At 43.9% G+C, this 72,089-nt stretch overlaps 1 long non-coding RNA gene and 1 pseudogene across 1 annotated transcript; both read left to right on the top strand.

The window, feature by feature from the left end:
- The first annotated feature begins 18,481 nt into the window (after positions 1-18,481).
- On the top strand, positions 18,482-64,809 carry LOC139074732 (uncharacterized). Its single transcript, XR_011524423.1, has 3 exons — positions 18,482-18,608; positions 42,490-42,529; positions 64,727-64,809. It is a non-coding gene; the product is annotated as an uncharacterized lncRNA (long non-coding RNA).
- LOC139074989 (U6 spliceosomal RNA) lies at positions 42,203-42,303 on the top strand (annotated as a pseudogene).
- Positions 64,810-72,089: the final 7,280 nt, after the last annotated feature.

Genomic DNA, 72,089 nt, shown 5'->3' with positions numbered 1-72,089 from the left:
GAAGGCAGACTTCCGTCGATTCCTCAGAAGAGGGAATAGCTCTGGGACTAGGAGGACACCTAATCCAAGGCCACTTGCCCACTGGCCATTCCTCCTTCCTCCTTGGTAACAGGATCCACCTTTGTTCAGATCACGATAAGGCAGCCCTGGGCTTCCTATTCCCCTATGGCAGATTTGCACTTGCCTAGCAGCCCTCTTTGCAGATAGTGTGGCTGTCTGTCCCAGTTCCAGACAATGAGACCAAAAGGGCAGTCTGTTGAGGGACTTCTGGAAAAGATGTTCTTCTCTAATAAAAACGGAGAGATATGGAAAGAGATTCCATTTCTTCCCTTCCTTCTCTGGATGGTGCTGTGGGAAGAACTGTGTTTAGAATGGCTGCAGCCATATTGCGACCACGACGTTGATGAGGATTTTTAGGCTGCTTAATTTTAAAATGGCTTATGATGAGGATTTTTAGGCTGGTTAGTTTTAAAACTACAGATGAGATTCAGGCTCCAAGGAGTGGAATTTGTTTGCCCCTTTGTTGGGAAACATTTACATTTCTAAGGGAAACCTCTATCTGTGAAGATGCCTCCCTCTTTGTGCCAGGAAGAAGGGGGAATGGTTTTATCTCTAGAAGCTCTTAATGGGGAAGGCAAGAACTTAAGTTGGTTGCTCTCTGGCAATCTCATGTAACTGGTTTAGGGTGGTGGCGTCTAACCTTTCTAACCTTTACTTAATCCGATTTGATTCTTGTCTAAAAGTCATGGGATCACTCAATGACCAGACCCCACCTGCACTGATACCATTTTAACTTTTTTTTCATGTTCTTTCCTTTGTCTTGTAAAGAGATGAATCATATACCTATGCCTTAAATTTAGCTCTCACCCTCAACTGGCAGCAGCAGGAGCTCTGACTGCCCGTGGGTCCTGTCCCCACGAACCAGCTCTGCCTGCCCATGGGTCCTGTCCCCATGCCAGCAGGTGCAGCAGCAGCAGCAGCAGCAGCAGAAACTCTGACTGCCCATGGGTCCTGTCCCCATGCTATTCTACTCTCTAAATAAAAGAGCACTACTGCCAGATCTTGAGAGTCCAAGAAATCTTTCTTTCGACTCCTCGGCTCACCGACCCCGCATCAACGTCAAGGCAAGGAGAGTCACAGAGACGCTGAATCATCCTGGGAGAGCTTCATTCCAGATTTCTAGTTGGGCGGCATAATTACATGTCTCTATTGTCTAAGTCACTCTTGGTCCGATATTCTGTTACTTGCAGCTGAAGGCACCCTGTCTGACAGTCTTCGTCTGCAGGAATCACCCTCCACTCCTGAGTGTCCTGTCCTAGGAATTTTCATGTAGTAGTGATGGCTGTAAGAACTTTCAGGCTAGAATTTCCCAATAGGCCGGGCCCTGTCAGATACATGCACATTTTAGCAGAGAGGAGAGTTCCTGGAGCTATCCTGTCCCTTATCTGTAGGGACTGAAGGATGAAAGAGAGGGGCCAGCTTCTTAATTGCAAAGCCTAGTGCAAAATAAAATTCTGGCACTCCTTCAAAAATCTTAAAGAATTTCAAGACAGTGACAACAGAGCATTAAACTAAGCATGAGGCCCTTTGGGGGGACCCTGTATGACTGCTCAGCTCACCAGTTTATGAAGCAAAGACAGATGGTTGAGAGTTACTGCTGCCCAGCCTCCAGCTCCATGGCTTTCTGTTTGTGGGAAGGAGATTTCTAGTGTTCTCCAATTCCCACTGAGTTCTTTCCTACTCATTTTCTGGTGGGACTATCTCTTTGGAGCTTACGTTTTCTTGGCCTGGGTCCCTCAATTTTGGCGTATTTGTTTTGATATGTTTCTACTCCAAATTTCCACAGGAGGAAAGGGAAAAATGAACTAAGATTATTGTATTATCTTTAATCATCACAACCTTTGGAGGAAAGGTGTTTCACATCCCCATTTTACAGATGAGCAAACCAAGATTCAGAGGCATGAAGTGACCTGAGGTGTGGTTGAGATTTCAACCTGAACTGATCTGTTTCCAGAGTTTGGGCTCTTTCTTCTGCATCGCTCTACATGTTCCCTCCCTGGGTTACCTCTTCCTACCATTTAGAGCTCCAATAACACACAATTTCCATGAGCGAGTTCCTTCCCTCCCAAGAGAAGTGGGCACATTATGTCTTGTTCAGCCTTCTCTGTCCATGGCAGGGGATGTTTTAGCAATTACTTTACACTCTGTTTAATCCCATGGGAGTCATTTCTGTTGGACAGTAACAATAAAGCAGGCTCATTGGAATTTCCTGAAGGTAAGGCTCTCCTCTAAACAGTTTCGTTGTGCTAAACAGTAATGGCAGAGGCTGTTCCTCTCCCTGACGACTTTGATTGGCAGGGAAATCCAGACTGCAGGCTGGAGCCAACAGTCTCTTCTTTTGTCACAGGGATTGGGCCATGTTCCAGGCACCATTCCAGTGTGAGAGCCAAAGCTGATAAATGCCCTTAATAATTATCTTCCCTCAGCCTTCCAGTTCATCCCTTTGCATTCCATAAATATTTCCTGAGTGTCCATTCTAATCGCTGTGCTGCCTTGGGGCCAGAGAGTTGAGATAAAGTCTCTGCTCTCTGCCCTTAAGGAGTTCACTATCTAGTAAGAGAGAAAGACAAGTTAATAAACATGGTACAGTGTAACAGTAGAAGTATGTCAAAGAGGAGGGATGGATTATTTTTCTGCAAAGAATCCAAGAAAGATTTCTAGAAAAGGAGATCTCTGAGTTTGATTTTGAAAGATTAGTAACAGTCTTCCAAGAAAGATGGAGGTGAGGGTAGAGAAGCTTTCTAAGCAGAGGGAACAGCATGTACAAAGGCATGAAGCAGCATTGTGTGTGTAATAGTTAGCTATTACTCCATGACAAATTAGCCCCAAACTCAGTGACTTAAAACAATTAATCATTATTTCTCATGAATTTGCCTGTGGGCTGGGATTTAGCCTGGCTTAGTTGGAGACTGGCTCCAATCCACATCCTCCTCCTGGTGTCAGACCATGAGCATGAGTTTGTCACGGCACCCGTGGAGGTGTGAGAGAACAAGTGGAAACATGTACACTATCATTTCTGCCACAGTCTATTGGCTAAAGCAAGTCATATGTCTGGGTCCAGAGTCAAGGAGTGGGGATGAAGTGCTGCCCACGATGGGAGAACATGTCAAAATTAAAGGGCTTAGGATATCGATGCAGGGACCGGTGAAGATTTGGGGCCATTATTGCGATTTACCAAGGAAGAGTTTCTCAACAGAGGCACTATCGACATTTTGGGATGGATTATTCTTTTCTGTGGGAGACTGTTCTGTGAACTTTATGATGTTTAAGCAGCAGCCCTGAACTCTACCTGCTAGATGCTCGTAGCATCTTCACTTGCGACAATCAAACATGTCTTCAAAGTTTTAGAATGTACCTGGGGGCAAGGTGTGTGTGTGGTAAAATTGCCCCCATTTGAGAACCTCTGTACCAAGGTATGTTTAGAAGACTTAAAATATTCCAAAATTGTTGGCATATAAGCTGTGAAGTAGGGAAGTGGAAAGAGGAGTGAAAATGGCTAAAAGTGCAGCTGCAGAGGTAGGTAGGGGCTGTTTTTGGAGGCTCTCAAATGTCAGAATCTGGAGTTTAGATTTTATCGGAGGCTATCAGATTTGGAGTTTGGGAAATTGACTCTGGCGTGCAGCAATCCCTTCTTCTGCAGCAGCTGACCCATTGTTCTTAATGTCAGTCAATGGCCAGCCTTGGTGCAGGGGTTTTCTGGGGCACAGATGCACAGGAGTGGTAACTTTCTTAGCCACCCAGGGGTGGAAGGAGTGAAGCTACTCACACAAAGCCTCACAACTCTGTGTGCTTCATGTGGCATGGAGCACTGGTTTATCTCCGCAATTGCATAAAGATTAATGGTAGCCTTTTTCTGAAACATTTTGCTCCTGGGCCTCAAAGAATGCATTATTCCAATAATTCCTTTGATTTTTCTCATCAGGGGATGATGCAGCTGAGTAATAGCATTCATATAAATACTTCTTTGCCTTTCAGAGAGCATACACCCTTCTGAATTGTACACTGCAATTTAGAAATTACACTCACATGTGGAATAATATGGTTTGGTGTACTTATTAGAGAGGCTGGCATCAGTCCTTCAATTGTTAAAGATCCCTGGGTATTTCTATTATGGTGTAAATTAGCTAGTATTTTTCCAAGTTCATTATTGCTATTTTTATGTCCATTATTTATTCATAAAGCTTTAGAGGTACACACAGGTTCATGGCCTTACAAGCGAAATTTCTTCTGGTTAACATGGCATTGCAGGTCTTAGCACAGAGGCACTATTTCTTTGAAATCAGAATTCTTTCAAATTGATTTGATGGCTATGGTTTATAGGACAAATACATAGAGAGTGTGTCTTCTTTCTTTTTGAATTTTTGCTGAAGGGGGAAGAATCCTTTGAGAAGGGAGTGCTTCCTGAAACGTGGCTTTTGACAGTATAAACGACTGGATTCATTTTATGACGGAGGAACCAGAATGTCTTGTGGGGCTGTTCCTGTGAGGTGACTGGGGCTTGAGGGATGAGATTTGGATTGTGTGTGGTGTTTCCAAGCATGCTGGAGCATTGTTTACCAAATTTGTTGGATCCTGAGAAGTACCTGATGCGCTCGTTAAATTCTGATTCTAGGGCTCATCCTAGGAGGGAGGCCTGGGAATCTGTGTGTTTACCAAGTACTTCAGGTGCCTCTTATGACTGGGCAAGTTTGGGAAGGACGAGGCTAGGTTTTCAGATTTAGCTCTTCCTTCTAGTCACTGAGAAAGCTTCTCAAAATCCAGATTCCTCAGCTTCCCTTAAAATCTCTGGGGTCGGGGCCCTGGAATCTGTATTTTACAAAAAGCTCCCTGGGTGATTGATGCCTCTGGTTTAGGTAACACTGCAATAGATGGCAAGATCTACAAGGTCAGAAGTCAGATATCCATCCTGTCTACCATTGGACCCTAAATCTGCCTAGAACCATGCTTGGGCACAGTAGGTGCTCAACAAATATTAGTTTACTGAAAGAAGTCTTAATCCATCTCGCTCCCATGAGTTTCTTGTCTATCGCCTTTTACCTTCAGTTCTTTTCAGATGCTAGAAGCGTGAGATTAAACATACTTCCTCCCTCTTAGGAGAGATCCATGCACTTAACTGAGCTAATGTGTAGTAGCGCAGCTGGGGACTCAGGGGCGTCAGCATTTCTGTATCTGAGGGGAAAATATTTGGCTACCAATCCAGGGTTTATAAAAAGAAAGCAAACCCAAAATAAAAATTTTTCCTTTTTTCACACCCCTGATCTAGAAAGTTCTCACAGGACCTGCCCCGTTTCTGTTTGTAGTCTAATTACTCTGCACGGGAACTGCTCTGAGGGGAGGAAGAGGAGCAGACTCTCGGACGGCCAGTTACTTTAGGCAAAACACAGGACTTCGTCTCATCTGTAAGATGGAGACAATGCCTACTCCACAGGGTTAGTAATAGAACGAGGGTAAAGAGTTTGAAAGCCTTTAGTAAAGTGTAAAAAGTATAGAAAGTATATGTACATTTATAAAAAATTAACATCTTCGTTCTTGGGAGACAGTGTATTATAACAGAAAGAGCTCAGATTTTGGCTTCAGACTGAACTGGATTCAAACCTGGCTATGCCATCCACTGACAAGCTCTGAGATGCTCTGGGCCTCAGTTTCCTGCATGGCAGTTCACAAGATTAAAAGAATGAATGAGGTTAGGCACTTGCACGTGGAGAATCTGGTTATAGAAGGCGATATCCTCACGGTCTGTAAGTAGTTACTCTAGTTCTAAAATGCTTATGAGGTGGAGGACACCATAGCTCCAGCTTGTCTGGCCAGACGGCCCTCCTGTTGCCGCTGTTGGGTTCTGACTTCCTCTCTGCTAGATGGCGAGAGAAGGTGGAGGCAAGTCATTGTTAATTGTGTTTTTAAAAATTGTGGTAAAATACACACAACATAAAATTCATCATTTTAACCATTTTAAAGTGTACAATTCATTGGCATTTAGTATATTCACAATGTGGTGCAACCATCACCACTATCTAGTTCTAAAACATTTTCATCACCCAAAAGGAAACCCTATACCTGTTAAACAGTCATTCCCCATTCTCCCCTGCCCCTGGCAACTACTAATCTGCTTTCTGCCTCTATGGATTTGCCTACTCTGGACATTTCATATAAATAGAAGCACACATATGTCGCCTTTTGTGTCTGGCTTTTTTCACTTAGTATGATGTTTTCAAGGTTTAGCCATGTTGTACATTAATTGTACTCTACAGATGAGGAAACTGAGGCTCAAGGAAGGTAAGTAACTTGTCTAGGCTCACTTGGAGCCCAAGCAGTTTAGCTTGAGCCATTCTTCATCCTTATGCCCTTCTGACTACTCTTGGGTAGGCTATGCCCTGTGGAAAAAGGCAGGTGCCATCAACGTCCTAATTAGGTGACCATGTTGCTCTCTGTTCTAGATTCTTAGTTGAATTCATCTGTATGTACTATGGAAATAAGTGATCTGTCAGGCTCTGGGTTTGTCCTAACTTTTAAAAATAAACCATGTTTCTGGGTCAGCAGCTGTGGGGGCCACACTGAATAACAACAATGCCTTGGACATATCAGTCCCAAGGCTTCTATCTTATCCTCTACTGCATTCTTAGTTAAAACACTATTTCCCATAGACTCGATCCTGGGCCCACCCCAGACCTATGATGTAGGGGCCTGGGAATCGGGGTGTTTAACAAGCATCCCAGCTGATCCTTAAGAAGGAAGACTGGTCAGATGGTACTAATTCTTTACTACAGATGGGGAAACTGAGACCCAGTCATGGGGTGACCTCCCATGGTTTTGGATTTGGTTCCTTTGACTTCTTCTAATGAAGAATAGAGGCCTGAGGTATCAGAGTATTACTTTCACTAAATATTTATGTTTTATTACCTACTTAGCTCTTTGAGAAATGGTTACATCAAAGGTCTATTAATCTACGAGCTCCTGGAGGACGAGGACAGATTGTTGGAGTGCCCTCCTAGTATGTTAAAAATTAGTGAAGACGATAACGATGCTGATGACAATGATGATTAGACTCCGTGCTAGGGCCTGGATCCAGTCCCTTAACTTCTCTAGATGAAGTGTCTTCCTTAGTTAAATCAGGATAATGAGACTCTCCCGCTGTTGTTTGTGAAACTAATTAACTACTGTCTTGGAAGGACTCAGACTTGTAAACACTTTGTAATCTATTCAAATGTAAAAAGCTTGTTGACTAGGACTTTAGTTTGTGAACTTAAGTGTATGAAAGCCAGAAAATGCAAATATTCAGGTCTGCCAGTGAAGTCAGGCTGCCAGTCCCATCCCTATCTGCACGAAAGAGCTTTTCGAGTACTTCAAACCCTATAAAACAAGCAACTAATGGTTCTGTATTACAAACAAACAAACAAAGTCCTATATAGAATGAGTATGAATTGGTCTTCATCAAGAAATTTTTTCCAGGGGCTGGTCCCATAGCTGAGTGGTTAAGTTCACATGCTCTGCTTAGCTGGCCCAGCTTCGGTGGCCCAGGGTTTTGCCGGTTCGAATCCTGGGCGTGGACCTGGCACCACTTATCAAGCCATGCTGAGGCAGCATCCCACGTGCCACAACTAGAAGGACCCACAACTAAAGATACACAACTATGTACTGGGGGGCCTGTGGGGAGAAAAAGGAAAAATAAAATCTTTAAAAAAAAATTTTTTTTTCCCAGTTATAAATAATGGCTTGAGGTGTGTGTGTGTGATAGTTGTTTTCTGTAGTTTTTTTTTCATGGTGGTGTCAAAGCCAAGATAGTTATATGGCAGATCTGCTTTTGGAAATCATGTCAATTTAAAATAATTTGTGATAAAACTTCTGTCTTAGTCCATTTGGGCTGCTATAACAGAATACCATAGGCTAGGTGGCTTATAAACAACAGAAATTTATTTCACACCATTCTGGAGTCTGGGAAGTCCAAGGTCAAGGCACCAGCAGATTCAGTATCTGGTGAGGACCTGATTCCTGATTTATAGATGGTTGTCTTCTCACTTTGACCTCACGTGACAGAAGGCTGAGGGAGTTCTCTGGGGCCTCACTTATAAGGGCACTAATCTCATTCATGAGCGCTCCACCCTCAGGACCTAATTACTTCCCAAAGGCCTCACTTCCAATTACCATCACAGTGGGGACTAGGATTTAACATGAATTTTGGGAGGACGCAAGCACTCATTCTCTAGCAACTTGCAGCACAGAAATCCTGAGTTTTGTCTGTACTTAGCAATGGGGCTGTAGGCTGCTCTTCGGCCCATGCTTAGGCTGAACGAAGGGAGAAGGGAGGAGGCATGGGGAGGAGTCGTCTTGTCTGAATAACCTGACAATCACTTCCACCTGCAGCAGAAACACTGCTCTACTCCCTTGGCCTTCCCCTGTGAACTATTTTTTATAGCTTCCATAACTTATAAAACACCTTAACATTTCTTATCATGTGTAAGCTTGAGAACAACCCTGTGAGACAGTCAATGTCTTTATTTCCACTCCATTTTACAGATAAGGAAATTGAGCTCTAGAGATGTGAAGCTGGCCTTGCCCTGTCATCTGAGTTCATTGTGATTTAATGACAACCCACATAGCTTCCCTTGTGTGAAGGAAACCTCCCAAGTGATGTTGGTGCTGGGACCCAAATGACACAGATGTTAGATGATTTTATTCTGGATGATAGCAAAAGATGGATCAGGCAGAGTGCTCTGATATGGGAAATTGGCTTGAGTTTTGGAGCTCCCCAAAACTGCAGTCTAGGGGAAGCTCATGTTTCTTGAGAACTTACAGTGTGTCTGGCCTTGGGCTAAGCTACTGATCCACAGTATAGCCTAGTGGTTAAGTGTGAGGTTTCAAGTCCTAATTTTCCCATTTATCAAGTTGTTTGACTTCTCTGTGCCTCAGCTTTCTCTTCCGTTAAAAAAAAAGTAATAACACTAATAATCACAACAGTATGTTCCTCACAGAGCGATTGTGAGAATTAAATGGGTCAATACATACAGAATTCTTATAAGCAGCCACATAAAGGATGGTCCCAAGGCCATGCAGTGAGTGAGCAGCACGGAATATGCATCCAAGTTCCTCCAGAGCATGTGTTCTTAAACCATTGACCTCTTCTCCCGTGAGACCATGTGCTTGTAGGTGCCAACACTCCAAGGCTCTGATGTCATCCGTCTTTCATTCAAACACTTACTGAGTGCTTCCCGTGTGCCCGGCCAAGCTAAATGCCAGGAGTAAGTTCCACCATGAATGGGACGCTGCTCTGCCTGTGAGGCTTGGGGCTTGGCACCTGCAGCAAGAGGGGCTACTGCAGCGGGACTGTGTGGTGAGTACCATGATGGCGAGAAGCCCAATCTTGGGGAAGAAGATGACCCCTGACACACACACACATTTGCCAGGTTCTATGGTGTAAATAATCCCTCTAGGTCTGATCGTGAACTACTAATGTGACATCACTAAACCCAGAGTTGGGGAGAGATGTGCCGTGGCACACCATTCTACAGTATTTCCACAATATTGACACAATCACATAAACGCCCTCAAGAGCACAGACTGTAGTAGTAGTAAAACGTATTAAAATAATTAGGAAGTGATGTTTTAAATATTTATTGCCTTTGCTTTTAATATAGTTTATTTGATTGTCAGTTAATATCACTCAGTTTTAATAAAGGCTGTACAAAATTCCTGGTAAGAGCTGGCTCCAGGACCCCACTGACTTTAAGGCAAGTCTTGGCTGTGTTTACCCATTTTTGTTCCATCACCTTGTGGCTGTTCTTACATCTGGAACTGGGCTCCAAACTTAACCAGCAGACTATTTTCCCATTACCTTGAATTCTGAGAGCTTTTCTGTTCCTTTTCTCGAATGTCACATTCTCGCCTTTTGCATTCAGTTGTTTTCTGAAATCCTGAATTTGGGTCCCACCACTCTCTTTGCTCCTCAGGGGAGACATCTGACAGTTCTAACTAATTCCTGTAACTTCCGTACCCCATATCCACCCAGTCATCAAATCCTTGTCCTTCCCTACAATTTCTCCTCTGCGGGCTCTCAGCAGCATCTCTTCCTACTGTCACCCAACACAGGTTGGGATCTGTCCCTGCTCTGGTTGCTGCAGTGTCTGCCCTGACTGTCCTTTCTTCTGCCTCTCTCCTTCTCCAATCCACCAGCCCATGGAAGGGAGCACCGATCACCATTCTGATCAGGCCCCTACTCTGTTTAAGATTCTGTGGCAGGACCTGCTCCTTATCAGATCATTCTAGGCTTCCAGTTGCTTTATCAGTCACCACATTCATGCTGCTCTGCAGGGCACACCCAGCGTGGCTCAGGCCCTGGGTTCTCTGTTCTTATTACACGGAGGCCACCCTCAGGCATTTGCTGGTGGGTAGCAGGTTTTGTTGGTCAAACCTACTGACAAAACCCTCTCGAATTATTTCTGTACATTTCTGTAACATTTCTACTGATTTGACTCACCTCTCGGGGGAATTTTAAAATTTTGATCAGCAGCACAGAGGGAGCGAGTGAAAGGCATGGAAGTTATCGATTCAGTAAAGATGAATCTGGGCAGTTTGAATCCAAGGGCCTTTTTTGGGACATACAGGCTGAGTCCTTGTTATGAGAGGTTGGGGTGGGGAGGACAGCAAGACCACTGGTCGAGAGTGAAGCGTGGAGCCAAGCCGATGGTTTTGGCATTCCTTCGGCAAACAAGGGAGCAGGATTGGTATCGCTGACAAATGAAGTTAAACACTGTACCACACAGCACACAGGGGCGCCTCGGATGGCCTGGGAGAGGTGAGAAAAATTTCTTGTAAAAAACAACCAGACCGCTAACTGTAACTATTTATAAAACTGAAGCAAAATGGGTGAGTCCTAAATCAATTCTTAATTTTTCATATTTTTTTCCCTGTATTAGATAACAACCAAGCAAGCCAGAACAGAAAGCTTCAGAGAAATAGGTTAGCCTCACGTTGGAGCACAGCCCTCGAGTCAGGATGCCGAGCCGGCTGTGCCCACCCACCCGCGACCTCCCCACCACCTGGCAGAACCCCCACCAGTCAGCGCTCTCCTCGAGCTTCCAGCAAATCCTCCCTCTCAGTGCAGAGGAGGCAGATGTCTCAGACTGGGAACAAATTCCCTGAAGCCGAGCTGATCTAAATAGTTTGGAGAGAATGGTTTTCCCAAAAGTACCATCAAGGTCTTTCTAAGTGAATTAGAATGCGTGATCTCTATGTGTCCTGTAATAATTATAATTTAATGAGAGCAAAAATGTATTATTTACTAGGTTCAAGGCACTATGTTAAGCACTTTATACATATTATCTCAATTAATTATCACAACAGTTTTATGATAGAAGTGGGGTGGATATTAAAAATATTTAACAACCAGTCCAGCATTAACGTTTTGATTGAGAGATGATGGGGAGTTCTGGGGGTCTGGGGGCAGGATTATCAGGGGTCGAGGTGGCTTCTATTCACTGATTGGCATGGGAGTATTTTAATAACTGGTATGACCACACAGTTATATACCATCTGATTATCAACCTCTGGAGGTAGGTACTATGAATATACTCATTTGACAAATGAGGTATATTGATAAAGATTAGGTTTGACTTTGACTAACAGAAGATGTAGAATGTCGATAGCTTAAACAAGTGTTTATTTCTCACAGAGATAGTGATTACACTGAGAAAGGTTACTGAGGGCTAGAATGTTCTGGTCATTATGGGAGAAAACATTTTTGTTTGGGCATTAAAAAGTGGGTAGAACTTGATGTCCATGGACAGATAAACAAAATGTGGTATATACAGACAATGGAATATTATTCAGTCTTAAAAAGGAAAGAAATTCTGACACATGCTACAGCACGGATGAGCCCTGAGGACATTATGCTAAGTGTAATAAGCCAGTTGCAAAAACACAAATACTGTGTGGTTCCATTTATGTGAGGTGTCTAGAGTGGTCAAAATCATAGAGACAGAAGGCAGGATGGTGGTGCCAGGGGCTGGGGAGAGTGTGGGAGGGGAATTGTTTAATGGGCACTGAGTTTCAGTTTTACAAGATGAAAAGAGCTCTGGCGATTAACCGCACAGTGCTACTGAACTATACACTTAAAAATGGTTAAGATGGTGAATTTTATGTTATGTATATTTTATGACAATTAAAAATTTTAAAAAATTAAGAAAAAGAGTAAGTAGGACTTGAGTAACTGGAGGGCTAGAAGGATGGGAGGAAAAGGCACGCGAAGAGAGTGAAGAAAGACTTTCCGGGAGAGGCACCTCTCCCCCTCTTTACCCATCTCCATCACTGTACTTACTGTAAGATATTAGTATGATTTGTCTGCATCTCAAGACAGAGACTTTGTGCCTCACATAGAACCTAACACAAAGACGACACTTTAATAAAGGTTAGTCGATCGAATGGATAGTTATGAAAGAAGAAGTGTTGAAGAAAAAGAGACTTAGGAATGCTATAGCTGACTTTGCTGGTTGACCATCTAAAGCCCGTCATCCCAACTTCCTTCTCCCATGCTTGCCTTCACTATGGAGTCTAGAAATTCTAACTTTCTTGGATTCTCTGGCAGTTAGGAGTAGCTATGTAACAAGGTCTGGCCAAGAAGTGACTAGAAACCTATTGGAGTGGTTTGGGGGGAAAGCTTTTCTTTAAAAAGAGAAGCCAATATTGGTGTCATGCTTCCCTCTCCTTTTGTGCTTTGGAGGTAGATGTGATGTCTGGAGTTATGGAAACCGTCTTGTGACCACGAGGGATAAGATCAAGAGAATCACTGAGTTGTTATTTCTGATATTACTGAGATAGTGGACCAACACCAACTGCCACCTGTCTCTGGATTTCTTATTATATGGGAAAAATAAAGGCCTAGTTCTTTAAGCTACTTGATGTAGGCAAAATGATTCCTATCCGATGCAAATATGATCCTCCCTTTTGGCTAATTCTTACTTGGTTTTCAGGGAGTCACTGTAGAAGACACTTTAGTCCAAAGGCATTTATTGATTGCCTACACCACATCAGGCTCTGTGCCAGGTTCTGAGTTTTTGATGGCTCTCAGGAAGTCTTTCTGGACCTCCTGGGACTGAGTGAGATGTTCCCTCTCTGTGCTCATGTAGCAGATTGTACTAATGCCTTTCAGGCACTGATCACCTGTATTGTCATTTACATGTACAGATTCTCCATTTGATGGTAAGTTCCTTGGAGACAGACACCATGTGTTTGAATCATTTCTATGTCCCTAGTGCCCAGAGCAGTGTCCGACACACACAAACGCTAAATTAGTTAAATAAGTACTGAATGAAAAAGTACCATTTAGGTGTCCAGGATCTGAAAAGCATGAGAGCCTCATTTGCTGGCTTCTTGGTGTTTTGAGGAGTCTCCCACCCTCTGTCTCTCTCTCACATACACACACGTACATGCACACGCACACGCACACACACATTCACAGACCAGTGAGCACTTACTCCACTGGACAGAGCTTTGGCAATGATTGCTGTCATGATCTCACCTGAATCAGGCACATGGAAAGGGGTTGTGGAGCCAAGGCCCTTTATAAAATTAATTATGAACAGGCTCTGAGCAGCCGCTGCAGAGATGCTGGCAGCCGCGTTCTTAGCCTTTTGGCTGCAGGGATTGGACACTGCTGGGAGGAGCAGCGAAGGCAAAAATAAGCTAATTAGGCCTGGCGTGTGGCTGTACTTTAAGAGTGTCCCGCGCTCCCTTGGTACATTTACTGTCTCTGTGCAATGGAGAGAGGTCACACCCCTGGACTAGGGAGCCCTCGGCAGTTTGTTGGGGCTGCCACACGGGGGAGGGGAATTCACTGGGTAGAACAGGGATTTGGGTTGTTCTGTTGGAACATGTTGGTTGTCAGCACAGGCTGGCAGCTCGAATGAGGACAAATCCACCTCTCTCTGAACCGAAGCTTGCTTGAGCGGTTTTTCCATAGCACTCAGCATCTGGGAAGAGGAGGGCTCACTGGGTGGACATTTCCTGCTTGCCCTTAGCAGCTTTTTCTCCCTAGAATGGAGCTTGTGCAGGGTAGTGATGAGAACCTGGACTTGAGTGCCAGGCAGCCCAGAAGCTGATCTCTGGGATCTGCCACTAACTGCTGTGTGCTCAGAGGTACGTTACTTCTCTCTGAGTGTCAAGTGCCCTATGTCTGAAATGAGACCCTAGTCATTCCCTCAAAGGACATCTTGAAGATGAAAGGAGTGTAGACAAAGGGCCTAGCACAGTGCTCGGCTTGTGGGAAGTGCTCCGTTAGTGGTAGCCATGTTCCCATTGTGATGGTAATCATTGTTTATTCCAAGGACTACAAAAGGAATACAGGCTAACTGTGTGTGTTTGTGTGTGTGTGTGTGCGCGCGCATGTGGCGCACGCACAGACACACATGTGCAGAAAACATAATCTCTTTGCAAGAGAACAGGGTGGGTGAGGTCTTTGGAGTGATATTTCAAGGTATCCCTTTTTGAACTTCCAGATTTAAAATATCTGCAGATGGAGACTTTGGAGAATTTTCATGTCTCTCCTCCGCAGCATCTTTTGGGTACTAATCGGAGCTCACAGTGTCTGAGCCAAGTGCGTGCCTCCTCTCAGTTAATCTTCATGAACAACCCTATAGGTCAGTACAAATCTCTCCATTTTAGAGGACACCAAGACTCAGGGAGGTTTGTATTTCCCCGACTCTCAGCCCTGCCCTGGCCCCTCACCCTTGCGCCACCCTGTCTCCAATGAAGATGCACCGTCCCCCTGCTGTGCTGTGCTGTGTTTGTCTTGTGGAGTAGCAGCCTTCTTCTCCTGTAACATCATTTGGACTGTTGACTCGCTGGCTCGCTCTGTTGCTCCCTTTAGTTGAGATCAGCTTGTTCTTTTCTCAAAGCCAACCTATCTGCACAAAAGCGTTAAGGAACCCAAAGATTGCTGAATATTTAATGTTCACAGGCAGCATGCCACAGTAACCAAAAAAAACTTGAAACGTGACCAGACAAGGGGGTGGGGAAGGAGAGCACTGGAAGGGGAGGCCCTGCAGATTGCTGGCCAGTGGAGGTGTCACTGAGGCACTGCAACTAAGCAGGTGGAACTGGCAGCTTGGTTGGGTCAGAGAAACACTAGCCAGCACTGCTGTTGTTCCCATCTCCCGGTGGTAACTGCCTTTGACAGTAGTTTGCAAAACCCCAACCAAAGGAGCTATTGATGGAGATGAGCCTCTGGATGAGTGCATGGATGTCAGTACCACATTTAGACAGGTAGTGTCTTGGAGTTAGGGCCCATGATTGCAACTAAATCATACCAGTGGCTTACTTCTGGCTCTTGAATTTCCCCTTCCTATAGAAGGCTGGGAAGGTCCCCGATGTGAAGGGCAGGGAGAAGGAATGCTTGACAGGCAGAAACCAATTAGAAAAGGACAAACTCTACTCATGATCTGAATTTTGAATCTTAGCTGGCTGGGAGTTTTCATTGAAGCCAGCTATTGACATTTTTCTTCCTGCTGTAACAGGTAGGGGTACATGGACCATATTTCCTTCTTAATTGCGGACCGAGAGGTACAAATTTACTGAATGGAAATATAATGCTTGTGGAGTGAATTGAATTGGGTTGTCAAGTTACATTCAAGAAAGTGTTCTTTAGTGGGGAGCAGGTACATCAGGCCAGAGTTCTTGGCTGGAAAAGCAAAAGCACTGAGGAGTAGAAATACCAGGTACGTGATACTGCTGTGGCTGGCAATTGCGTAAGCCAGACAAGTGAAATAGTTCATGTGCTTGAGGAGAGAAATGCAGTTTAGAAATGCTGCGCCATTCTGGTGACATCCCAAACCTATGAGGAAATGAAAAGAATAAAGAGCTATCTTGGTATAATTTGTTTGATTTTGCATATTCTCTATGGGAGACAAGGGTACCTTTGATGAACTCTGAGAAGCACTTCCATGAGCTGTTTTCTCTAAGGAGGTCTTACGCCAGTTCTTTTCTGCTTTGGAGTGGGAAGGGAGCGGTACTTCCAAAATTAACTTAAAAGTAGACTTGAAGTCAATAACCAGACTTGATGCATTAAACTGTGGCGGGGAGGGAGTTGGGGTGGGAGAAAGGAGTCATATTCTCTGTAAGAATTCTCAGCTTTGTGTGTGGGCCACATCCTGAGACTGTCTTACGGATGGGGTAGAGTGCTGGGAGCCAGCTGGGAAGAGGAGGTCCTTCCATGGTGGGAGGAGGCCTTGAGCCAGGGGCCTCTTCTGAACACCGTGGCTGGGAATCCACACTATGCTTATCAGTGAGAAATTTCCATGGCGTCTGCATGGGCCAAGGAATTTCTCCACCACTGATCAGTTCAGGGATAACTCAAGGGTTTAGTCTTTGACTTCCTCTTAGGTTTGGGATTTTGGTAGGAGCGATTGTGGCTTGTGGTTTCTTCAGCCTCTCTCTCAAGTGCAACAGTGCTGGGGAGGTTTCGTAGTGAGGTTGTACCGCCCAGCTCCCTACTTGAAGAGAAACAAGTGTGCGAAATGGAGCAGCAGAAGGCAGGCACATTGTGTGTGTGGGACTGGAGAGTCCTTGTCGTGAGGATACTTCCCCCAAACCAGAGTTTCTGGCCTTTGCAAGGGAACAACCTGGCTGAGGTCTCTGGAGTGGTATTTCAAGGCATTCATCCTAAACAGCTGCTGGACATAAATGACAGGGGCAAGAGCTATTAGCCTATCTGGTTTCTCCCCTGGGTGTAACTGTTCAACCCCATCCACACACAGATTTTGGAGCTCCAAGTTGAGAAGGACATATTGAGTGTGCTCAAAAATAGCAAGTTGCCTGAGGGACTATACGTGGGTGGGAACCTGTTGCTATGTGACAATGTCCCCTTGGTGGAGGTGAGTGACTGAGCTTTCTGGTTTCTAAACAATCATCAGTGCAAAAGTTTTCAAATAGTATTGGACCAGCAGTTATTTGTATAAGCAAGCTGTAAGCCACTGGGGCCAATGGCTTGACCATAAGTAACAAGTGCGGGGACAGATTAATCTCTCTGGCTTCTCTTCCTCCAGGAGTTCAGTAAAGAAGGAAAGATTTCAAGGTCACAAAATATTGGAGTCAGAAGTTCAGGGCCCTTGAATCTGCATTTCTGACATACACCCCAGGAACCGCTCTAAACTTATGGCCAAATACCTATGACTAGAAAACAACAAGTTCATTGGAAAACGGGGGCAGCACCGCCTTCTACCTGATGGAAAGCATGGGCAACCAGAGCACAGGCCTCTCTGGTGAGCAGCCATTTTGCAGTGGCTCTTCAGGATCGAGGCTGATGCTTCTAGCTTCTGGAGGAATCTCACAGAGATAGACACTGCTAGCGTGGAGATTCTACACCCAGCTGGAGACTGGCTTCACATTAGGTAATACGTTACATGCACTTCTTTCAGGGAGGGTAAATTGAGTGGTGGGGAGACATGCCAGGTGGAGGTGTCTGGGGAAGAATCTCTTGGTCAGTGGCACAAGCCCGGGGTTCTTGTCTGACTCAGAACTCCTGGATGGCCCACCTTGGCTCCGTCATAGCTGGACTTCATATTCTGGTGGGGCAGATAGACACCGAGCAAGGAAACACGTGGGTAAGAATAATTCCAGACCATGGTAAAGGGAAAGGAGAAACTAAAAGTGCACTGTGATGAGGCGGGGTGGGGGTGGAGGGGGGAGGGCAGTGGATGGGGGACGGCAATACTAGATAGGGAGCCAAGGAAGGCCTGGCCAGCACAGGTGACATTTCGAACAGATGCCTGAGCAAGGGGCGGTTCCAGTGCCCCATTTGCTGTCCCCATCCGCTGTTAATCTTTAGCTCTGACCTTGAGAAAAGCACATGTATGCATGCTCATGTTGAGTAAATTCCCCTGAAGACGAGAAGCCACAGCGGGTGTGGACCTGCTCCATCAAGCAGAAAGTGGGGAGAGTGACTGGAAATGTCAAGCAAAGTTTGTCTTGCTGGAGATTTGCGAAAACCCAGAGGCAGGGAGAGAGGGGGCAGTGCCACAGAGAGCCTATGAGAATCATAGTCAGATACATTGGCTTACAATTTCGGCTCTGCCACTTACTAGCCCTCCACACTTGGGCAAATCAGAAGACTTCCCGAGCGAGCCTCATTCCCTCTGCTTTAAAATGGGAGGAATACCAAGCTCAGAAGGCCCTTTTCATGGTTCAGGGAGAGGACCCGTGCAAAGCACTTGGCAGAGTGCCTGGCCTGTAGTAGCTGCTGATTACACGTGTCCTACCCCCCCTCCCTCCGTCCTTCCCTCCGCACCTTCCTCCTTCCTCTTTCCCTCCTCTCCTCTTCTCCCACCCACCTTCCCTCCCTACATTCTTTCCCTCTTTCCTTCCACCTTCCCTCCCTTCTTTCCTTATTTCCTCCCTTTCCTTCCTTTCTTTTCTCCCTTCCTTCCTCTGTCCCTCCCCCACTAGCCTGCCCAGGAAGCACTGATGACAGAAGAGATTAGCTGCTCCTGGCCTCAGATTGGAGGTGGATGAGCCAACACCCACTGTCTCCCTGTGTTCCCAGCCCTTTTAGGAGAAATCTGCCACAGGTAGGAGAGCCTGCGTGATCTTGCTTGTGCTTGTCTTCGAAAGAGAAGACATTCTTTTGATGCTGTGTTCTCTCTCCTTTAAAACACACACAGCACACACAGCACCAGGCAGCTGGAACAAGAACCTTGTCTGAACCCCTGCTTTCTCTTTCTCTAGCAGGCTTTGGGCTGCCTTATTTGGGATCTTCACGGAGGGCAGGAGGAAATGCTTCTAGGGGCTGGGATGGGGGTGAAGTGCTCCTCCTTTATAAGGCAGAGCTGGAGTGAGTGGTTCTTGGCTCGCCTGCCGGGCAGACCAGTGTGCTTAGCTTTTTTTGGCAGCTAGTTTTTGGTTTCCTCGGCCTCAGCTGGATCTCTTGACTTGAGCTAAGAAGGGCCGTTATGTCTTCATTTGGGGGGAAGAGGTACATACATATTAGCCTTAGAAATAGTGTTTATTTTTTTTTTTTTAAAGATTTTATTTTTTCCTTTTTCTCCCCAAAGCCCTCCGGTACATAGTTGTGTATTCTTCGTTGTGGGTCCTTCTAGTTGTGGCATGTGGGATGCTGCCTCAGCGTGGTTTGATGAGCAGTGCCATGTCCGCGCCCAGGATTCGAACTAACGAAACACTGGGCCGCCTGCAGCGGAGCGCGCGAACTTAACCACTCGGCCACGGGGCCAGCCCCTAGAAATAGTGTTTATTGAGCACCTATTGTGGGCTGAGCTCTACATAGTAAGCCCAGGGGAGGCACTGGATGTGAGAAAGTCTAGGATTGTGAGAATGGGAGGAGTTGGAAAGCTTTAAGGAAATAGGATTTTTCTAATTTGCTCAAAAGGTCTGGTTCACCAAACACTTATTGAGCATCTATGATGGGGATGAGATGTGGCTCTAGCCCCCAAGGAGCTCTTGTTGAGTGGGAGAGAGATGTGTAAGAAGTCACAGTATAACAGGGCAAGCTGCATAATAGAAGCACAAAGAAGGTTCTATAGGAACACAGAGGAGGGAGTGACTGAGTGAGGCTGGAAGAGTCCCTTGCTTCTCCCAGGGGTGGGGGGAGGGTGGGTAGGGAATAGGGATGTCATGGGGGAGAAGCAGGAAACATCACGGGGTGGGGAGAAAGGCAGTGCAGGCAGAGCATGAGTGCAGAGGCTCCTGGCAGGGGCGAGAGCCAAGGTGTTTAACAACTTGGCTCTTTGCTGGGCTAGATGTTTGCCCTGTGACTGCTGGAGGTAGGGCATGTAAGGGTAAGGGTGGCAGGAGACACTTGGGGGCTTGGGCCAGTGGCTATTTACCAACTTGTGCAAAAGTCTTTCTGTATTTAACAACTGATTCTGTCTACTGGTATGTATGGGTGGAATGTTAGCCTGCTCTGAGGTGAGAGACAAATGCCCCCATGGAAAAAATGGTGATGGTTTGGGATGTCTGAACTGCTGGCTGAGGCTAGGGAAGTGGTAGGAGATGAGGTCGGAAAGGTAGGCAGAGGCCAGAGGATGAGTAGCCTTTTATACTCAGTTTACGAGCTTGGACCTCAACACAAAGCCAATGGGAGCAGTTGAAAGGTTTTAAGCAAGGGGGGCCGTGGGAGGGGACTATAATTTGGATGGATGGCCCTGAAGCTCAGGACAAGGTGGCTTGGCAAGGCAGAGAGACCCATCAGGAGGCTTTTCCAGGAATCCTTGAGAGAGGTAAGAGAGTCCAAAATAAGGCTGTGGCAATGAGGAGGGAGAGGGGCATGGTCTTAAGATATATTCAGGATATATATCAGTCCAAGCCCTGGTGATTGATTGGATGTGCAAGGTGAGGGAGGACTTCGGGTGACTCTCTGGATTTAGGATGAGTGAAAGATGGCGCCAGGCAACAGAATCCAGAGGAAGAGGCTGAGGGTGCGGTGGATAATAGGCCACTTGAAGAGGAGGAGGACTGCGTAAGGAGGGGGCTGTGGATAAACACCCCAGGCTCAGGAAGTCCCATGAGTGAAAGCAGCGTGGTGTGTACAGGAGCTCCCCTTGAAGCCAGAGTGATGGGAGCAGAGGCAAGAAGTGGGGCATAGGTTGGACGTGTGGCTAGTTTCATCCATGTCTTGGAGCCAGCAGGAAGGGTTTGGATTTGATGGCACCAAGAAGTGACAGATTGAAGGGGGTGTTAAGATTAGACCAGTGTTAATATTTAAGCTGGTGACTGAGTGAGGATTGGGCTGGAGGCAAGGGTACCGGAGAGGAAGGCACCAGTGGGAGGCTAGTGTGAGGTCCACGGAGCTCTAGGGATCTGGCGGCCTGGGGTGCAGTGGGGTGGGTTAGGGGCTGCTAAAAGGGGCATGTAAGCAGGGTACTCTCACTTCATTGCTTTATGCTGTTTTATCTCTGGAGTTTGGTGAAATATTTCATTTGACCCAACGGTTCTGCTGCTAAAATAAATTGGAAAACCACTGCCTAAGCAAAAAGAGTAAAGTGCTGTGAGGCGAGCATGGAGACTACCAGGAAGAATGGTGTGGAAACTTCAGTAGTGTGGGTGGTGGTGTGTTCTATAGCAGAGAGGAGGTGAAAGGCATTTCTCTGTCAGATTTGAAAAATTGTACTTTGGGTCTGAAGCTCTGAAGCACAGAAGAGTAACATGAAACTTAATTATAGCCTCTCGTTTTCTCATTTCACAAATATTTATTTTCTGCCCTACATTTGCACTGTGTGGAATACAAAGACCCAGCCCCTTCTCTGAAGGACCTTATTGCTTGTAAATACAGGAACAGCTACAACTCAAACACCAGTTAGGTCAAGTGTGGTAAGCACTAATCTAGGTGAAGTTAAAGAGACGAGGTGTGTCACCTCAAAAACCTGCCAACTCGAGAATGGCTTGAGTAGAGCAGGCTGAAACTTCCAGAAACAGAACTCCCTGTGAAGGCCCCCTGGAGCAGGCAGAGCACTGTAGACTCTGAATTTCCAACCTGTTATAGAAGGAGAAAGAAAGGCCTGGAAGAGAAGGACCAGGAAGGGGGAATTTCTGGCAGATGTCACACACGGTTCAGGTGTGTGAACTGATGAGAAAACAAAACCCAGGAAGAGAATGAGATTGGTCCACCTAGACAACATGGTGGGACAGGGGTAGACAAGACTGAGGGGTAGGAGAGCAAGGTTGGACTCTGATGAGCTGGGTATACTGGAGGAATCACTTGGTTGCCTTGGTTTCCCTAATTGTAACAAGGGAATTTGCCTGAGTCCTTGATGAGTGGCAGAGTCTGTGGCAGATGTATGGAATTCCATCACAGTATTTTTTCCCCTTTGAGCCCAGAGGCCACCTCGTTTCTCCTCAACACCCTAGGCAGCCATTCCTTCTCAAATGGTGTATATGTGTGCAATGAAACCAATCTGTGAGCTCTGGGCTAGGTAATCCAAAGGGCTCTTTCATAACTGACATTTTAGGGTTCTATAACTTACCAACAACTATGGATCTGGTACGGGTCCATATGTTCACATGCCCTGGGATAGCATTTTTTCCCCTTTCTCTCTGTGATTAGGGAGATGTCAAACATCTGTCCAAGTTTTAAACTCAAGTGCCAGCACAGCACAGACCAAAAGCTTTAGGAGCCTTTTGAGCCTTGAGGTCATGTTATATGAATTTACTACATCTACCTGCAAAGGCAGAGCCAATGAATGTTTTTCTATTTATAAAATCTCTAGCAGCTCTTTTTCCCCAACTTTATTGAGATGAAATTCACATATGATATTGTGTAAGTTTAACGTGTATAATGTGATGACCTGATATGCTTACATATTGTGAATTCATTACCACAGTAGGGTTAGTTAATGCCTCCATCATCTCACATAATTACCATTTCTTTCTTATGATGAGAACATTGGAGATCTACTCTCTTAGCAACTTTTAAGTATATAATATAGTATTGTTAACTATAGTCACCATGCTGTACATTGGATCCCTAGAACTTATTTATCTCATAACTGGAAGTTTGTACGCTTTGACCGACATCTCCCCATTTCCCCCACCCCCTAGACCCTGGCAGCTGCAATTCTATTCTCTGCTTTTATGAATTTGGTTTTTTTTAGACTCCACGTACAAGTGAGACTGTATAGTATTTGTCTTTCTCTGTCTGACTTATTTCACTTAGCATAATGCCCTCAAGGTCCATCCATGTTGTCATAAAAGGCAGGATTTCCTTCTTTCTCATGGCAGAATAATATTCCACTGCATATATATACCACATCTTCTTTATTCATTCACCCACAGATGGACACTTAGATTGTTTCCGTACCTTTGCTATTGTGAATAATGCTGCAGGGAACACACAGTGCCGACATCTCTTCAAGATCCTAATTTCAATTCCTTTAGCTATATACCCAGAAGCGGGATTGCTTGATCAAATGGTAGTTCTATTTTTCATTCTTTGAGGAACCTCCATACTGTTTTCCATAGTGGCTGTACCAATTTATATTTCCACCAACAGAGGACAAGGGTCTCCTTTTCTCCACATTCTTGCCACCACTTGCTATCGCTTGTCTTTTTGATAATAGCCATTCTAACAGGTATGAGGTGATATCTCATAGTGATTTTGATTTGCATTTCCTTGACAATTAGTGATGCTGAGCAGATTTTCACATACCTGTTGGCTACTTGTGTTCTTTTTTGGGAAAAATGTCTATACGTTTCCTCTGTCCATTTCTGAATTAGATTGTTTGTTTTTTGCTATTGAGTTGTCTGAGTTCCTTATATATTTTAGATATTAACCCCTTATCAAATATATGATTTGCACATATTTTCTCCCATTTGGTAGGTTGCCTTTTCATTTTATTGATTGTTTCCTTTGCTGTGCAGAAGCTTTTTAATTTGATGTAATCTCACTTATACGTTTTTGTTTTTGATACTTGTGCTTTTGGTGTCATATCCAAAAAATTGTTGTTAAGACCGACGTCAAGGATCTTTTTGCCCTGTGTTTTCTTCTAGGAGTTTTACAGTTTCAGGTCATGTGTTTAAATCTTTATTTCATTTTGAGTTAGTTTTTGTGAGTGATGTAAGATAGGGGTCTACTTTCATTGCTCTGTATGTGGTTATCCAGTTTTCTCAGCACCATTTATGAAGAGACTAGCCTGTCCCCATTAAATATTCTTGGCTCCTCTGTCAAGTATTAGTTAACCATATATGCGAGAGTTTATTTCTGGGCTCTTGATTGTGTTCCATTGGTCTATGTGTCTATTTTAATGCCAGTGCCATGCTATTTCATTACTGTAGCGTTGTAATGTAGTTTAAAATCAGGAAGTGTGATGCCTCTGGTTTTGTTCTTCTTTCTCAGGATTGATTTGGCTATTCATGGTCGTTTGTGGTTGCATACAAATTTTAGGATTGTTTTTTCTGTTTTTGTAAAAAATGCCATTGGAATCTTGTTAGGGGTTGCATTGAATCTATAAATGGCTTTGGGTAGTATGAACATTTTAACAGTATTAATTCTTCTGATCCATGAATACAGGTTATCTTTCCATTGTTTGTGTCTTCTTCAATTTCTTTCATCGAAGTCTTATAGTTTTCAGCGCACACATCTGTCACCTCCTTAGTTAAATTTATTCCCAAGTATCTTATTGTTTTTGATGCTATTGTGAATGGGACCATTCTCTTTATTCCTTTTTCAGATATTTTGTTGTTAGTGTGTAGAAACACAACTGATTTTTGTATGTCGATTTTGTATCCTGCAACTTAACTGAATTTGTTGATCAGTTCTAAAAGTTTTTTGGTGGAGTCTTTAGAATTTTGTATATATAAGATCATATCATTTGCAAAGACAACTTTACCTCTTCCTTTCCTATTTGGATGCCTTTTATTTCTCTTTCTTGCCTTATTGCTCTGGCTAGGACTTCCAGTACTATGCAAATAGGAGTGGTGAGAATGGGCACCCTTGTCTTGTTCCTGATCTAAGAGGAAAAGCTTTCAACCTTTCACCACTGAGTATGATATTAGTTGTGGGCTTGTCACATGTGGCCTCTATTATGTTGAGGTATGTTCCTTCTATATCCAATTTGTTGAGAGTTTCTATCATGAAAGGATTTTTTATTTTTATTTTTTGTGAGGAAGATTGGCCCTGAGCTAATATCTGTTGCCAATCTTCCTCCTTTTGCTTGAGGAATATTGTTGCTGAGCTAACATCTGTGCCAATCTTCCTCTATTTTATGTGGGATACCACCACAGTGTGACTTGACAAGCAGTGCTAGGTCTGTGCCTGGCATCCGAAACTGTGATCCCTGGGCTGCCAAAGAGGACCATGTGAACTTAAGCACTATGTCACCAGGTCGGCCCCTTAAAGGATGTATTTTGTCAAATACTTTTTCTGCATCTGTTGAGACAATCATATGATTTTTATCTTTCTATTAAAGTGATGCATCACATTTATTGATTTTCATATGTTAAATCATCCTTGTACTCCAAGGAGCAATCCCGCTTGATCATGGTGTGTGATCCTTTTGGAGTGCTGTTGAAGCAGTTTGCTAATCTTCTGTTGAAAACTTTTGCATCTACATTCATCAGAGATATTGGCCTGTAGTTTTCTTTTCTTGTAGTATCCTTGTCTGGCTTTGGTATCAGTGTAATGCTGGGCTTATAAAATGATTTTGGAAGTGTTCCCTCCTCCTCAATTTTTTGGAGAAATTTGAGAAGGATTAGCATTAATTCCTTTTTAAATGTTGGTAGAATTCACCAGGGGAAACCACCTCGTCCTGGGCTTTTCTTTGTTGGGAGATTTTTGATTACTGATTCAATCTCCTTGCTCATTATTGGTCTGTTCAGAGTTTCTATTTCTCATGATTCAGTCTGGGTAGGTTGTATGTTTCTAGGAATTTATCCATTTCTTCTAGGTTATCCAGTCTGTTGGCATAGTATTGTTCATAGTAGTCTCTAATGGTCCTTTGTATTTCTGTGGTATCAGTTGTCATGGTTCCTCTTTAATTTCTGATTTTGTTTTGAGTCTACTCTCTTTTATTCTTAGTTAGACTAGCTAAAAGTCTGTCAATTTTTTTTCTGGAAAATCAACCCTTAGTTTTATTGACCTTTTCTATTGTTTTTCTGGTTTCTATTTCATTTATTTCTGCTTTGCCTTTTCATTATTTTCTCCCTTCTGCTAATGTTAGGCTTAGTTTGTCCTTCTTTGAAGTCTTAACACTTGAGTAACAAAGGAGCAAAGATGGTCTTACACAAGGCAAAGGAACTGGGGTTTCTTCCTCTTTCTCATATTAGGCTGAAAGGTGTGAGCAGTGCATGTCACAGTAACCCTGGGAACCAGGCACAAGGTACTGTAAATAGAAGAGGGCTAAGTGGTTCTGGAAGGACTAGGAATGGTGCTTACCACCTGGTGCTGGAGAAAATTACCAAGAGAATACTCCTCCTCTTCCGCCACCATAAATGATATGAAGAATATGCACATAGAGGAATTGGGTGATTCCAAATATGTCCAGTCTGCCTTGGCCCTTTGTCCCACCTGGTCTGGTCCAGCAGGCCATGGTGCAGTGAGCAAAGTAACGGCTAATGTAGTGTGTTTCATGAAGCTATATGTAGTGAATTTAAAAGAAAGTTCTTTATTCTAAGAATTTGTTCTTTCGCAATTTGGGAGGCTTAAATATCTATTATTTCGTGAGATGGTGCTAGTGTGTGTGTGTATTTTTTTTTTAAAGATTGGCACCTGGGCTAACAACCGTTGCCAGTCTTTTTTTATTTCTTCTTTATCTCCGCCCCCCCCCCCCGCCCCCGTACACAGTTGTATATCTTAGTTGCAGGTCCTTCTAGTTATGGGATGTGGGATGCCGGCTCAATGTGGCCTGACGAGCAGTGCCATGTCCGCGCCCAGGATCCGAACCCTGGGCTGCCGCAGTGGAGCACGCCAACTTAACCACTTGGCCATGGAGCTGGCCCCTGTTTTTTTGTTGTTCTTCTTGCTTTGGCAAAGGAAAAAGTTGGTAATTCTACTTTAACCCCAAAAATCTTTTTAGGAAAATGTTTTGGGACGTGAGATCCAAGTTCTGGGGAGGCAAAATTTAAGCTCTAGGTATTTAGTGCAAATATCAGTGGCTGAGACTTAAGCCCCGGGGAGACTCTTGAGGCTGTCCCTCCTCCCCACCATCCCTCCTTTCTAGACTCTCTTGCTCTTTCCTAGTCTGCCTGTCTTGTTCTGGATTCCTCTGCTCTGTCTGAATCTCTTGGCTGATGTGAACTTCGGACCACCTTCTTGGTTCTTGATTCTGCCATCATCCCTGGTTGCTGAGCTTCAGAGCTCCCTTATTTCATGTGCTGCTGCTCAGCAGCCACTCCCAGCCTGCTCCCAGGCTCTAGAACCTCAGTTCAGGACTCAGGACCAAGGTCCTCATGGAGCCTCAGAAGTCAGTCTGCATGTGTATTTCCTGATACGATGCTTTTATATGTTATTGATTCAGTTTCGCTTCAGTTAACATTATGAATATCTGGCATGGCTTTCCTGGATACCAGGCATTCTCAAGAGTACTGAAGACAGGAAGCCTGTGCCAGTCTTGGACAATACTGTACAGAATGTGTTTGCTCAGGGTCTAAGGAAAAGGTAGACTGTCCTGATGGGACAATCGTTTACCAATAAAAAACAGTATGGGCACTGGAGTGTATGCTGAGCTGAGAGGAGAGCTGTAGTCAAGTTCCTGCTTTGCTGTTCATAGTTGTAAGGACTTAGGTCACTGTGAGCGGATGCCTCAGGTGGCTCCTTTCATGGATGAATAAAGGGGAGTTTGAGCTGGATTCTTTCCCTCAGGCTCTTTCTAAGTCTGCAGTTCTCTGACAGCACACTTACTTTTGAGGTTACCTGTCACCTCTGAGAACTATAGTTGGAGATCACTAGTCATGACACCACACAGGATATAATTACCATCAGATGGGACCTAACTGATTAACCCCAGCTTGAGTGAGAGTGGTGGAGTCTGAGGTGAGGAGGACCTGGAGTCACTCTCAAGGGTGCTGTATTTCTTTTCTACGTGCTCCCCCACTGCCCGTGCCTCATGACTCCTTCTTCAGTGCGTGCTAAACTCTGAACTGAATTGTCCTTGTATCATTTCATGTGTAGTGGTTTGGTCTCTTTAAGTAGATATAGCTCTCGTGGATCTTTTCAAGTGGTGTGCTGGTAAAATGTTTAATAAATGGCTCTCTGGGAAAGGAAAAAAGCCCTGGTTTGTGTTTGCAGATTTCTGAGGTGTAAAAAGCCTCCCACAATGGCCAATTTCAAGCTACTGATGGGATGTCACTGAAGCCAAAAAGAGATGTGTGCAGTCATCTCTCGTGAGCCAGTCTGAGCCAGTCTGAGGTGGCTTCAACACACTCTCTGGCCCTGAGAGTAGACAGCGCCGGCTGGGCTCAGTCAGTAGATTCTCAGGAATCACTGCCTCGGCAGCATCCCCACCAGGAGGATGAACAGGAAAAGGGAGGACAGACGGGCGGCGCGGCTCACATCTGCGCTTGGGGCATTTGTCATTAGCTCCTTTGGAAGAAGATCTTTCCCCAGATATCTTTTCCATCTTCCACCTGTGACCAAGTGATCTTTCTCAAACACATTTTGGATCATGTCATCTTTACAAATCTTCTACGGCTCCCCTCAAGATGAATTCTAAATGCTTTTGTGTGGCATTCAAGGCCCTTCAGGATCTCATGCCCAACTGCCTTATCAGTCTCATCTCCAGCATTCCCTGGTGTGGATTCTGTGTCCCCCCGCTCAACACTTCCAAACCTCTCAAAATGTCATGGTTTCACGCCTCCTGACCTTTGTATGGGCTGTGGCCTCTGCCTTGCCTGCCTTTTTCCGCTCATCAACTCGAGAATTCTTACTCTTAAGGGCTCACTCATGTGTTGCCTCCCTTATGGAGCCAGCCCTAATACTCCTTGGGCAGTTAGACTCCCCCTACAGTGCTCCTTGCAATCTTTAGATAGCTCTAGTAGAGCATCAATCACACTGTATAGTATTATTTTACTTAAATGCTTATTAATTGTGAACTCCTTGAGGGCAGGGAACATTTCTTATTTATCTCTTGCACCTAGTGCTACGCCTGGAACAAAGTAAGTGTGCAAGAACCATGCATTAAATGGCTAAGCAGGGAGACAATTGGACTTCGCTTCTCCTTCGTTTCCTTGTCTCTGATTCAACTGTGTAATTAGGAATTGGCAGCACTTTCCATTCTTCCCTCCACCTGGGCTTAAACCAACAATAAAAAGGTTTATTTGATTGACTGTTGTCCTTTCAGGCAGATGAAAGTGACAGTTCACCCGTCTCTTTCTTATCAACCCCTGCATGTGTCAGAGCATTTGAAGATGGTGTGTGTGGGAGCTCTGGCTCTGTGGTGACTTCTCTTGGTTTAATTAGTCTGACCTTCTGTGATAATCCCCCTCGGATGTCCCTGGCCACCCCTTCCTCTTCTGTATCACATTCAGGCTTCTGCCTTCATCAGCAAAAGACCAACTGCTCAGCTCAGCCTGTAGCATAATTCACAGCTTGGTTCTTGAAAAAGAACTTTTACTTATACAGAGCTGCTCTTTGCATTAAAATTGGCCTGAGAGAGCTAAGAAAGTTTATCTTGGAGCTAGCACGGGGTCTGTCCCTCCAAGTCAAATATTTCTCTTTAAAACTAGCATGAGCTTTCGTGTGGCTCTACCAATGGCTTCCTGAAATATTGGGATATCTTTAAACATTAGCATTTAGTTACAGTGCTGAAGGCTTTCTGGAGAGTTTTTATGTCTCCCCCGCCCCTCCTCTGAATAACCAGGGCTTTCATACATGCTTTCCTTTCATTTCAGGGCATGCAATCTCTCTGCTCAGGAGGGGGAATGCATTGAAATAGCTCAATGCTGGGCTAATCAAACAGCTATTTATTTTCAGTCCATCCTCACTGGATTTTCTGAATGAGGTAGAGAGGCCACTTTAGAACGATCCAGAAAGTCAAAGTGGTACCCTTGGAGCTTCTGGTCTTCAGGATGCTGGGAAAATTCTAGGGAGTTTAATGCTTTCCTTTTAAAACCCCCAGCCCAGGCTGTGAGCTGTATTATTACCATTTTCTCCATTTCCTGTTTCTCTCACTATTTTGGAATAAAAACATGCCAGCATATGAAGGAATGACTTCTTTCTCAGCAGTGCAAGAAGGAATAGGGCAATTTGTCACATGGATTTGTTCAACATTTATTGATGCATACCCTGGACCAGGAGTTATTTTACTCACTGGAGATACAGAGATGAGCAAGGCATGGCCACAGCCAATGAGAAATCTACCAAGTAGAAGAGATGGACATGCTGACAGAGAAGTACAATTGAAGCACATTAACAGGGCATCTGGAACCCAGAGCAGGGGACAGCTAGCTCTGTTAGAGAGAGTTGGGGAAGTTGTTACAGAGGATGGGACACTTGAACTGGGTATTGTAGGGTCAGTAGAGTTTCTACAGCTGCTGCAGATTGGAGGGAGCACTCTGGGCAGTGCCATGGCACCTTGAGGAGTGGGCATGAATTTGGGGTGCTTTAAGCACAAGGAACATAGGAATGGGGCATTGAGTAAGGGAGCTGGGAGGATTTTGGGGACTAGACTATGCACAGTTCTAAGGAAATTGGATCTATCCTTTTGGCACTATATCTATGGTAGGATTTGAAGCAGAATAAGGGTATACTCAGGTTAGAATTTTCTTAAGGTAATAGGCAGTGGTGTGGCAGAGAGAGGAATGGAAACCAGTTAAGAATGCTATCACGATAGATTCAGAAAGGAAGTGATGTCCTTGATGAAGTCAATGGCAGCGGAGAGAGATGGAGGGAGTTGTCTGCAGCTGCAAATTAAAATCACCATGCAGGGGCTCAGAAGATGACACTGGTGACAGCAGCCATCAAACATCGTGGCTGCTGAGGAGCCTATGAATCATCTGAAGGGCTGTGAGGAGCTTGATTTTGCAGTGATTCACCTAAATGTGGGGAGGTGTTTCAGGGTCAAAGGGCCACTGAGATTGCGTGGCAGAACATATACTGCTCCTTGAATATCCACATGCTCAGCCACATTTCCCAGCCCCCTTGCAGTTAGGTGGCTAGTTCTGGCCAATGGGCTATCAGCAGAAGTGTTGGTTCTAGGCCGAAGCAATTAAGAGCTGGCTCTTCCCTTGCCATCGTGTCCTGGAAGCCATGTCTTCCAGATGTGTAGCTGTAAGATGCAAGTCCCCTGGATCCATGAGTTATCACTTGAAAGGAAACTGCTCTGAGGAGTTGCCAGATCCACAGTGAACTTTGCATGAATAAGAAATGAATTTTTCTTTCTTTCTTTCTTTTTCTTTTGCTGAGAAAGATTTGCCCTGAGCTAACATCTGTTGCCAATCTTCCTCCTTTTTTTGCTTGAGGAAGATTAGCACTGAGCTAACATCTGTGCCAATCTTCCTCTATTTTGTATGTTGGTTCCTGCCGTAGCATGGCTGATGAGTGGTGTAGGTTTGCACCCAGGATCCCAACCCGTGAATCTGGGCCACTGAAGCAGATTGCACCGAACTTAACCACTATGCCCTGGGGCCAGTCCCTGAACTTTTTTTTTCTAAGCCATAGAAGACTTAGGGCTCTTCGTTACCACAGCATAACCTAGACTATCCTGATAAAAATACTTTCCTCTGCTCTTAAGACCAGTGAGGCCTGGGGGAGCTGGGGTGAGGCTGGTATCTATGACTGCAGGTGATTTTAGCTCCTTTACCACAAGCTGGTGCATCAGAGAAGTGTTTGGAAGGAACCACATGGCAGGGGTATGCTTATCTGCCTCAGAACGCTTTGGCTCCCCTTGGCTGGAGAATACGACAGTTTCCTCAAGCAGGCAGCCCCTTGGGAGGAAAAAAATGATTATATGGTGAAATGCCAGAGTCCTTCATGGTGCCAGAGAGATTGACAGCAATTCTCAGTACTCCTGGAGTATGTGTCATCCTGAGAAAGCATAAACGCATTACAAGCCTCCGGGGGCAGGATGAAAGCTTCTCTGGTCATCAATAGTATATGCCTCTTGTCAAGCCTGCGGCAGAGAAGGAGGCCCAGGTGGGAAGGGGACGTGTAATCATAGGCTAGAGGAGGAATAGGCTAAAGAACCTGGAGATGTTGGGCCTGGAGGAAAGAGGACTTGGTGGGGGTTACATGATTGGTATTTAAAAATTCAAGAGCTGTTACATGAAAGAGAGCAGATTTGTTCCTGGTAGCCCTGCAGAGCAGAGTTAGACCAATGGATGGATGAAGACACATTCCAGCTCAACAGAAGGATAGACTGTGGCAGGTGCATATTGTACAGCTGTCCCTTTTGGGAAATTGTCCTTAGCAGTTTCTCCCTCAATTGGTCCTACAAGGAGTTGAGGAGGCCTGGCTTCTCTTTGACTAAAATGTATTCTGAGGAAAATGAGGTTAGGGACTAAGGAGTATGCATTGCCTTTGGGTCTTTTAGTTCATGCTCTTGATGGAAAGAATTCTGTCCAGGGAACCTGGGCAAGGAGTTGGGGGAATCATGTCATCTGCTGTTGAATTTTGATGACTGGGTGTCCAGTGCCTGTCAGGCTATGTGCGGCAGAGAGAAAGAAGGAACTAAAAACACAATTGCAGGAGTAAGCTGCCATCTTAGGTCTTCAAGGCCCTGCCTTGCCCTTGTTTCTGACGTTGCACATACTCCTTCTTCTGGCACTGTACTGACCCGGCAGTGTGTGGGCTCTTATTGGCTTCCCCTTCTTGTCTCTCTAATCCCATGGAATCCACGCAGGTGAGTGCCTCATAAACACTGATCTGCAAAGCAGTGCCTTTCAGAATTTATGTCAGCGACTGGGGCACTGAGGAAGAATTGATTAACTCTGTGTCATGGACTGGAGTGGGACCAGGAATTTATAGAGGAAAACCAAGGCGGACGAAAGGGCAGGGGGAAGAAGTGAACACAGGCTGCCTGGAATGTCTCTGTGTCCCTGCGAAGAGCGACTGCGTCTTCAAGTACACACAGGTACACGTAAAGTGGGTGGACTTCTGTAAACCAAGGTGGATGCAGGCCTCTCTCTTACCCAGCAGTGAGACCCAAACAGGGAGAGGGAGAGAAAAATGAAGGCTGATAGAGACAAATGCTTTATAAGAATAATTACTTTAGATTTTTAGAACCCCAGTCTAGAGAAATTAGAATTTAAAAACACATATTTATCTATGTTTACAAATACGTATATATAACTTGAAAACACACACACGCGCACATGCATACACATGTAACAAACACAGGTTCATCTTGTGGGGAGGGTATTATTTGCCTTACTTTACATAAAAGCTTTTCACATGACTGTAGAGTACCTTGAGGCTGCCCAGCCCTGCTCCCTCCCTCTCTCCCTTTCCCCCCACCATCCTCTCTCCCTCCCTCCTTTTCTCTTTTATTTTTTAATCTTATTATGGAAATTTTCGAACATACACAAAAGTAGGGAGAAAAGTGTAGTGAACCTTGATAAAGAGTCCCTTTAAATACCTCTTCTTTGGAACATTTACAATGGGGTTCAATTTACAAAATAATTGCCTTGGAAGTTTAGAAAGACTCTTTGTGTAAAGTGAAGAATAAACACATTTTATAAAATTATTCTCTGGAGATATGTACACATGACAAAACAATGGAGATCTTTACTGACCTAATGCAAATCAGTGAATCCAGTAGAATAACAACGTCAGAAAGGCTCCTTCTCCACTTGTATATATATATTTTTTTATTTGGCCTCATGAGAATCTAAAACTAAGGAGAAACACTGAAAATATTTGTTAAGGCCAATGCTTTTGGTCAGTTTGTTATGAGGCATATGATGTAACTGATTCATTATTTCAGTGAAATAATCAAGTTGATAGATTTTATTTCCCACCAAATTGACCAATGGTTTCACAGAATCAGTCTTTTAAAGCATGACTTAGACAGCACTTGGACCCCAGTGCTATACGGCCAGTGAGAGGAAGGAAGACATATATGGAGCTGGGGGGGGCAGGTTATTACTGGGGTTAGTGGTCATCCAGGGGGCTGAGGTGGACGGAGGAAGAGAACTTGGCCTTTGGGCCTCCCCCTGTGAGGGATCCCGAAGGCAAAACTGAGTTCCTGGAGTTGACAGATGATGGCCAAGAGGTGGACTTGAGTCATAGTTGAGGAGTTGAATGTTAAAAGAAGTGTCAGTCCTGAGGGGCACCCGGGAGGCAGAGAAGGGCAGGAGCTGAGGAGATAAGGAATATATCAAGAAGGAGAAGGACAAATGGTTCAGGATGAAAGCTGAACCAGGTGAGTGTGTCAGAAATCTGTTCTTAGTGGGACTGTCCCCATGGTAGGCTAGGACCACTGTAAATGCTGAGCCACAGTAAAACAGTGGAGGATGTCCCCTGCGTGGAACCATCTGAGGGTATTCCACAGAGCCTGGTTCTCACACTGTTGCACGTTAGAGTCTCTGGGGAGCTTTTACAAATCCCCATGCCCAGGTCACACTCTGAACAAATCAGAATCCCTGCAGGTGGGACCCAGGCATCAGCATTTTTAAAAGTTCCCCAGGTGACTCGAATGTGCAGCCAAGTGAGAAGCAGTGGCATATGGTAACAGTGCATGAAGGCCCTGGGTTCTATCCTGCCACTAACAATGATAAGTTATGTGATCTGGGACAAATCAGTTAACGTTTCTGAGGTTCAGTTATTCAGCTCGAACTTGAAGGGGTTGGAATAAATGATCTCATTGAGTGGTTTAAAAAATGACTCCAAGATTCTTTGAGAGATGAGGCCTCTGTCCCCTCCCATTGAATCAGGACTTGGTGACTTCCTGACCAAAAGAATATGGCGGAAGTGATATTGTCCCAGTTTCTGGGTCTGAGTCTTAAGATACTGACAGATCTACTTTCTGCCTGTTGAGACACTTGCTTTTGGAAGTCAGCCACCATGCTGAGAGGAAGCCCAGACTACATTGGAGAGACCACATGCGACTATTGCAGCAAACAGACCCATCCGAGTCCCAGTGGATCTCGAGCATCAGCTGGCAGACATGATGTGGAGATGCCTTCAGATGGTATCAATCCTCAGCTGTTGAGTCATTCTTAGCTTCAAATCTTTTTAGCTGATGCCCCAGACACCTTGTGGACAGAGACAAGCTGTCCTCCCTGTGTCCTGTCCAAATTCCTGACCCGCACTATCCATGAGCATAGTAAAATGGGGGGTTTACTTTATGAAGTTTTTGGGTACTTTGTTACATAGCAATGATAACTAGAATGATCCCCCAGCTTTCCCATTTAAGGAATGTTAAAGAATGATAGTATAGCAGTGAGTTTAAGGGGGTGGACTCCAGAGGCAGACTATCTAGGTTCAAATCCTGGCTCTACCTTTCTCTAGCTGGGTGAATTAGGGCAAATTACTTACCTTTTTGATGTCTGTATTTCCTCACCTGAAATGGGATACTAATAATACCTACCTCACAGAGTTGTCATGAGGATTAAATGATATATTTCAAGAGTGAGTCCCATGTAAGTGTTTGAATGATTATAATAATGATGGTGATAAAGAACACGGCCTGGCCTGTGCTCTCTGTGGTTTGCAAGACGCTGGGGTAGGGTGGGGGGCTGTTGCATAAACCCGGCACAACCTGCGTTTGCCCCGCAGCGTCCCATGTTGCTAAGTACAACTGGGGGCCACATTGTTCTTTGCTATTCAGCAGGTGTTCAAAGGCACCTTGGAGTCGTGTATCATGTCACTGGACCTGTCGCTGTCACGTTGCTCAGAAATTGGATTCTGCAGAGTGGAAACATGTGGCTTGTTGGCAAGGCAACTGGTTCAGAGCAGGGACATTTCCAGGCTGAGAGAGCTCGCCTTTGTCAATTGGGTTACAGCTCTCATAAAAACCTGTTTATTTGTGTTCTTTTCTGGCTGCTCAGAGACATCGGGCCACCTTGAGCGGTGAGGGGCGAGTGTTCTCCACGCGAGGGTGGCTCCAGCTGCGCTCCTGTCTTTGTATCCCCTGGCTGCTAACCAAGTCTTGGACCTCTTAAGTGTGGGGAGTGCCTGGGCCTGGTGACGCTGAGATAACATCTCTCCGTTCCATGCCGGAGTGGGGAGGGCCTGAAGCCCTGAGTGCTTCTGGCTTTCTATTTTTGCCTCCAGGTAGAAGGAGAGATTCAGGAGAGGGTTTGCAGCTCCTCTGCTCCTACACACAATGTCATCAATTTCCATTTAAAAACCAGAAGGGTAGCCTTCTAAAATATCGAGTTTTAGGTGTGACAAATAGAAATTTATGGCACAAGGGTTAACTATTGAACTGTTAAAATCTGTCAGCAATGCCATTATGAATGAAATGGGAGGATACGAAAGTTGAAAAAGTGTCGGTGCTCAGGGTGGCATCGTGGGACTTGGTGGCTGAATGGCAAATTCTTGGTTTATGTGCTGGCTCTGCATTTGGTGGCCCCTTGATCTTGAACCAGTTAACCTTTTTGAGCCTCCACTTATGTGTAAAAAGGGAATGACGATGGCATCATGTTAGAGCACTTTTGTGAAGGTTGGAAAAGATCGAGTCTGTGTAAAGAGCTTTTAAACCACAAAGCTTTATAGATATCCAGCTATGTAGACGGGGTTGGGGTGCCTTCGTAAAAGATCCTTACACTTGGTTGTCAAGGTCAGATAACGTTCCTTCCTTTGTTCATTTTTTCATTCATTCACTTATTCATTTATTCCACAAATATTTATTAAGCACCTACTGTGTACCAGGCACTGTACCCGTTGCTGGGGATGTAATCAATGAATGAAACAATGAAAGATCCCTGTCTTTCTGAGCTTATTCTCGTGGGTAGAAACACAGAGAAAATAAATAAGTAAAATGTGATCCATTAGACAGTGAGTAGTGCTATTTAGGAAAATAAAGCAGGGAAGGAAGATGGAGACTGAAGTGTGGGAAGACATCTCAGTTTTAAATATCGTGTCAGGTAAGGCCCCACTGAAAGGGTGACATTTGAGTAAAGACGTGAAAGAGGTGAGGAAGTGAGCCATGAAGTTATCTGTGGGAAAAGCTTTCCAGGCAAGGCAGACAGGACATGTAAATACCCTGGGAACGCACCTGGTATGTTTGAGAAACAGCAAGGAGGATGGTGTAGCTGGAGTGGGGTGAGCTGGGAGAAATGGGAATGAGGGCGTGCTGGTTTCAGAGCCAGATCGTGTAGCGCCTTAGGGGTCGTTCCAAGAACTTTGGCTTTTTCTCTGAATGAGATGGGAAGCCGATGGAAGGTTTGGAGCAGAGGATGGAGATGATCCTACTTAGTTTTGAAAAATGTAATTAAAAACAGCTTTATTGAAGTAAAAGTGACAAACAGTAAACTATACATATTTAAAATATGCAATTTGGTAATTTAAAAAATTTTAATGATGGTGAAATACACTTAACATAAAATTTACCATCTTAACCATTTTTAAATGTATAGATTATTAGTGTTAAGACCATTCATCTAGCAAAATGAAAACTCTGTAGTCGTTAAACTACAGCTCCCCATTCCCTCCTCTGCCCAGGCCCTCGTCACCATCACCCTACCTTCTGACTATGAATTTGACTATTCCAGGGATCTCATGTAAGTGGAACCACATGGTAATGTGTCTTTTTATCACTGACGTATTTCACTTGGCATAATGTCCTCAGGGTTCTTTCATGTTGCAGCACGTGTTAGAATTTCCTACCTTTTTAAGCCTGGATAATATTCCATCATTTAAATATGTTACATTTTGTTTATTCATTCATCTGTCAATGGACACTTGGGTTGCATCTACCTTTTGACTATTGTGAATAATGCTGCTATGAACATGGGGGTACAAATATCTCTTGGAGACCCTGTTTTCAATTCTTCTGGGTATAAACCCTGCGATTGCTGGGTCATATGGTAGTTGTATTTTTAATTTTCTGAGGAACCACTATACTGTTTTCCATAGTGGCTGCACCATTTTACATTCCTACCAACAGTGCACAAGGGTTCCAATTTCTTCACATCCTTGTCAACACTTGTTATTTTCTTTTTGTTGTTGTTTTGTTTTGATAGCAGTTATTCTAACAGGTGTGAGGTGGTATCTCATTGTGGTTTTGATTTATATTTTCCTACTGATTAGTGATGTTGAGCATCTTTTCTTGTGCTTGTTGGCCATCTGTATACATTCTTTGGAGAAATGTCTATTCAGGTCCTTTGCCCATTTTCTAATCAGGTTATTTATTTATTTTTATAGTTAAATTGTAGGAGTTCTTTATATAGTCTGAATATTAACCCCTTATTAGCCAGCCCAGGTGGTCTAGTGGTTAAGATTTAGTGCTCTCACTGCTGTGGCCTGGGGTTTGTTTCTTTTCTTTTTTTTTTTGTGAGGAAGATTAGCCCTGAGCTAACGTCTGCTGCCAATCCTCTTCTTTTTGCTGAGGAAGCCTGGCCCTGAGCTAACATCTGTACCCATCTTCCTCTGCTTTATATGTGGGACACCTACTACAGCATGGCTTGTCATGCGGTGCCATGTCTGCACCTGGGATCTGAACCAGTGAACCCCGGGGCCACCAAAGCGGAACATGAGCACTTAACTGCTGCGCCACCAGGCTGGCCAGTGGGGTTTGTTTCTTGGTCGGGGAACCACACCACCTGTCTGTTGATTGTCATATTATGGTGGCTGTGTGTTGCTATGATGCTAAAAGCTATGCCACGGATATTTCAAATGCCTGCAGGGTCACCCATAGTGGACAGGATTCAGCAGAACTTGTAGGCTCAGACAGACTAGGAAGAAGGACCTGGCAACTCACTTCTGAAAAAATTGGCCAGGAAAACTCTATGAATAGCAGTGGAGCATTGTCTAATGCAGCGCCAGAAGGTGAGAGATTGGCACAAAAATACCAGGCAGGGTTCTGCTCTGTTGTACACAGGGGTGCCAGGAGTTGGAACTGACTAGACAGCACTGACAACAACAAACTCCTTATTATGTGATTAGTAAATATTTTCTCTCATTCTGTGGGTTACCTTTTCACTCTGTTGATTGGGTCCTTTGATGCACAGATTTTTTTCATGGGTCCTTTGATGCACAGATTTTTTTTAGTTTTGATGTAGTCTAATTTATCTATTTTCACTTTTGTTGCCTGTGGCAATTTGTTTAAAAAAATCTATGAAACCATCATCATAATCAAGATAGTAAACACATCCAACCTTCCGCAATATTTCCTTGTGCCTCTTTGTGATCTTTCCCTTTTGCTCTTCTCCTCCTCCTTCCCTGTCACTTGTCCTCAGGTAGACACTGATCTGCTTTCTGTCATTATAGATGAGTTTTTCCCCCTAGAATTTCATATAAATGCAATCATACAGTATGAACTCTTCTTTTGTCTGGTCTCTTTCCAACAGCATAATTACTTTGAGGTTTATCTGTGTTGTATCAATAGTTCATTCCTTTCTATTACTGAGTAGTATTCTATTGTTTGGATATACCACAATTTGCTTATTCAGTTTCTCTGGATGTTTGAATTGTTTCTAGTTTTTGGCTGTTGAAAATGAGGCTGCTCTGAACATTCCAGTACAAGTCTTTGTATGGACATACGCTTTCTATTCTCTGGGGTAAATACATAGTAGTGGAATGGCTGGATCATATGGTGGGTCTAGGTTTAATTTTTTAAGAAATTGCCAAACTCTTCTCCAATGTGGTTGGACCATTTGACATTCCTACTACTGGTATGAAAGACCCAGTTCCTCCACATCCTTGGCAAAATATGGCATGATCAGTTATTTTAATTTTAGTATTTCTAAGAGCTGGGTAGTGGTATCTTATTGTGGTTTTAGTTTGCATTTTCCTAATGACTATTCCTGTTGAACATCCTTTCATATGCTCATTTGCCATTCACGTATCTTTTTTGGTGAAGAGTCTGTTCAATTTGTTTTCCCAGTTTTTAAATTGGGTTGTTTATTTTCTTATTTTTGAATTTTGAGAGTTCTTTATATATTCTGGATGCAAGATCTTTGTCAGATATATGCTTTGGAAATATTTTTTCCTTGTCTGTGGCTTGTTTTTACTATTATGATTGTTTTAACAATGTCTTCTGAAGAGTAGATTTTAATTTCAATGAAATTCAAATTATTAGTTCTTTTATGGACTTGTTCTTTTAAGTGTCATCCCACTTTGGTTTTAAGAGGATTCCTCCCACTGCTGTGTTGAGAAGAGAGTGAATGGCGGGCAAAGGTGGAAGTGAGAAGACCGATTAAGAGGCTATAACAAGAATACAGGCAAGGGATAATGATGGCTTGGACTGGGTGGTGGTAGTAGAGGCGATGAGAAGAGGAGGGATTTGGATATATCTTGAAGATAGAGCCCACAGGATTTGCTGATGAATTGGATGTGAGATGTGAGAGAAAGAGAGAAGCCAAAGAAATTCCAGCTGAGGGCCTAGAAGGATGGCGTTGCTGTTACCTGAGATGGGGAGACTGCCAGTGGAGTGGGTGAGGGCAGACACCTGGAGCCTGGTGTTTGACACATTACATTTGAGATGCCTATTTGACATCCCACGTGGATTAGGTATTTGGACATATGAGTCTGAGCTCAGTGTGATTCAGCCTCTGGTCATGCCAGGTTCTGTGTCATCGCATGACATTTCTCTTCTGAATTTATATCCCTTGATGAACTTGTCATTTCTTTTATTGGAGCTCATATACTAACCGCATGAGCTCTGACTCATGTAGGCAGTTGTTCACGATTCGAGCTCAAGACCACAGCCTGGATCGACACCATTTCTATCCCTCAGCTATACCTATTCCTATCTGTCCTTCACAACCTGTGACAGCGCAGTAACTGAGAGTGGAGTAACTTTTCATCTATGCCTCTGTAGTGGGTGGAGATTTTCAGGCCTCGCTGACTTTTGGGAGGAAAAGCCAAGGGGTGCCTCTAGCTCTCTCCCTCATCACTCTGAAGCCTGTCTCTGGTGGTTCAAGTTGTCCCCCATTTGTAGATTTAAAACCTACATGGGGCTAACGCTGGCTGTGTTTCCTGCTCTCTTGTGGTAGATTCTAGTCGCATGACCAAAGGGAGAAGTAACCACGGTCTCCTTGGTCTTGCAGACGATGGTCCTACAGCAAAGCAGCTCCCTTGGAATTTTGCTGATCATCAGGAGTGGCTTGGATCCATTCCCCAACTGCTTGGAGATTTGCTTGAGGTGCTTCGGAGTTTCAATTTTAAGAAAAAGAGAATTCATCTTTAAGGAAGACTGAATGACTAGCACCAGCATATTATTGAGGCCAATAAATGCCTCTTTGGACCCTGGGCAAGTGAAGCAGCGCCATCGGCAGGCTGGCTCCACACGCCAGACAGTGTCTCCAAGGGGCGCGTGGGATGAGTTTATGATTTCAAATGTCTTGGATACAGTGGTCCCAGATTTTATATTAAGCTCCCCAAAAGATGCCAGTTCATTTTAGGAGATTTTTGCATATTCTAATTTTGTTTCCCTCTAGATTTCTATTTGTTGTAATAAAACCAAAACAGCTCCAAAAAGAAATGTGATTTATACTCTTGTCTTGTTCGTGAGCAGCCATTTTCATCATTTCTTACTCTCTCTGGTCCTTGTCCACTTGCAGACATGTTCACATTGCTGTGATCATATTGAATCGGTACAACTTTGTATTATCATTATTCTTAATAATTTACTGAGTGCTGCTGTGTGCCACCCCCTGTGCTAAGAGCTTCACAGCCGTTTAAAGCTTCATTTAATCCCCATCATACTCTTTAGGTACTCTTATTAGCACTGTTTCATGGATGAGGAAACTGAGACTCAGAGCAGATATTCATCACTGCCCTCTTTAACATAGAGAGAACATGGGATTTGGTAGCAGGCGTTTGAGAGCCACTGATTGTGCGATTTTGTGCAAGTCATTTAATTTTTCTGAATCATAATTAGTAATTCCTACCTACCTCCTGGGACTGTTGAGGTCTAAAAGGAGTAACGTATACAAGGGTGCTTGATAAACTATAATGTTTACTATAATTATAAAAATAATTTATAACCTTGCCTTGATTCTGTTGTTGGATTTAGACTGTATTTTATTTATTTAGGTTGTTAGAGGGACATCACAATGAACATCTCATATAGCTTTATTTTTTTATTCTTTAAAAATTCCTTAAGCTAAGGGGACATTAACGGTATTTTAAGATGGATCCTGATATGTGTTGCCGAGAAATAATACCGGTTTATATGGCTACCAACAGTGTATGTGGGGTCTAGTTTTACCATAGTGTTGCAAGACTGGTTAATTTATAAAATTCCTCTAAAGTAGTTGGTGTAAGATGCCACAACTTTATTTGAGTGGCCATTTCTTAGATTACAAGTAAAGTTGAACATTTCCCCACATGCTTCTTTACTAATAGTATCTCTGTTTTCATGAGTTGTCTTCTTAAGTTCTTTGCCGATTTACATAGTGGGGACTAAATGGTATCAATATGTATAAGCTCTTTACGTAACATAGAAATGACCCCTTTTTAATATTTGCTGTGAATGTTTACTCCAGATGATATTTTCCCTTTGATATGAATTATACTAATTTTATCAAATGGTTATTTGCTTCTGTAATGTACAAGCTGTGCATCCCTTGTAATTTCTTTCAACTTAACCTATAAAGTTATCATCCCTCGTGCGTCTTTAGCAGCCATATACTAAAATTGAAACGATATAGAGAAGGTTAGCCTGGCCCCTGTGCCAGGATGACACACACATTCGTAAAGTGTTCCATATTTTTTATGGTATAAGAATTATATCTCAGTAAAGCTGTTACAAAAAAACTTATCTTCCCTCTAAAGATCTGAAGCAGTACAGTAAAACAAGTTCATTTTTAGAGATGAGGATTTTATGTAAGCTTTTCTTATCCACATTCACTTATGATGTGTGACTGTGATTTTCTTTTTGTGTATTTTATCTTTATCAGGCTTTAGGAAGAAGATCATGCTTGCCTAATGGACATAAAGGTACTCTTATCTCTGTTTGCACTTTGGATGTTTTATACAACATCGAAATTATCTGTTTCTTAAAAGTATGAAAATTGTTTTGGTGGAAACTTTGGGACCAGCTGCATGTTTTTGGTTATCGGGTAATTATCTCAATTTCTTCTTTGGTTACTATTCTGTTTAGATTTACATTTCTTGAGTTTTTTTTAAGCAATCTATATCTTTCTAGAAATTATTCATTTCAGAGAGGAATTCAGTTTATTAGCCTACAAGTGTACATAACATTCTCTTTGGATTTGGAGAAAAACATCTATTTTCTATATTTTGTCCTATCTCCTTTCTCATTTCTAATTAAAAATTTCCCCTTAATCATGTTTGTTGGAGGTTTATTTATTTTAGGAGTCTTATCAAAAAAACAGCATTTGAACTAATTTATCATTCTACAGCTTTATGCTTTACAATTTATTTATTTCAGCTTTTATCTTCATTTACTGCCTCTTTTCAAATTACTTTTCTCCTTAACTTTTAAATAGAAGGCTTTGTTAATATCAGTGTGGATAATCCCAGCCTGAATAGGATTCTGCAGCCTGAAACAAGTTACGGGTAGAGAAACTGATGTATTATCATTATGTATTTATCAATCAGGGACCAGCAAGGACAACAGAGCCCACAGCAGCCAGTTCAATAGAGGAAATTCATACAGGAACTAGTTGTCATGTGTTGGAAGAGCTGAAAAGCCAAACGGGTTGGTGAGTCAATGCAGAGATGAGCAACAGCAGCAAGCTGCTCCTCCTCATGCACACACAGCTGCAGGGACCCGAGAAGGTGGGACTGTTCCTAGACCCCAGGAGCTGGGTACCTGGGGGGAACAGGAAGTACAGGTCTGATGAGAAGCCACAGAAGGCAGAGATGCGTCATGGGGTGGAGAAGGAAAAAGGGGAGAAATAACCTGGCCTTTACTACCTTCCTCCTCCCAATCTCCTGCCAATGCCTCTCTTTGGCAGAAGTTAACCAGAAGCCAGTTGGCAAAGGAGCCTGAGAAATGTAATTTGCAGGGGTCGGGCCCCTGTGATAGGAGCTGAACAGGGCAGGGCAGCCAACGGACCTGAGAACAGACAATGACCAGCACTGACACCTTCTCTTCAACGCGGGTGGGGTTGGAAGGGTTTGTGATGCTAGAAAGATGACAGCACTAGACTAGGAGCTGTAAAATCTTTGCTAGGTCCTGCTGGGCCTTAGCTTCTGCATGCCTTTCTCATTCTCCCTGTCTCCCTTCTTGTTTTGATTGTTGAGCCCATTTTAAACAGGTAAGTCAGGTTTCTGTCCTGAATCTTTCTTCAGTCAATTCTCTCCTTTGGTCAACTTACTCACAGCCTTTATTCTAACCTGGACTTGTGTACAGGGCTGCCCAGCTCTTTGTCTCTACTTCTGACTTCTTTGCTCAACTCCAGACCTGGATTTCTAGTTGCCTAATGAGCATAATAGATGCTCCAGAATCCTTGTAAATTGAATTTATGATATTCTCTTCTCCCCAGATCTCTTTGATCCCCTACATTCCTCTCTCAGTTGATAGGACCTCCTCTATCCTGGCATCAGAGCTGGCCAGCTTGGAGTAACCCTTAATCCTTCTGTCTCCCTCACGTCCTATACAGACCTCTGTGCATCTGTTCAGTTCCGTGCCCTAAGATTTCTCTGTTTCTTTCTTCTTGTCTCACTGCCCCTGCGCCAGCTCTGGCCTCATCACTTCTCCTCCGGCCTCTTCTAACTGTTCTCCCGTCCTCTGGTCTCCCTCTGTTTCAGTCCAATCTCCAGATTAATGCCAATGTGATAGTTTTGGAAATACAAACTGATTGTGTTCCTCAAGGCCACAAACTCCCAAAGCTCCTCCAAGTGTACAGGATTTGCACCTAAACTTCTTTGCTTTGAGATCAGCTCCTGCCTCCTTTTCCCATCTCATCTTTTGCCATTTTCGATCACTACTCTCTGATCCAATCAGGCCAGACGACTTTCCCTCCCCTGAGAAGACCAGGTCTTTCATATTCCTGCATCTATGCACATGCTTCTCTCTGATTCTGGAAGGCAGTGGTTCTCAGAGTGGGTGTCTGGACCAGCATCAGCATCATGTGGGAACTTATTAGAAATGCAGATTCTCAGATCCCACCCAGACCTTCTGAATCAGTAACTGTGGGGGTGGGGCTTGGGAATCTGGGTTTTAACAGCCTTCCAGGGGATTCAAATGCAAGGTCCGGTTGAGAACCACTACTATAAAGGCTTCCCTTGCACCTTGAATCCTACTCAGTTACAGATGCCAGCTCTGTGGGGCCTTTCCTGCTCCCCGGGGCAGTGTTGCTCACTCTCCCTCCTACCTTCCTCCCTCACTTTGCCAATCCCTCTACTAGAGCTTCTCAACCAGTCTATCTATTAAAAGAAACTGTGAGTTCCTGAAAGGAAAGGACTGAATCTCATTCATCTTTATCTTCCCATTCCTAGATGTTTCCTAGAAATGCTCAAAATATATACACACACATGTGAATAACTAAAATTAAAAACTATTCAACAAACACTTGCATAATGCTTACAACCAGGCATTGTCTTGAGCACTATAATAATTTAAAACCTTTTCATTTCCATAAAAAGTGTCGCACTGGGGTTGTTATAGCCACCACTTTGGAGGCACAGAGAGGTTAAAATAACTCAAAGCCATACAGCTGGCGAGTGGCAGAGCTGTGGTTTGAATTCTGCCTACAGATTCTGATTCTTCACCGACTCCCCTGTGCCCCTCAGTCGTACTAGCTATATTAAAAGGACGTGTGGAGATGCCGTATGATGGGCAGACCATGCTGCTCGGCGTCGCATTCTCTGTGGTGCTGCGTGTGGCTGTTTCTGCAGCTCAGCCAGCCCCCAAAACTACGGAGTGGCTCAGTGCAGCGCAGCTTCTCAGCAGGCCCACGAGTTCTGCCTAGAGTTTTCCTCCCTCTGGTGGGGAACGCCCTGGGCTAATGATCTTGAAGAGCTGAATTTTTTTTTTTTTTTTTAAAGATTTTATTTTTTCCTTTTTCTCCCCAAAGCCCCCCGGTACATAGTTGTGTATTCTTCGTTGTGGGTTCTTCTAGTTGTGGAATGTGGGACGCTGCCTCAGCGTGGTCTGATGAGCAGTGCCATGTCCGCGCCCAGGATTCGAACCAACGAAACACTGGGCCGCCTGCAGCGGAGTGCGCGAACTTAACCACTCGGCCACGGGGCCAGCCCCTAGAGCTGAATTGTTTTGAGAGCCAGTTACCCCAGCTGGCCCAGGAGGCCTGGCGATCAACCTAAAGTTGTAGTTTTTAATCTTGAATAACTCAGACTATTTCTTTTAGTATTTTGGAGACTTTTAAGAATATAAAGCCTGATAACTTACCCCCCAGGATAGCCTAGGCCCTGCCCACGGAACGGTTGGCTTAACTAGAGATTTATACGTCAGTTCCAGTTCTGAAGCCTTCTCCCTCTTCCATTCGCTTCCCTAATGCACAGGATTTCTGCAGTCTCCACTGGAAAGGCCCTCCTTCAGGACTAAGTACTTAGTGTGTCCACATTACCTGGCTAGCACTGCACTATCTACTGTGGAGGTGGGAGAGAAGATATGGTTGGCCTACAGGAATTTCCGACTATAGCTGGAGAGAAGAGCTACGGCATGTACACAAAGAATCAGAGCAAGGCATGATTTTATTTATTAGCACACAGCAATTAGCGTGGATTCAAGTGCCAAACTGTGTGATACCAACAGTTAGAGAGCAAGACAGCATGTTGTAAGGTGGAGATTATGTGTTGTGAATAGTAAGTATAAAATAAGTTAGAGAAAGTAGATAAATGAAGGCTGGGGTGTGGAGGGGAGGTCTTAAGGTGTGAGATTTGATCGGAGTAATGTGGGATGATGATAAATGATAACATTGGATAACTTTAATCGAAAGCTTGACTGTGTGCTATGGACTCTTCTGAGTGCTTTTCATTAATTTCTTTGATCTTCACAATAGCCCCATGAGGTAGGTCTTGTTAATACCTCATTTTACAGATGAAGAAATTGAGGCACAAAAAAGTTAAGTATTGTTCACAGTGACACAGTTGGAAGGTAGCAGAGCTTGGATTTGAACCCACAGCCTACATTCAGCCCTATGCTTGACCACTGGACTGCATAAGGAGTGTTTGCTCTTTCTTCCTAGACACCTTGCGAGCCCAATACTTGAGTTGAGTGTGGGCTGGGCAGGACCAACCAGGGTGATCTGAGAGATGGGACCCAGGTGGTATTGGTCACCAGGTGTCAGACAGACAGTCCAGCCATGTGTCCATCTGCAGAAGCTAGGCAGAGGGGCAGAAGCCGTTAGCCACAGGAGGGAAACAAGAAGTGGCCTACTCTGGGGAGGGGCTTTGCACCCTCAGCCTTTGCCTTATATCATTTCCCTCCTCACCCTGCTTAGAGTCCAATGTCCCTCATTTCAGTGACTCGTCTCAACAACCTTCCTCCCCAGCGTCTCCTCGGCCACCACTAGTCATACTCTCCCAGCAAGACTGCAATTCTGGAAAAACCCAACTTTCTCTGAGCTTTCTCTGAGCCCGTAGATGAGCAGCCAAACGTAGAAAAAGTTAGCCATCAAGGCCAATGTGGTTTACCAAAAATTCACGATTGCTGATGGCAGCTGCAAAAATTCATGATGGCTGATCGCAGCTGCATCCTCAGCACTGCCCATCCATGCTACTACACATCCAGTGCAGTGCCGTTATCGCCTGTCTGGATGTCTGAATTGGCTTCCTGAGTGGTCACCATTCTTATCCCCCTACAAACCAGTTCCCAAAAGTATCCAGAATGACAGAACTAAGGATTAATCAGATGATGTCACGCCCTGCTTACCTCCGAGTACCCCCACCTGCTTCCCATCACACTTGGATTGAAATTCACCCATTCCTTCCTGACCGAGTCTCTCTCTGCCTCTCTGCACTCATCTCCCATCACGTTCCACCTTACTCACTTCACTCCACTCACTGGGGGCTTCCACTTCCTTGGTACTGCAGCGATCATTGGCGATCATTGTTCCCTCTCCCTGGGTTCACTTCCCTAGACACTCCCATGGAGAACTTTTTCTCACCACTCCAATGCCACTTGTTTAGAAAGGCCCTTTTCTCCCTGCCCTGGGTAAAGTTATTCCCTCTCCATTTTTTAATCACAGTTTTTTCCTTCAAAATACTTATCACCAGCTAAAATCCTTATCCTTATTAATCCAGAGACTGTTAAATGCCTGCTCAATACCTATTCTCCTCTTTTCTTTACTAAGAGAACACTATTTTCTTTGTGATAAAAATATATCCAGCTGGGATTATATTTCCCTCCCAGCCGCCCTTGAAGGTAGGAGTAGACAATGAGTTGTACACATTACCTGTGGGCTACAGCTTTCAAGAAAGCTCTTTAAGGGGGCCTGACTCAGTTGGGAGGCACCCCCTCTTACCTTTCCCCTTTTCTCTTTCTTCCTGCTAGAATGTGGATAAAATGAATGGAGCAATGGCAGCCATTTTGGAATATGAAGTGCTCTGGAAGATGGAAGCCATGTGCTAAGAAGGGTGGATCAGAAAGATAGGAGGAGTGTGGGTTCCCAATGACATTGTAGAGCTACCCTGTGAGTCTTGGAATGCCAACCCCCAGACTTATTTTATGTGAGAGAAATTAGACCTCTAATTTGCTTAAGTTGATGTTATTTGGGTTTTCTGCTATACTCAGCCAAACCTATTCCTAACTAATAAACTTATTTATAGCCTTTCATCATTGACTAGAATGTAACCTCCATGAATCCAGGGACTCTGTCTTTACTGTTACCACTAAATCCCTGATACCTATAATATCATCTGGCACATAGTAGGTGCTCAATAAATATTTGTTGAATGATGAGTGTGTGGTAATAGAGAGGGCCTGGTGAGATTCCCTGAGGTGCTATTTATGGCGTATGAATCAGCCAGCATAGGCTAGGTTGTGCTGAAATGATAAACTATCGTGATCTAACATAACAGAAGTTTATTTTCACTCAATTATGGTTGTCTGCAGGTCTGAGCATCTTTCCAGGTAGCTGCTCTCTGTGTCCAGCTTTCTTGGCTGCTTTGATCTTGAAGCATCTTTACTCAAGTTCACCATGGCAGAGGAAGGGAACATGGAGAATCAGGAGCCAACCCTTCTTCCTGGACTTGATACCACTTTGCTTACATTTCATTGCCCAAAGTCAGTCAAATGGTCATGACCAACTTCAAGGGAGTGGGAGGGGAGGAGAAATGGAGATGTTGGAGAGTCCTGGTAGTGTCTACCGTAGGCTCTGTGCGGCCTCTGAAACTGCTGGGGAGGGAGTGGGTAAGAGTCCTGAGCGTGCTCAGACAGGGAAGAAATGGTAAGTAAATCCAACCGAGGATGCCAATTCAAGTGGGAGAAAAGAAGCCATATGCACAGTGATGGTTCTTTTAGTTTATTTTGAAGTGTGAGGATGACAACTCTGGACCACATGGACTAGGCTGTTGCTCAGCCAGGATTGTTGAGGACATCTGCCTGTGAGTATTAACTCTGGACTCACTTTGGTGACATTAGAGAATATTCTGTTCTCCTACTTTGCCCTACTACCCAAGACTGCTCCTTAGGCAACACATTTTAAACTCTAAACCTCTGTATCATCTTTGCTCACATCCAAACTTAATGGCCCTGTGTGCCATCATTTCAGGATTTTGAATTAAGCCATAAACTAATTCAAGCTAAGATGTGATAGTTTGATAAAATAACTCACCTAACATATTTGCATTTTAATGGAGGCTCTCAATGCCTTAGAGCAGAAGGGCTGTAATTTCAGGCACCCTGGTAAGCAGGTTGGGAAAATATTTTTCTCCAGAGGAGTCTTTTAGTGCTCCTTAAATCTGATCACACTGCTCTGCAGACAGAACAGGACTGACTCTCTGGGCTGATTTCTGTCACGTTCCCAGCCAGATACCTCCTGGGAGAGGGTGAAAGGATAAAAACATAGGCTCTGTTTTATTAAGGATATTGGCAAGAGAAGAAAGGAAACTTATTCAGACGAGGTGGACTCAGGTGTTCAGAGGAAAACAAATAAACCATCCCACTACTCTATCCCCTGATAAAACATCCCTTGGTGGTCATGGAGGAATTACACTGCTTTTCCATATAAGACAACTTGGGCTTTTTGTGCCGTTGTGGAAACAGCTAGGTTTCTTCCCCACTGTTTGACATTTTCCGTGCTTGTTGCTAGATCTTTGACAGAAGCATTAGCTGGGCTGAAGAATAATAGTGTTGTAAGAAAGCTGATAATGGCCTAGAAAAAAAAGTATGTATAATACATACCTTGACATTGAATCGCTGAATACTTTAATAAGTAATGCACACAAACGGAGGCCTTTTGTGTTGACATAAAATGTAAGCTCTACCTTTCTTCACATTGAGAAGCATAAAGAACAGGAGAGGAAAATAGATTGGAGAAATTCAAATATTTTCCTTTGGGGACTTTGATGTGCCAATGTGCTATACACCAATGGGTTTTTAAAAATTTCCTTAAGTATTAGAGAGAGAATGAGAGCAAGAGAGAGAGGAAACAGAGGATGTGTTGCATTTCTCAGTGTTTTCCAGAAACCAGTTCCAAATGTGAGAATCTTATTGTAACATGGCTTTCAGAATCCCAGGGGCCTCCATAGGCTTACATGTAGTGTGCACCAGTGAAGTCAAAAGGGCCCAGGCTCCAGTGACCAGGAGCCAGCGTTTGTGCCAAGATGAATTCATATGACCTGAAATGAAGCATCCTCTTGGATGGAACCATTGGGCAGGACCCATAATCAAAGACAGAGCCTTCTGGGTGAGGAATGAATAAGAGCAATGAAAGTGGTTGGATGTGTGAAGCAGGGTTCAGTGACTTCTGAAGTTGTTTTTTTTTTCCTGAGGAAGATTCGCCATGAGCTAATATCCATTGCCAATCCTCCCCTTTTTTTGCTTGAGGAAGATTCACCCTGAGCTAACATCTGTGCCAGTCTTCCTCTACTTTGTACGTGAGATGCCTCTACAGCATGGCCAATGAGTGGGGTAGGTCCATGTCTGGGATCCAAACCTGTGAACCTGGGCTGCTGAAGTGGAGTGCGCAGAACTTTACTCGGCCATGGGGCCGGCTCCCATTTCTGCAATTTTTTGATTTAGAGTTTTGGAAAAAAAAATCCTTATACATTTCCATTGTAAAGACCCCCCTACTAGAGTGTCAGATGATAAACTTGAAGCCTTTCATTCCTGTCTCTCATTTTCAAGATTTCTCTGCAAAAGCTGTCTCTACCCCCTTCCTCCCATCTTTCTCTCATCCTTCCTGCAGTTACTGAAATGCCTTTTCCCCGGTGACAGCTCTCTCCCTACCTAATGGCGTGGAACTCTGACCCCAAAGATGCCTGGTTGCCTCCTGCAGATTATACTTAACTCTGACTAGAAACTGAGTTGGTTAGGATGTAAGCTTGTCTTTGAGTAACAGAAAATAAGGCTTACAGTGGCTTGAAAGAACAAAGATACTTACTTGTTTCATGTAACAAGAGTTCTGCTATTAGGAGTTCATTTGCTGTTTGCTCAGAGTCCCTCATAGATTTAAAAAATGTGGCTAGTGTGACTGAAGAAATTAATTTTTAATTCAATAACAAGAGATCTGCTGTTAGGAACAGCAACTTCCTAATGCCATCAAGGTCTAGGCTCTTTCTCATTTTCCACTCTGTCACTCTGTCATCTCTGAGTGTGGACACTGGGGCCTCATGCTTAATGCCTCGTGGTCACCAGAGGGCTGCTGGAACCCTTCACTTTCAAGGAAGGAAGCAGGGATCTGGGTGACAAAAAGGATCCTTCCTTTATCAAGGAGGAAAAACATATTTCCCAGAAGTCCGCCAACAGACTGGCTCTCACGACTCATGGCCCAGCACTAGGTCACATGGCTCTCCCTGGCTGCAACAGGGCCTGCAAAGATTGGTGTCTTGCCAAGGGAAATAGGATTGTCATAATTAACTTAGACTCATCATGGTTCATTGCCTGGAAATGAATAGGTCCTGCTAGGAAGAAAAACATTGAGAGTGGGCAGACAGCTGCAGTGGATAGCTACGCTTAGCTGGTACATTTTCATCCTGCTATTCGTTTATGCCACAGATGTGTATCTTACTCTGTGGCATAGGTATGTCCCTGGGTGGTGGCAGTAAATATTTATATAAAAAAAATTATTTTTTCACTAAAAAAGATCTAAGATGGATTTATACGATAAGTATTTTGCTCAAGATTATACCAAATCACATGCTTAAAATGGTAATAATACAGATGTTGAAATACAAAACGCTACAGGTAATTTCCATGTTTGAGCAATAGATGTGTTCCAGGAAAGTGCCCCTAAGGTGAGTTTATGTAAAGTGAATCCTGTATTCCCTTTAACCATTATTATGAAATCGGAGCTATATTCCCATTGGAAAACATTATTCTGTAGGTGGTAGATGTAGCTGACAAATGATAGCAGGTGAAGTTTCTATATGGTGGCTCAGCTCCCAAACTTGGCTTTGCATCAGAATCACCTGCTGGAGTTTTCTAAAACTACAAAATTCCCAGACTTTTCTTCAAATAGGTGGAATCACAGTCTCTGAGACAGAGGCCTGGGAAGCTGTGGATTTATAAAGCTTCCCAAGTGATATTGATACACAGGCAGGGGTAGGAATCATTGTCATAGACTCAGACTCATCGAATTATAGAACTTAATAGGATTTTGAAATAATTTGGCCCAACCCATTCATTGTACAGGTGAGAAAAGGGAAGTTATAAGCCTTGCTGGTGGACACAGAAGTCTGTAGCGGCCGAGCCTTGAATTCAGTCTTCTTACTCTGATGCTTGTGCTCTGGCAGGAGATCACCCTGCTGGGGAAGGGATTCAGGCTATTTCACATAGCGCTTCCAGAGTTTTATTGTATTTTCCGAACCTGCAATCTACTGCTTGCCTTCATGGCTCTTACTCCTCTCTTTGACCAGAACTTTCCTCAGAATGTAAGATTTTCTATGGGAGTCATCAAACTCTTTATTCTTAGAACTTGTTCTTTTGGGCCAAAGATATACATTCCCTCATAGAGCCAGGCAACATAATTACAACTCAGCAGGGGCTACTAATATCAAAAAGGGTTCACCCCAAACGGAAATCTTAAATCTGAAGATTTTATAACCTTGTTTTGTTAGCAATTTTGTTCAAAATTTTGCAAAATGAGCTTCTCTGCATTAAGAAGTTATTAATGACAGGCCCATGAAGCTAGCTTATTGTAAGGGAAAGGAGAAGGATGCTAAGATTTCATTTATTAGACAGACTTCTTTCTGAATGCTTATTGCATCCTGGATATGGTTCCAGATGCTGCTATAAGGGAGGTTGCAGAAAGGCTTTGGGAGGTGGGCGAGGGAGAGTATTGACAGACCTTTGTACTGGAGTGTGATCCCTGCAACAATACGGAATGGACCGAGCACAGTGATAGCAGGGAGGAAGAGACTAACTTCTTTTGGGGGAGGCATCGGAGGGTGCTTTATACATGAGATGTGACTTCTGAGTTCAATCTGATGGTGAGTAGAAATTCAAAAAGAGAGCAAAGAGGACAGATATGCCATGTCTGTGCGGACTACACAGACAAAGGCCTGGAGGCGTGCAGCAGCCTGGTATGCTGAGGGAACTCTAAGTGTGGTATGAGATATGGTAGATGTTGGAAATAGCAGTGAAGAGGAGGTCAGCTCGGGAAGGACTTACGTGAGAGATGAGCGCATTTGAACATCATCCCACAAACAACAGGGACATTTCCGAGAACTTCCAGCAGAGGAGTAGCAGGCTCAGGTGGAGGCTGCCCTGGTGGGGGACATTCTGAAGGCAGGAAATTGTGTAGGGGCCATTGCAGTAGTTTGGGTAAGAGATTTCCATGGGGTAGGAATAGTGAGGATAAAGAGGAAGGGAAGCCAGTAGGTGTGTAAGAGGTTGAGTTGACAGAACCTGGTGACTGGATATAGAAGATGAGAGGAGGGCAGAGACAAGAGCAGTCTTCCTGTTTCACTTCCTGGGAACAGAGCAACAAGAGGAAAATTTTGTTTTGTTTTGTAGGGAATATAGTAAGTTTACCGTTGGCTCTTGACTTGAGGTACCTAAAAGATATTTGATGAAATTTCGATAGGCAAGAGAGAACTTTCTACAGCTTTGAGATTCATCATTTTGATGTTAACATATTGATCTCCCCTGTTGTGTAAGGGGAGACCTGAGGCCATAAGCCGTGGGACTCCTACCGCTCAAGGAGTCAGCTCTCGCTGCATAACAAGTCATTCCAAACTCAGAGACTTAAAACAACAAGCATCTGTTACTTCTCATGATTTGCGTTTGGCTGGGTAGTTCTTCTGGAGTGGGTGGCCAGCTGAGGCTGGATGATCCATGCTGGCCACTGCCACATGTCTGGTGGTTGGCTTGATGTGAGCTGGGGCAATAAAATGATTTAGTCACACGTATCTCATCAGCCAGCAGGCTAGCCCAGGCTTGTTCATAGGGTGGTGGTCAAAAGATCCCCAAGAGTTACAAAAGAGGGAAAACTCCAATGCACAAACATTTTTCAGATTTCTGCTTATGTCTCATTTTCCATCTGTCATTTGCCAAAATAAGTCACCTGGTAAGCCCAGGGTTAGTGTGGGAAGGGGCATAGATACAGAAAGGGGAATTACTGTGACTAGTTTTGCAAACGCTCTCCCACAGGGGCCTGACAGGTGGAAATGGGGCCCATGAATATCTGAGTGCCTACTTAGTGCCTGGCAGCTTGCCAGGCAACTTAGAGCAGCTGAGAGAGGTAAGAAATCAGCTCAAAGTCATACTAAGTGGATGAGCTGTCATTTAAACCTTGCTCCTTCTAGATCCAAAGTTTGTGCGTGATTACACCTGCACTCTCTATCTAATTAGTATAAGCTCCTTGTATCTGCAAACCCTCATGATGTCCTCAGAACCCCTTTTGTTGCCCCGAAACAATCATAAAAACAAACAAAAAAGAGTAAAGTGACCCTTTCGCATTTTGAGATTCGAGGTTGTATGCTTGTATCTGACCATTTGTTCTTGGCTATGACTGAGGCTAATTGTTTGCCTTACAGCTGGTTAGGCCTATTAGGACCTTGAGTGCTGCTAGCACGTTCTGAGGTTTGGCACATTTGGCTTGGGATGACTCACAGGGAGTGTTAGGCTTGCCTTTGAAAGGTGTTTATTTTTCCTCATTAAGTCTGTGTGCAATCTATTCTTTCTGCAAGAATGACGATTTCTTCCTTCAGGCTTGCTTTCAAGAGGAGTGCCCTGCAGCAGGTGCCTTGCCGCATCCTCACTCCCCTCATGTCAGCGAGTCTATTTTCCATGGTTAGCTCTTAGCGGAGACTCTGTGTGTGGGGTTTTTATTGCATGAGAAAGTGTAGAGTGTGGGGATTATCGGAAGGCCCTGGGCAAGTTGCTTCCTCTGTGATTCCCCTCCTGGCTTATGAAATGAGAGGGCTGGACCAGATGAAAGGCAAGTTCACAGCCACCTCTAGGAGCTAACTGTGATTTTTAATCCTTGCTTCTTGGGTCACAGGAGAAGGTCAAGGGTCTGGGTTAGCTTGCTGTACAAAGTTCTGTGTGATCCTGAACCCAAATGTCTCTCTAGTGTCATTTCCTGCCACTGCCCTTCATGGCCATGCTGTAACACTAGCTATTTCCTAAAAACCCATGTGTCCTTATGTCCTCACTCTGCACGTGTGGTTCCTCTTCCTGGAAGGTTCTTTCCTTTCTTATCCTTAAAATCCCAGCTCAAACCTCAGAGGTAGCAGCCTCTGTGAACTCTTCCACAATCTCTACCGCTCCACCCAAGCTCCTGACATTATTGGGGACTCGTCCCTCTGCCCGCTGGTGTCCTGTGTATGTCTCTAGTGAAGAAAGATCATCCTGTGTTGCATTTTTGTGGCCCTTCCTTGGATTGGGAATTCCTTGAAGGACGTGGCTTGGTTCTTTGTATCTCTAGCTTCCTAGTACATTGCTTGGCACATAAATGATGCTCAGTTGACAACAGATTGAATAGCTGCCTCCATCCTATCCTGCAAAGTCTCCAGCTCCTCCAGCTTTTTCTGATGGGGTGCTGACCTCCATTTCATAATGCTGGGACAATGCATTGTAATTGCCACTGCCCCTCTAAACAATAGGGGTAACATCTTAAGGTTTGGCAGAAAGGTGGGGCATCTCCAGCTTCTGGGTGCCTATTATTGAATTCCAGGCAAGTTCCAGCTTCCTTTACCTGTGTTTTCACTAGTCTCTGGTTTGTGGTGATCTGAGGTCCTTGGAACTTTCTAGTGCTGGCAGAGAATGATCAACTAGGCACTGGTTTCTGAAACTGCAGATGGACTGAGGAGTAATCTAATCAGGGAATGTGCCAGATGGATTGAAGGAAGGAAAACCAGCAGGCAGAGGAATAATGTAGAGGGATATCACAGAAGTCAAGGAGCTTCCATGCTTGGGTTGCTGGGAGGATGGTGGTGGTGCCATTTGTGGAAGTGCGTAATGCAGGAAGAGGATCAGATTTAGGAGGTAAGAAGATAAATGTTTATCATACCAAGCCTGAAGTGTTTGTGGGACATCCTTGTGGAGTTGTGCAGTAGGCAGTCAAAATGCAGACTTGAGGCTGAGGAGAAAAAGGTCAGAATCATAGCGAGAAAGACTAAGCTTACTGAAGTTGACAGGGTAGATGCAAGAGAATATACAGAGACGAGAGGAAGTTGGTGAATGGATACTTGGAGAACATCTATTCTAACAAAGAGCCGGAGGGATGCAGAAAGATTTAGGAGTTTCAGAATAATATAAAACCACTGAAATTTATGGAGAAGAATTTGTCAAGAGCTCGTTTGGAGATTCTAACAGGGAAATCTTATAGATCTTCAATGAAAAATAGAACTTATCTTTATGGAAGGATATCCTCCTCAACTGTGTGCAGAGTGTTTGCAGGTTTGCGCATGAAGACTCCCCCAGCCAATCTGATCTGCTGAGGCAGCTCAGGCAGTGGTCGAGAAGGCAGATTTCACATGGGAGTGGGGACAATTCCAAGAAGATGGGAATGATTAGAGTGCCACATGACACAGGGACTCACTGGAGTTTCCGTACTCGTGGAATTCTTGACTCCTCTTTTTTTTGAATAATGTGTTGTTTTACTCCCTCGTCTTTCCCTAAGAGAGAGGGGTGTATTTCTGGTTCACAAGTACAGTAACTGGATTCAGGTGGAATGACCACTGTGCTTTAATTAATTAATTAATTTTTCCTGTTCACTCAGGCCTCAGAAAGAGGTTACTTTATTGGAAGCTATTTTCTTTTCTTTTTTTAATCTAAACATTAAGAATTCTTATTTATTTATTGTGATAAAATATATAGGAAACTTAGAATTTTAACTTTTTTTTTTTTTTTGTGAGGAAGATTGGCCCTGAGCTAACATCTGTTGCCAATCTTCCTCTTTTTGCTCGAGGAAGATTGTTGCTGAGCTAACATCTGTGCCAGTCTTGCTCTGTTTTGTGTGGGATGCTACCAAAGTGTGGCTTGAAGAGTGATACTAGGTCCCCACCTGGGATCTGAACCTGCGAATCCTAGGCGGCTGGAGTGCATGAACTTAACCACTACGCCACCAGGCCGGCTCCAGTTTTAATCCTTTTTAAGTGTACAGTTTAGTGGCATTTAGTACATTCACAGAGTTGTGCAACATCACCACTATCTGTTTCCAGAAACTTGTCATCCCAAACAGAAACTCTGTACCCGTTAAACAACAACTCCCCATTCTCCTCTCCCCCTCACCCTGGGGAACTTCTGTCTACTTTCTGTTGCTGTGAATTTACCTAGTGTAGGTACCTCGTATAAGTGGAGTCATACATGCTTATCTTTTTGTTCCTAACTTATTTCTCTCAGCATATCCTTGGGAAGTCTTGACAGCTCTCTGGAACTTGGCTATCCCAGTCTTGGATACGGATTTCTGGAGTACGCGACATAATTTCTCAATTATTTTCTCAGAGGCTTTTTCTCTGCCCCCTCTTAAGAAAGTGAATAAAAGTTTTTCTCCAGAAAAGCCATTTTGCACATTTTTAATAAAACTTCCAATTGTAACAGTTGTGTGATGGTAGCCTTGGTGGTGGTTTCAACTTTTGCCAAAGGCCTTTTATGGAGCAATAGCGGCAGATGGTGGCACTGAGCCACAGCGAAGGCACCCTGCATCACGCCTCCTGGCCATACAGGGGCCCCTGGAAACCCTTTGTTGTGTGATAGAATGTCTGGGCTTCCTTATTCTGAGTAATTGCGACCCTGTCTTGTGAGCACTGTCACATGTCAAAACACTTCTTCATTTTAATAGCTTTAATAAAATTTTTTTACAAGCCCCAATTCTTTTTACTATTAGATTCAACAGACATAAAATTACTCTGCCAAATTGCTATAAAAGTTTCTAAATGCTTATTCCCAATTTCTGTAATTATCTGGTCGAGGCCCCTCCTTCCTGGACGGCACCCTGGGCAGCCCTGGCACGCGTGGCGGCAGGTTGCTTGGGGCGCGCTTTGACGGATGCGGTGAAAGGTATCTGCTCCCAAGACACCTTTTCCTATTACTGACTCTTTACCCCTCATGCTGTGGGAGGGGACTGGATTGCCTGAACTGATCTCTAACCGTGACCCAGCTTCTGGGCAAGAGGCCCTCTTCCAATTGCTCTATATCGTATTTGTGTTAGGAGCTCTGATGTGAAGTAGTGAAACCTCATTGGCTGGAATTCTTATTTGGAACTTGCAGTTGTCAAATTTGATTGTCTCAAGACACTGCTGTAGGGCTCTGTGGTATACATTCCCAAGGGGAGCCATCAGCATGCCGCCCAGGAAATCCCCTGGGCCACCTTGCTGAGCTAAATGGTGCAGACCTGCAATATATATGCCAATTGCCAGCCCCACTTTTTTGTTTCATTGATAATATTCAAGTCTCTGCATGATTCCTGATACTGACAATTGGGTATCTTCTATAATTAAACAAGTTAATTCAATGTGGAGTCTCCATTGGCAGGTCTTCCCAAGTCTTGAGGGGAGCTGGGATCCTGAGAAATCTTATCCAGGCCTATATTTGGGCTCCACAGATAGGCAATACTATACTATACTTCTGCTTCGAGGGTCATGATTAAAGTCAGAAGATAGCCTCTTAGCATAATAAATCGCAGAATGCAAGCCAGTGGACTTCAAACACCTCAGCATAGCAGGAGGCGGTGTGGTGTACTGCACAAAATATGGATATTGGCGTTTAGACCTGGGTTCAGTTCTTCCCCTGCCACTTATAATCTGTGTGAGTCTGGGCTGGTACTTAACCTCTCAGAGCCTCATGGATTAAAAGTGTTAGGAGGATTAAATGAGTGTCTATGGAGCCTGGTGCCTGGCGTACAGCAAGCATGCGCATGTTGGTTGCCGTCTCCGCTGTGATTTCTCCACTGTGGTCCGGAAAGCGGCTTTGGAATGCTCAGGTTATAGGTGGAAGGCACAGTCAACTGCTTCACAGCAGTGGTTGAGAACAGATTTATACTGCCTGCTGTTGCATGCTCTTTTTTTTTTTTTTTCTGGAGAGTCGGCAGTCCTCGTTTTGTAAAGAGATTGTGTTTGGTAGCAGTAAACAGGCTTTTAGCAAAATGGCTCTTTAATCCTGTTCAAGCATATTCTGCACTCACAATAAAAATGCAGATGAAAACTAAAATGAGATATCACTTGTTGCCTATTGGTTGGGCAAAGATCAAGAGTTTGATACCATGCTGGGTTAGGGAGGGTACTAGACAGCAGGCACTAGGGGGAGAGTAAATTGGAATGGAGTTTATGGAGAGCAATTTAGCAATGTCTATCAAAATCTCAAATGCACATTTTACCTCTAGAAATGTATTTATGCTTGCTTATGTTCAGAATAAAGTATTTACTGATAGAATGTCATCTCCAAGAAATATTTTTTATCTTTTTTTTTTTTGAGGAAGATTAGCCCTAAGCTAACATCTGCTGCCAATCCTCCTCTTTTTGCTGAGGAAGACTGGCCCTGAGCTAACATCCATGCCCATCTTCCTCTACTTTTTATATGTGGGACGCCTATCACAGCATGGCTTGCCAAATGATGCCACGTCCGCACCCGGGATCCGAACGGGTGAACCCTGCCTGGGCCGTCGAAGCAGAACGTGCGTGCTTAACCGCTGCGCCCTCTGGCCGGGCCCTTCAAGAAATATTTTTAAGTGAAAGATGCAAATGGTGAAGAATGTGTATAGTTTACATTGCATATGTAGTATTTATATTAAACAAAAAGAGAAAACTCCAACTCATTCATATATCTGAAAAAGAACATTTTGGGCTGACCCGGACACGTTTAGCTGTGGAAACATAAAGGGAACAAAATGGGATGACACTGTTTGCAGGAACGTGTGTGACAGTCTTCTCCGTAGGTGTAAGGCTCGGGTCTTCCACAGCTCTCATCTCCAGTAGCTCACATGAGGTCAAGTTGAGTCTGTTTGGCTGTTCCGCTCTCAGAATAAATGAATGAATGAAAGAACAAGGGAACTTGACATCTCTCCTGAGCTTGCAACTGAATGAATCCTGCCGGTGGGAGCCAGGGAGTTACTATACTACTGTATTCACCTAATGTTCACTGCGAATATTTTGGGAGATCACAGTTGCCAAGGTGGAGAAGAAGAACCAGCGCCCATAAAGCCTGAGGCCATGTAACCTGATTAGTAATTGCTAGAAAGAGCCAGAAATATTATACAAGAGAACCTAATGCGTGGCTCCATTTGAAAGGGTAATTTACATAGAAAACTTCTTGTGACCAGGTCAGTTTTATTAGTTATTTTATTTAAAAAAATTATAAATTTTTGTGATAGAAAATAAAGAGAAGCAAAAAATAATAATTAGCAATCCCACTAGCCAGATACAGCCACTGTTAACATTTTGGGATGTGTCCTTCCAGTCTCCACTTATAAAATACACACACACACACTCACGTATGTACATTCCCTTTCCTAATCCCATTTTTGTTACATAAAACAAATGTTTTACATGTTTATATCTATGTTTTCCATTTTACATAAAACAAAAATTAGAATTATTCAAGTCAGTTAAAAAATGTACGTCCTTGTTTGGTCTTGTTTCTACCTCTCTCCTTTGCCACACTGAAGCAGTGGTTAGTGTTCTCCTTCTCTAGGTCATTCTCACACTCTGAGATTCTTCCTCTCCACTCTACCATATTCTAACGCTCTGTTCTCATTATTCTCCATAACATTAAGACGATTTCTCCTACAACCATACAGAATGACTTTTGGTTTCCTGAAATGCCCTGTTTCTTTTCTTTTGTGACTTCTTCAGGACCCCTCTCTGCCTTGAAAGTCACCCCAAATCCCAATTTCTCTTATTGCTTTGTGTTCTTTAGGCCTCAGCTCTCAAATGTCATTTCCACAAAGAAGGCTTACCTGGCTGTCCATTCAATTAGATGCCCTTTCCCTATCCTGTGCAGACTTCAGAGTCTTAGTAAACTCATTGCCTACTGTAATTTTTAGCTTTCTTATCTGTTTCTTCTACCAGACTGTATCCTCAAGTGAAGGAACAAGGTCTTAATCAACCTAAATTTCCTGGAAGCTGGTGACAGGACTAAGCAAATAGATGTTCAATAAATGTAGATTGATTGAGTGAAAGACTAAAATGCATGCAATGCTTTCCACTTTACATGAGGGCTTTCACATGCCTTACCTTGCTAGCTAGCTCTCTACTGCTGGTATTTCTATTTAGGTGGAGAGAACACGTCTTATGAGTTACCTTGGGCTGTTCTCTGCCCATTCATCACTCCTCTTCATGCGAGTGAAGGGATCTCTCTGACTGGTAGTCTGGGAAGAATAATCTGGACATGCTCAGCTCTGTGCAGCCCTCCTATTTCTCTTGGGAGTGAGATAATCACCAAGAGTCTGAGGTTTCCTCTACTCCTCAAGCCCTAAGCCTTAACTGGACAGCATATGGTGGCTTGCCCCAGCTCAGTGTGGTCTGGGAATGGCCTGAATGAGTCATCTGTCTCATCTGGGGTTCAGGTGACAAGCCCATTTATCTCTCATTCTACTCTATCGTCCAACTCTGTCTTTCTCAGGGATAAGGATGAAAATTCGGGTCTCCATCTTCTTTGTTTTGTTTTTCTACTTATTTAGGGAGGGGGTAGGGAAGAGACATATATTTATTGAGGTACCCTTGGCAACCCCAAGGGGTGATTTGACTATTATTCCCACTTAATTAATTGATGAGGAAACTGAGACTCTGAGCAGTCAAATGACAGGTCTATAGTCACGGTGTTTCTGGGACCTGATATCAGGCCCTCTGACTCTCCAAACTGTGTTCTCCATTCAGGCTAATTTTTGAGTTTTCCTCCCACTATCTGGACTGCAAGCTGTAGCTGGAATTCCCACACGGAGTGGAAGGAGGAGCTCAGGAATCGTAAAGTCCCTTCCAAGTCTGAGTCTGTAATTCACCTCCTGGGCTGGCATGTGCTTGTCCATTTCTTTGTTATCCTTCCCCACGGGGCACATGCTAAGTGTTCAGTAAATGTATGCTTACCACCAGCCTGATCATTTAGCATGAGAGGCCCTCAAGAACAGAAACAGAAACAGGCTGTGTAAACATTCACTACAGATGGTTGCAAAGGAGCTATGAAGTCATGTCTTCAGTATGGGAAGCACTGAGCAATGGTTTTCTCAGTCACACCCATAGGCACAGGTCAAGACGCCATCAATCACATCATCCTCAGAAATGAGGACTGTCAACAGAAGCGTGAGTGTAGGAGCTGGTGGGCGGCCTCACCACTGGCTCCACCCCCTACTTGGGGGAGCTGAGCCAGGCTCTCTGTTACAGCAAGCAGTTTCTCAAATAAGTCCAGCCTTGGAAAACAGTTTCCCTTTACTTTTTATGTGTTTTCTGGGCTTTGAAACCCATGGGTATTTTGAGGGAAACATAGCCCATATGTTTCTGATTTACTTACGTTAAACTTGCCAGAAGTTTCTTTTGTAAAATCTATTTCACGTCTGGGAAACCTTTTTAGCCTGTTTTTAAAAAGCCTTTTAGACTGGATCTTCACACTCAAAAGGAAGCAGAGAATTGAAACAATTATTAGGATATAATTGAGACCAGAAAACCCTTTTTGCCTTTGTTACCTGAGCATTTCTTGGAAAAGGTAAAGCTAGGAGGCCTTTGTGATAAAAGTAATTGTTCTAGTTACCCACTTCACATTTCACGTGTGGACACAATCTTTAAAGACTAACATTTTTCTTCAAAGTACCGTATGCAAGGTTTTGGTTTTCTAGTTAAGTTAATCTTGGCTAAATGTCCCTGGTCTGTTTCCTATTCAGAAATCTCTGAATTTGAGTAGGTTATAAATTTGATGAAGTGCTTTTATTTATTTATTCTTTGCTTGGAGGAGAGACTGACATAAATCCAAGGAAAAATAAATGTACATAAAACTTTCAAGCTATACTACTAACTTTCAGATGGTAAGTATTATTATTTTTATTAGCGATAACTGTCAAAGTACTGAATAGTGGTTGGGAGAGTTGAAGTGGTGGGAGAAAGAATGTTTTGGGGAGAAATAGGGACAACCCACTTAAGAAACTGGGAAGGCAATTTATAGCCAACCCACCCCAAATACACATCAATTTGAGAAGCTAAAACTCCTTTTATAGCCATGTAAATTCTTAACCTAGAACGCTGGATGCTGGTGTGAAGAGCTGAGACCTCCTAAAAGGCAGAGCAGAGTCCCCCCACCCCCAACCACCAGCAGGGCTGTATTTATCACATAACAGCTACTGCCTATTGCCAACTTTCAGCCGAATTTTCAGCTTTTCCCTTAAACTTTATAACATTTTCATAAAGTGAAGTTTTGATTTTGCTATCTTATTTTCCACTTTCATTCCTTTGCAAACTTGAACGTATGCTTTCACTGAAAGGTGTTTATGCTGAGATGTTCTAGAAATTACAGCTAGCAAAAGTAGACAATGTGACAGACAGGGAAAAATGAAAGGTCTTTGGGACAGAGCACAGACCTTAAAAGTGGAACATAGGTTCCAAATCAGTCACAGTCCTTTAACTTTCACAATGCATGAAATTCCCAAAAGGAGTGGAGGTGATGGTAAAGATGAGGGAAGGAGAATGGTGAAAAGGTTGATTCCCAGGATGTCTTTTGTTCTCATTGGGACTCCTTGCTGTTGGCTTCTTCCTTTGAGCAAAGGCTTTTAGCATCACTTACGGCTGTGTTCATGTGCATCATTGTCTCTCTATCCTTCTCAGTCTTCTGGGAAAGAAATCAAACGATGCACTTTTGATCAAGACAGAGTCATGATGATCATGTTATCAAACCTTTTTTTTAATGGTTGAAGAAGCCAAGACCCAGAAAGAAAAGCGACTCCCCCATGGCCACACCGCTGGTTAGTGGCTAACCTAGGACTCAAAACAGAGTCTGTTGACTTCTTTTCCAGAGCAATCACAGCAAGTGCCAAGATATAATTTGTCCTCATAATATACATAAGATGCTCAAAATTGCAAAATATTGATACCTTTTATAGTTTGTTATTTGGACATTTGAAATTTTACAAATGTGAACTTTCAGGTAGTTATACTTTACTAGATGTTGCTTCATAAAATTTCAACCTGAAGTTTCATATGTTGAGCTGGTATAAATTTAGAGATTGCTGTCCTGTCCCCAAAAGCATACTACTTTTTTTGCCTACTTCAAAGGGTTTATTTTGGTGCCAGCCCTGTGGCTGAGTGGTTAAGTTCGCCGGTTCCACTTCCGTGGCCCAGGGTTTCACCAGTTTGGACCCTGGGTGTGGACCTAGCATCTCTCAACAAGCCACGCTGAGGCAGCGTCCCACACAGCACAGCCAGAAGAACCCACAACTAGAACATACAACTATGTACTGGGGGGCTTTGGGGAGAAGAAGAAAAAAAAATAAAAAGGCTTATTTTTAAATATGAGAAACTATGGGTTTTTTTGGCTCAAATTAAACCAGAAACAAACCAGATGAAACCTTAACTTTCATTTTCTCCCCTTGGAATTATGCCCTGATTCACCTGAATACTTGCCTCACCAAAACGGATCTGTAACTCAGTAGGTTCCATGCTTGGTTCTGTCTCCCTATCTAGGTGGATTTGGACACATTGCTTACCATCGCCCCCGCTTGGCTTCAATTCCATTATTTGAAGAAGACAGTACTTGGATTAGATAGGTAAGTTTCTTTCTGGCAGTATATGATCACACTCAAAGCAGACATTTTTCTTTCAGTTTCTTTGCAAAAAGTGGAGGAAGGCAAAAAAAGGTATAGTAGCTAATCCAGAATGCCAGCGACTCCAATCTTTCACATGGGAAAAGAAAAGCAAATACCCCAGGCAAACTGATCACAACATTTTCTGAAAACTTTATCAGGTGGCTCATGCTGGCACTTGTGTAGTACTGTTGCTCTCTGACGGTGCACTGTGAGGCGTTTTGCTGGTACAGTTGTTTTGACCAAGTGCCCTCACATGTTACTGAATTCTTGACGCAGGCATTTCCCATACAATGCTGAACTCAATCCTCTTGAAAGAATAATTCCAGGTTGATTCCGTATGCAGGGTTGGATGAGTGTGATAAACATTGTCATTGTTTGTCTTAGGTACAGGGGACAAAATATTCAGCTGCTTTTTATCGGATAAACCACAACTCTAAACGTAATGTAGAACAATGCCACTTTCTTCAAACAGGAAATCGCCACCGGCTTCTCAGCGTGGCAGTAAAGATGCCATGTGTGTGACCTCGTTTTCAATATTCACTGGGTTACATTATTGTGTGTATTATCATGTGCAAATTCAGATTTGGAAGGGCAGCTTGTAGTTGGGTTTCCATTTATCAAAATCTCTTGCACAATTGCCAACCTTCTTTCTTAATTGACTGGGGGCTGTTTTGGTGCTGCCAAAACAATGCTTTCTTATGAAAACAAACTGCTTAAACTGAGGACAACAACTTCTTGATGTGCTTGAATGGAAGTTGAAAGTTTAGGATTACAGAGGAAGTAAATGCCAAAGGTCAGGAAAGTACAGATTCAAAGTCAGGTCCTACCATTTCTGCTTTTCTCTGGCAGGAAGTGGCAACTGGAATCAGACAATGGCATTTTGAAGGAAAAAAAATAAGAAGAGGATGATATTTTGGTTATGGCATAGGACATTTGGACAACTCTCCAATACTTCATTGCAGGGGAGTCAGCCATCACTCAAAGCCCTTCAACACATTCTGGTCTCTCTGAAACTTCTTTGGAATATAGAGCAGAAAGAATTCAAGTTTCAGAGTTAGCGGGGCTTCAACTTTCAGCTAATCCACATCCTAACTCCATGACCTTGAGTATGTTAACTTCTCTGAGCCTCAGTTTCTTTACCTTTCAAAAAATAGGGGCAACGATTCCAATTCTTCAGTGTAATGTGTGGAGTCAATGATGCGATGTGTGTAGAAGTGACTGTACTATACTTCGCATCCAATAGATGCTCGAGAAGTGTTACTTCTCCTTAACTTCTGTATCTGCCTGTATTAAAGACATTAGATATTGTTTGACCTTAGAAGTCTTTCTTTCTATACGTGGATGTTGGGCTGCCCAACATTTCAGAACATTGTTTGAAAGAGAGACAAGAGCCTCTGGCGTGGTAGTAGTCTGGTTCCTGTTGCCTCTGTAATTTTCCAAATATCAGATCCTGCATGCTTTTCTGCATCTTCTTTCCCTTAGTTGATCTCCTGGGATTTGTCTCCCCGCCTGCCTATAACTGCGTACCTATGAGGCCTCTATGAATCCTGACTAGCCCCCTTTTCTTCCAGTCTGGGCTTCAGCATTACTCCAAAACTCTCTAGTTATTTCTGGGGATAATGATAACAGCTAGTATTTATTTAATTCTTACCAGATGTTACACATTTTGCTAAGTGCATGATGTCACCGAGCCTCAGCATGATTTCACAATAACCCAAATAAGGAAGATGCTTTTATTATCTACATCTAATAGTCAGGGACCTGAGACTTGAAGAGGTCGAGAATTTTAGCTGGATAAGCTGCAGAACTAGGATTTGAATCAAGACTATAAGACTTCAAAACTAGGGCTCAGCCACTGTGCCTGAAGCTCTATCAGTATCAGCTGGTGACTGGACTCGCTGGATGTGGTTGTTACAGCACTGGGGGGTGTGGACTTTTCATCCTCCAGGGGAATAAACTAACAACAGAAGCCAGTCAGCTGCAACACTCAATGGCTATGAACAGGATGCAATTAAATCCATAATGTGTTATGATCACCTGAAGGATCATTTGGAAATGAGAACTCTTTCCAATGAGCAGTTCAGATGATGTAGATGTTCATATTTGATACCCATAATGTCTGTGCTTATCATTCCAGATGGATGAGCAGGAAATATGTCTAAGTGTCTTCCAAACCAACAATTGGAGGAGTCCAAGGGACCCTTCAACCTCTCAAACTGTAGGATTCTTGCACACATTAGAGCTTCAAATTCAATAGCTGTGTCCATCCTTTCAGGGCAAGAGAGCAATATGGCTCCAGCCTTTGGGAAGACACTATTTACTGGTGGAGTGGTGACAAGTTGGAGAGCTCCCTTCTGTTCTGACCCTCAGTGTGGTGACATCCCCTCCAAATGTCTTAAGTTCTACAACCCTGGGAGGGGGCCAACATGGAGGTGGGGGTGGTAGAATTTGACCGCTGGCTTAGAAATAACTCAGGGAAGCAAGGCAGCCAGGTGGTCAGTAGTTGATGCTTACAAAAAAAGAAGGGAAGGAAGGTAGGAAGGAAAGAAGATAGAAAGAAGGGGCCTTAAGTTTCTAAAGATAGAGCACATGTATAGTCCCCTCACCCCTTCCAAGGTCAAGAAAGCAGGATTTCCCAAGCTTACTGGGCAGTTTGATCTAGACAAAGGGGTGCTCAATTTGGAATTAGACAAGGCTAGGTTTGAATTCCCATTCCATTAATTTTTAGGAATGTGATTTTGGACAGGCTAGTAATCCTCTTTGAGTTCCCTGAACTTCGCATTGGATATGATCACATAGTGGCAATTAGAAACTGGCCCCCAATTCTTTGATACTTCTTCCACTGAAGGAGAGCTGTCTATATTTCCTCCCCTCATATCTGGGTGGATCTTGTGGCTGTTTCAGTCAATAGAATATGGCAGAAGCGATGAAGAGTAGCTTCTGAGGCTAGGTTATAAAAGCTCCCCAGCCTCGACTTGGTGTCTTGGGACTCTTATTCTAGGAGATAACCAGCAGGTAAGAGATCCAGCTCCCCAGAGAGGCGACATCCTACGGACTCTATTGAGCAATGAGCTGACAACAGCCTCAAGTGGCAGCCGTCTGTGTGAGCCATCTAGGATGTCCGGGTTAGTCAAGCCCTTGGATAACCACAGCACAGCCAACATCTGACCACAAGGGTGTGAGAGGCCCCAAATCAGAACGGGACAGCTGAACCCTTTGCACATTCTTGACTCACAAAATCATGAGCAAAAACAAATTGTTGTTGTTTTACATTTCTAAGTTTTGGCGTGGTTTGTAGTACAGCATCATTAACCAGGGCAGATACTGACATTGGAGGGTTGTTGCAAGGATTAAATGGGAGAATGTATGAGGAAGTCCTTAGTACTTAATAGCTGATGGGCAAGTTTCTTTCACACTGGTCCTCTTCCCATCTAAGGTTGTTACTGATGCCCAGTATAACCTCGTGTCCTCAGGATAATGGTTTTCTGCAGAGGCTGGAAGCACACAGTGAGGTCATCCCCCTAGTGACAGCCCTTTATTGCAGTTGTGTGTCGAATCTGAGTCACTCCCTTGGGACCAGTTGTGTAAAATGGAGGCCACACCCGTAGACTTGTAAACTAGAGTAGAACCTGGAAATGTGAGTACTGTCACTGAAGACTCACTGCCACTCTCAGAGCTCACCTGGTTTTTCTCACTGCCCTTGATGTGGGAAATTTCCTCAGAAATGATTCAGACTGTCTGCTGACTTCATACTGGCTGCTTTTCCTTTTCTGTTCACTTACTATGTTCAAATTTATCCTGATATGCCAGGGAGAGAGCGAAAATGGCAATCCAGATGGAAAGGGATAGGGCTCCAGGCAGCATAGTGACGGCAGTCCTTGAAGAGTCACAGGACATCAGAGCTTTAGGGACAGCTAGTCCTATCTGTGCAGTGTTCTGGAGGGGGAGGTGGGCTTGCCCCAGGTAACACGAGTTAGTGACAGAACTAATTCTATGTGGCATGGATGGTGGAGGAGTCCCTGAAACTTAGCTGGAGATCATTTACTTGCCAGGAGCAGAACACTCCCACCCCCCGCCCATGCTAATTTAAGAAATAGAGCCTTTACAGTCAAGATATTGGGGGATATCAAGGCATCCAACTGCAGATGCAGATTGGGTCTCAGGGAACCAAAAAGTCAGCAGAGCGGTATCCTTTCTATCTTCCTCCTTCTGGGGCCACATGGTTTCTTATCTTCGCTTCTCTTGGCAGTCTAATTACATCTCCAATGCTCTTAGTTTTTACTCGGGCATGACTTCTGGTTGCCCATGGCTTTGTTGCTATGGTAATAGAAATGATAATAAAAATGATAATAATAGCTAATACCTATGGAGAGGTTGCCACGTTCCAGGTCCTGTTCCAAGTGCTTGCCCTGAAATAATTCTCACAAGAACCCTGTGGGGTAGTTACTACCAAGATCTCTATTTCATAGATGAGGAAACTGAGGCATAGTTAAAGTAATTGCCCAGAGCTCCACAACCAACGCATGGCAGAGTTGGAACTCAAATCCATGTCTTCTGTCTTAGTGCCCAGTATCAATTGCCTATCCACAGATCTGGATCTCTAAGATAAAATTTATTGGAGAGTAGAACTTAACTAGCTATGGCCCAGAGAGTGATTTTCAGTCAGCTATCCAATCCTGGCTGAGGTGTGTAAGACCTTGTAGGCTCTGGGTAGGGGTGGGGTAAGAAGGTCATTCTCTAAAAAGGGACTGTGGGTTAGGAGGGAATATTGGGTATCTTTAGTAAATGAAGGATTGAGGAGGGTAGGGAGGAGGGGATAGAGCACAAAGCAGAGATGTCCCTGTGGCTCCTCTGCCCAGGTGATGGCCTCTAGCCAGAGCTGGAGCTGGTACTAGGGTTCCCTGGCAGAGGAGGCCAGTCTGATGTGCCAAGGACTTCTGAATGCTGGGTGCCATTGACCTATTCTTCCCATGTCTAGTCTAGCCTGCTCCTAGCCAGCCTTCTGCCTTTTCTAGGTAGAGTGTCTATCCGCTCTCATCTAAGAGACCCAAACTTCAGCAGAGAACTATGATCTAAACATTTAAAAAAATACAATCATTTTTCAATACTGAGAGAGAAATCACAACAACATTGGAAGGAAGATTTATCTTGCCTTTATGACCTCAGGGCCAGGCCCATCACTGCTCAGTAACCCAGTTGCATGAATGCATTAGTATTTTCATGACTGTATTAGTATTTGGATGAATGTTTTGGTATTTCCATGATTGTATTAGTATTTGCATGAATGCCAAGTTGCTACGTGATCTCCTCCCTTTCAGACTGTGTCACTCCCAGAGTTACTGTTCTCCTTGGTTCTCTTGAACTCAGCCAGGCCACAGGTGCTGAGGGGGGCTGCAGCTGTGCTGCTTTTAAGTGGCGCCTCTGGGAGGTATGGAAGACTTTGATTAAACACTATACTGGACTCAGCTCCCCTATCAAGTGAATTGAGATAAGAGACCCAATAAAACTAGACATTTGGGTGTCAGTGTTTGTGTTTGGGAGAGAAGGAGTTTATTTGGAGACTTGAGAAGGAGGCTCTGCTCTTTATACAACAACAGAGGGAAGTTTAGCCTTTGCGTGGGCAGCTTCCATCAGGGAGCAGATGGAGCTTTCAAGGCACAGGAATGTTTCCAGATGCCACATGTGCATTTGGAAGGCAAAGGCCAAGTTCTGCAAGGAGCTGTAGGCGATGGGCCTGCTGCTGGGCCTTGGGAGCTGTGATCATTCCTAAGAAGGCATAGAGCTCCCCTCTGTCTCCCTCTGCCCAGCACCACCCGCTGCTAGCAAGAGCAAATCAGGCAGGACTGATGTCTCAGGAGGACAGCCGGCAGAAAGGATAGGGAAGGAGGTAGATCAGACTCATGATACTACTTGTCCTGGTGCCAGGGTAGCAGGCATGGGCTAAGAGTGTGCAATAGCCTCGAAGTGGCCTGAGTGGATCACCGTTATCTTTCCTACAGAATCCTGATCTGTGTTTACCAAGCACAAGACCTGACCCTTAATCCCTTGGGCTAGCTCTGGGAGAGGCTACTGATGGCTGAGAACTTGTTCTTGTGCTCAGACGGACTTTTTTTGGCCTACTTTTAGGCTTTATGTAGTCTGTCCATGTTGTGTGGTGAGCTTTCGGTTTCCTAAGGTACCAAGGACTCCCAGATGATGTTACTTGTCTAGTGTTGGGACAGCAATGAGCCTGATACTCCTTTGATGGTTTGGAGTGTAGCAGGGGTGCTGGAAGAGACTATGCCTGAGAGCCTGATTCAATCTGCTTATCCTGCCTGGTAGGCAGAGAGAGAATTAAGGGTATTCTCTGTGTTGCCCTTAGTCACCCTCCTCAGCTAGATGTGTATGTGTGTATGCGTGCATGCATGCGCACATGCTTATAAGCATGCGTGTGTATATATGCCTGCATATACTTAATCTGTTTCTCATTATGATTTTAAGGGAGAGTTTGTGGAGAATATGGTAATGGATATTTTCCTCTATACAATGAATCTCAAAAGTTTAGGAATGCTAGAAAAAAATAAAAGGAGTTAGGCATGTGGCTGATGATATGAAATGGGCTCTGGAATCCATCCGACTGGTTTGAATCTCAACTCTATTCCACATACCAGCTGTGTGATTTTTGTCACACATTTAACTTCCCTGAGCACTAGGTTTCTCATTTCAAAGACCAGGTTAATCAGTGTATTTACTTTATAGGGTTATTGTGAGGCTTAAATGAGATAATCCTTACAAAGTATTTGGCACAGTGCTCATCCCATTGTAAAGGATTTATAAATGTAAGTTACTACTATGATTAATCAATATCTTTAACAACCTCTTTGGATTGCATCATAGAAGGGCAACATGTCTTTATCTAAATCTTTACTGAACTCATGCATATTTGTAGCTTCACCTGCTTTTGGAGAAAATGCACTCCAGGTGGGTGTTCCTGGGCAGCTGGAAGCCCCTGTGTGCAACACACCCTCTTTCAAGTCATTGTCCCATATGTCAAGTTGAGGGTCTGCTGACTTGTTTTGAGGGCCTGTCTTCCCCTCCTGGCTTCACTCCAGGTGGGGACTGCTGTCCAGGTTACCAGAGCTCCCATTCTAAAGAAAAGGATTAAAGCAACTTTCCTTCAAGATGAATACATTTCCCTCCATGATTTTAGTAAGTTCACTACTTAATTGAATAGGGGATGCCAATGACAAGAGAAGCCATGG

This window comes from Equus przewalskii, chromosome 12 (assembly GCF_037783145.1).
Source record: "Equus przewalskii isolate Varuska chromosome 12, EquPr2, whole genome shotgun sequence".
Taxonomy (NCBI): Eukaryota; Metazoa; Chordata; class Mammalia; order Perissodactyla; family Equidae; genus Equus; species Equus przewalskii.
This window is presented reverse-complemented; position numbering and strand designations above follow the sequence as displayed.